This window comes from Moschus berezovskii, chromosome 10, assembly GCF_049115385.1.
Source record: "Moschus berezovskii isolate FMDL1 chromosome 10, NW_MosBer_1.0, whole genome shotgun sequence".
Taxonomy (NCBI): Eukaryota; Metazoa; Chordata; class Mammalia; order Artiodactyla; family Moschidae; genus Moschus; species Moschus berezovskii.
In genome coordinates this window covers 107,063,199-107,135,287 of record NC_142469.1, presented here as the reverse complement: position 1 = coordinate 107,135,287, position 72,089 = coordinate 107,063,199, and the positions used below count along the sequence as shown (strand labels likewise).

The following is a 72,089-nucleotide window of genomic DNA, read 5'->3' as shown; positions in this document are numbered from 1 at the left end:
TTTAGTTCCATAAGAATGATACCCCTCCCCTGGAGATGTGTGACGGAGAAGGTCTGACAGCGCTCGCTCACAGCAGCGCATGCAAAGACACACCTGTGGGCCTAAGCTTGGGGTGGCTGAGGAAATGCTGTGTCACGAGACTAGAAGCAACAGACCCTTGAGAAATGAGTTTAGACCTGAACTTAGGAGAGTCCTGAGTGAAAAATCAAGCTTGCAGTATTCTGAATTAGAATATCCTCTCCACCTTCTGTTTCTCTCAAGAAGCTTGAGGATATTCTAATTCAGAATACTGCAAGCTTGATTTTTTACTCAGGACTCTGTTTTCCATGGAGAGCCCAGGGCTCTAGCCCACGAAGCAGAGGTCTGGGCTTTGGATGTTCAGTTCAGTTCAGTTCAGTCGCTCAGTCGTGTCCGACTCTCTGCGACCCCATGAATCACAGCACGCCAGGCCTCCCTGTCCATCACCAACTCCCGGAGTTCACTCAAACTCATGTCCACAGAGTCCGTGATGCCATCCAGCCATCTCATTCTCGGTCGTCCCCTTCTCCTCCCGCCCCCAACCTTTCCAGCATCAGAGTCTTTTCCAGTGAGTCAACTCGTCGCATGAGGTGGCCAAAGTATTGCAGTTTCAGCTTTAGCATCAGTCCTTCCAATGAACAACCAGGATCGATCTCCCTTAGAATGGACTGGTTGGATCTCCTTGCGGTACAAGGGACTCTCAAGAGTCTTCTCCAACACCACAGTTCAAAAGCATCAATTCTTCGGCGATCAGCTTTGGATGTAGTAGATACAAAATTGGGAAAGAAAATAGGGGTGAATGGAGATTTGCAGACAATGAGAGTCATTGCTGGGCTTAACTAGGGGATCAGTTCATGTCAAAAGGTTTCAGTTCAACTCACTGAAAGACACTGGCAAAAGAGTGGTTGATTTTATGGTGTCTTACGCAGACCAAGATACATTATTTTCATAAAATTAAAAAATATTTTTAATAATCACCTTAGTAGAGCTGCCATTTTACTCAAATCTAAAAATCTGAACCCCAGTTTCTCTCTATATTTAGATTAGAAAGATGCAGCTGGGCTTTAAAATTGGCCTCATGCATTTTTTTCCTTCCTTAATTTGGCAAAACTATAGCAACCTACTCTCAAACATTGGCCGACTTCCTTGTTTTCCCACAATGGAAGCCTTCACATGTCTTCCAAAAGGCTTATTCACAATTATGCAACCTTTTATGGAAGCTTCCTACAGAAAGTCACACAGAGTGATGCAGGCACCCCGTTTGTCTGGGTTCCTGTGGAGAGGTAGCAATTTAATGAAAACAAGGAAGCCAGACCACAACGTGAGTCAGATTTTAATGTGTGAGGCCAATATACTAAAATATTAACAAGCCTGATCTTATCATTCACATTAATGAAAACTCGGTTACCTAACATTCTAAATGCACTTAATTTTAAAAGCACTCCTCATTCCTATACCAACCGCATTATACTATTTTTTAATCTTTCTTTTTTCTTGAACCTAAGGTGATGGGTCAGAGAAAAATATGCTTCTTGCATTTACATTGGAAAAAAAAAGAAAATTCTTGCAAATAGCAATGAAATATCTTATTTCCATTCTAAAATATTTAACATTATTCAGAGGAATATATTTAAATGAGGCTAGCAATGAAGCATGAAATATTTAGTTCCCTGATACTGCAGCACGAACTCTCTTATTGTTTTGAGAACAACCTTCCAGAAGTTGCATTCAGATGAAATGTTTAACCCCTTTAGATTTGCTGGCAGTTTAATATATTTCAATAATCATGTAATTAGCTCATCATCCCTTTACATTCAGCATTTCCCTTCTAGCTACTTGCTTTGTTTACTTTAGGGACTTTCTGAAGTTCTGTGTACAGAATTAATAAGTGCAATAATTTATCTCCTTGCTGTTCCCAAGAAGTCGTTCTGACTGAATGCCTTTATCTACTCTATGGTGTGTGATACCAAGGATGCTGTGATTCTTAGTGTTACTGATTCCAGGGATCAATTTAAAATATGGTTCACTCTTTATTCTGTTACACTGTGATTTCTTAACCTATAGATTTTGTATCTGAAGTCATTTCCAAAGAAATTTCCAGCCCAGGACATTAAATTACTAATTAAAAGATCATGATAGGTAAAATACATATTTTACATATGTATCTGTAGATTTGAGATTGACAAAAATCAAGAGGACAGTTTAAACATGTTTCTCGAAGAGATAATGACAAAAGTAAATGGAGTTCAGGGATTTTACATGAAAACATATGATGACTCTCTAGGACTTTCTCTCTTCTTTCTTCTCTTTAAAATGTGTCCAGAAACTGAGACGTTAAGCAGGTTAAGCAAATTAAACAATATATCACAAATATATTGGGAGGGAGAAGTTCCTCTGATTCAAAAAGGTGGATGAAGAGACAAGTGGGTACTACCTTTGAATGAGATGGGGGTCTCAACAGAGAGAAAAATTTCCTAGTGATGAGAGAGGGTGACCCAAGCAACTGTGCCCAGGGTTGAGGCTATCCATATTAAGAAAAGATTAAGATTGAAGGCAGAAGGAGAAAGGGCATGGCAGAGGCGGAGATGGTTAGATAGCATCACCGACTCAATGGACATGAATCTGAAGAATTTGAGCGAACTTCTGGAGATAATGAAGGACAGGGAATCCTGGCATGCTGCAGACCCTGGGCATGAGGGTCAGACAGACTTGGCGATTGAACGACAATAACAAGACATTTTTGGAAAACTCAGCAGTGGCCACAGGACTGGAAAAGGTCAGTCTTCACTCCAATCCCCAAGAAAGGCAATGCCAAAGAATGCTCAAACTACCGCACAATTGCACTCATCTCACACGCTAGCAAAGTCATGCTCAAAATTCTCCAAGCCAGGCTTTAGCAATATGTGAACTGTGAACTCCCAGATGTTCAAGCAGGTTTTAGAAAAGGCAGAGGCACCAGAGATCAAATTGCCAACATCCGCTGGATCATGGAGAAAGCAAGAGAGTTCCAGAAAAATATTTATTTCTGCTTCATTGACTATGCCTAAGCCTTTGACTGTGTGGATCACCATAAACTGTGGAAAATTCTGAAAGAGATGGGAATCCCAGACCACCTGACCTGCCTCTTGAGAAACCTGCATGCAGGTCAGGAAGCAACAGTCAGAACTGGACATGGAACAACAGACTGGTTCCAAATAGGAAAAGGAATACGTCAAGGCTGTATATTGTCACCTTGCTTATTTAACTTATATGCAGAGTACATCATGAGGCACGCTGGGCTGGAAGAAGCACAGGCTGGAATCAAGATTGCTGGGAGAAATATCAATAACCTCAGATATGCATATGACACTACCTTTATGGCAGAAAGTGAAGAGGAACTCAAAAGCCTCTTGATGAAAGTGAAAGAGGAGAGTGAAAAGGTTGGCTTGAAGCTCAGCATTCAGAAAACAAAGATCATGGCATCTGGTAACATCACTTCATGGGAAATAGATGGAAAAACAGTGGAAACCATGTCAGACTTTATATTTTTGGGCTCCAAAATCACTGCAGATGCTGACTGCAGCCATGAAATTAAAAGACGCTTACTCCTTGGAAGGAAAGTTATGACCAACCTCGATAACATATTAAAAAGCAGAGACATTACTTTGCCAACCAAGGTCCGTCTAGTCAAGGCTATGGTTTTTCCCATGGTCATGTATGGATGTGAGAGTTGGACTGTGAAGAAAGCTGATGGCCGAAGAATTGATGCTTTTGAACTGTGGTGTTGGAGAAGACTCTTGAGAGTCCCTTGGACTGCAAGGAGATCCAACCAGTCCATTCTAAAGGAGATCAATCCTGGGTGTTCATTGGAAGGACTGATGCTAAAGCTGAAACTGCAATACTTTGGCCACCTCATGCGACGAGTTGACTCACTGGAAAAGACTCTGATGCTGGAAAGGTTGGGGGCGGGAGGAGAAGGGGACGACCGAGAATGAGATGGCTGGATGGCATCACGGACTCTGTGGACATGAGTTTGAGTGAACTCCGGGAGTTGGTGATGGACAGGGAGGCCTGGCGTGCTGTGATTCATGGGGTCGCAGAGAGTCGGACACGACTGAGCGACTGAACTGAACTGAACTGAACAAGACATTAAGGTAACTATGATTGAGTCATAAAATCTAGTAAAGAATTTAGGGGGAAAATGTATATAGATTTACTAGAATTTCCCCCAACTCTGAGAAGCCAAACTAAGAAAGTACCAAGTATTAAAAATGAAATTGAAATATGTTTCAGGTTAATTAAAAGAACTCTGAAACAATCAAAACTGTTCTAAAAATGTAATACACTGCCCCAGCAATAACACACCTGTCATAAATTGAGATGTTCAATTATAATTTATCATCATTTGCCAGGTTCATTTCAGAACAGACTCAGAGAGTAACTGTGTGATTATGCATTACCTCAAAGTTCTGTTTTAATACTTCATCACTGGTTCTAAGTTTTCTTCTTTTTTTTTCTACTTTTTATGTGTTAAGATAGATAGTTACTATCTTTGCAAGTTTTATAAGATGAAAGGATGATACCTGACTTCACATCAATGAATCACTTTGTAGCTTGAAACATGACCAATTGATAATGCTCGTCTAGCTCAATGAAACAAGTTAAGGGACCACTTCTGAAAGCTGCATTTAGACCCACCGTTATTGAAAATGCAGACATGACAAAACTGCCAACATTTAATTTCCAGACCTGAGTAGTTAATATTAGCTTGTTTATAATAGCTGTAGTGATTCTGCTGATAAAATAAGGCAAAGGGTCCCTAAAATCAAGACAGGATCAATATAAGCATGAAAAACAGCCAAGGAAATTAAATGAGATAGGTACATACAATCCTGGTGCAATAACCATGTATCTCATTTTTATTTTTAATTTGATTATGACCTCCCAAGTAGACAATCTTAAACTTCCTTGTGTAAAATAATGGAAAAATTCCAATTGACATATATTGTATTTTCATTTCTGTTCAATTGTGCATATTTTATATTTTTCTTTTAGGTTGACCCAACGGCTTATTTAGAAGTGTGTGCTTAATATCCAAGTATCTAGAGATTTTTACGTTGTCTTTCTATTATTGATTTTTAGTTCAATTGCATTATGGTAGGAGAACATACTCTGTGTGGCTTAATTTTTTGAAATGCACTGAGATTTGTTTTATAAGCTAGCATATGCTCTATCTTGCTGAATGTTCCCACAGTGCTTGGAAAGAAGCTGTTTTCTGTTTTTGTTGGTAGAATGTTCTGGAAGGGTAAATTGGAACCTATAGATTGATGGTTATTCACAGTCTATGGAAAACCTCCTCTTTAGGCTTTTTGTTATGCTTTGCATCTTAGATATTTTAAACACCCATTATATAACTTTCTTTTAAAAATGCAAGATGTATTGCACTCTATGTATAAGTTTAATATAGTCTTAATTACAGTGTAGATTCCCACACAGGTCTCCCCGGGGATTTTTCCAAGGGATCTTAAAATTGCTTAAATGATTCCACTGTTGTGAACAAAGGATTTCGATATCAAATGGCAGAATAAATGTAGAATTAGGAGATGGTAACAGATTTTTTTACAGCTTTTCCAACCATTAACGTGCTAATATTGATGCTGATATGAAGAGGTTCAGTAAGGCTGTGTCTCCTTTTGTGGTGGTCACTACAGGGTCAATAGTTTACCTTTCAGCTTGAAAGGGGTATTCCCTATGTCTAGTAGGTTCCTAGAAAGTGAAAGTGTTAATGGCTCAGTTGTGTCCGACTCTTTGCAACCCCATGAACTGTATAGCCTGCCAGGCTCTTCTGTCCATGGAATTCAGAATACTGGAGTGAGTTGCCATTCCCTTCTCCAGGGGATCTTCCAAGCCCAGGGATCAAACCCAGGTTTTCTGCATCGCAAGCAGATGCTTTTTCACTGAGCCAGAAGTAGCCACAAAACCTATTGGGAAGTCCAGTAAGTTCAAAGAGGCATCAATTTTCAGGCTTCTTGTTTTTAAGGAGAGAAGGTGGGGAGAAATCTGGAAGGGCAAACAGATGATGCTGTTGTCCATACTGTGATGGGCCATGAAATTTTGCCCATCACTGCTCCTTGAAAGAAAAGCTTCTGCGGTAAACTTGTGTGGCTGCCATCCCACGTTGGGTCACCACTGGGAGCCATGGTGCCTCCAGGGTCTCTGAAAAGTGTCTTGTTTTTATCAGCCTACAAACTCCAGATGGATTTCTCCTGTCTTGTCACCAGAGGGCTTCCTTTGCTTTGCCCATTGCAGCAGGTTGAGAGCCAAAACGATAGTTGTATGTTCTTTTTCCTTCCTTTTCTTTTTCACTTCAGATGAAAGAAGTGGCAGATTAGGAAAGAAATACAAACATCACTGAAGTCTCTTGCCCAGATTATGAGTGTGGCTGCTGCTTTCCATAGGTCTAACCTCAGAAATCTTTCAACATTTTAAATGCATTCAATGCATCTCACAATGTAAATGCCAGCAACTGCCACAGAGGTATCTCATAACAAAGCATCTCCAAACTCGATGAATTCGTGAATATGCAGGGCATTTGGCTGATCTAGGAAGTGTTTGCCCAGCTAAGCCCTACTTCAGGTTGTTGGTTTGCTATGCTTGGTTCCATAGGATAACTGGCTCAGGTGTGTTAACCAGGTGTCTGTTACTGGATCTAGAGTGATCCCTGGGCTGTGGTTTTCCACTGTAAATCACTGTAGTGCAAGAGCAAAACCATCCCGAAACAGCATCTTAGAGACTCTGCTCACATCTAGTAACATTTCATTGACCAAAGCAAGTGATGGAGCCAAGCGCCACGTCATGTGGTTAAGAAGCAGGATGGGTGAGGGAGAAGCTAGTGGTGACCTGCTGAGCAATAATCTAAACTATTACATAAATCAGAGCATTTCCTGATCTTTTCAATACACTTCTTATCTAACTTTTCTTACCAGATTCAAACAATTTATTTAAGGGGGGCAAAAAGGAAGGAGATATTACACTTGTATATAGAAAGAAGTCAATCATTCAGTTCAGCCACTCAGTCGTGTCCAACTCTTTGCGAGCCCATGAACTACAGCACTCCAGGCTTTCCTGTACATCACCAATTCCCAAAGCTTGCTCAAACTCATGTCTATCAAGTTGGTGATGCAATCCAACCATCTCATACTCTGTCGTCCCCTTCTCCTCCTGCCTTCAATCTTTCCCAGCATCAAGGTCTTTTCCAATGAGTCAGCTCTTTACATCAGGTGGCCAAAGTATTGGGGTTTCAGCTTCAGCGTCAATACTTCCAATGAATATTCAGGACTGATTTCCTTTAGGGTGGACTGGTTGGATCTCCTTGTAGTCCAAGGGACTCTCAAGAGTCTTCTCCAACAGCGCAGTTCAATAGCATCAATTCTTCGGTGCTCAGCTTTCTTTGTAGTCCAACTTTCACATCCATACATGACTACTGGAAAAACCATAGCTTTCACTAGACAGACCTCTGTCAGCAAAGTAATGTCTCAGCTTTTTAATACACAGTCTAAGTTGGTCATAGCTTTTTTTACAAGGAGCAAGCGTTTTTTAATTTCATGGCTGCAGTCACCATCGGCGGTGATTTTGGAGCTTCAAAAAGTAAAGTCTCACACTGTTTCCACTGTTTCCCCATCTATTTCCCATGAAGTGATGGGACTGGTTGGCATGATCTTCATTTTTTGAATGTTGAGCTTTAAACCAACTTTTTCACTTTTCTCTTTCACTTTCATCAAGAGGCTCTTTAGTTCTTCTTCGATTTCTGCCATAAGGGTTGTGTCATCTGTGTGTCTGAGGTTATTGATATTTCTCCCGGCAATCTTGATTCCAGCTTGTGCTTCATCAAGCCCAGTGTTCCTCATGATGTACTCTTCATATAAGTTAAATAAGCAGGGTGACAATATACAGCCTTGACATAATCCTTTTCCTATTTAGAACCAGTGTTGTTCCATGTCCAGTTCTAACTGTTGTTTCTTGACCTGTATACAGGTTTCTCAGGAGGCAGGTAAGGTGGTCTGGTATTCCCATCTCTTTCAGAATTTTCTACAGTTTGTTGTGATCCACACAGTCAAAGGCTTTCGCATTATCAACAAAGCAGAAGTAGATGTTTTCCCGGAATTCTCTTGCTTTTTCGGTGATCCAAGGGACATTGGGAATTTGATCTCTGGTTTCTCTATCTTTTCTAAATCCAGCTTGAACATTTCTTGAAGTTCATGGTTCATGTACTGTTGAAGCCTGGCTTGGAGAATTTTGAGCATTACTTTACTAGCATGTGAGATGAGTGCAGCTGTGCAGTAGTTTGAGCATTCTTTGGCATTGCCCTTCTTTGGGATTGGAATGAAAACTGACCTTTTCCAGGCTTGTGGCCACTGCTGAGTTTTCCAAATTTGCTGGTATATTGAGTGCAGCGCTTTCATCACAGCATTATCTTTTAGGATTTGAAAGAAAAGGAACACCATAGTTTCCTTATGATGACTTACAGGAGAGACAATTAATTCAAGATAAATGATAGATTAAATAATTATAGTTGGGTAGAAAATTAAGGTGAAGATAATGCTTTTCCAAAATAAGTAAACAGGAAAGAGTGGGTAATTTATTTTTCCTTTAGATTAACTTGCCTTTTATTAAGGCGGTTAGACTAGTTGACAACAGGAAAGCCTAATGACACTGCAGTAAACATGCCCCTTATGTAAAACTCATGCATATCTATCTTGTTCTCTTCTGGAAAGTAATTTGACTCATTTCCTTTTCTTCAAATGCCTTTAGTTTATTTCTTAAACTGAAATTTGTTCCTCCTGTGTTCAATATTTGATTGGATTTACTGCCTGAGGAAAAATAGATTATAAAAAGATCATCTAGGTTGTAACATTTTTAAATTGTGGAAAGCAGTTAATTTCTCCCATAAGAAGTAATATATAGATTGATCAGATGGATGACTGAACTCATGAATCTACCAGTCTCCCCCAGATATAATTTCTAGAGGGGGTGGAAGGGCGTGTTTAGAAAGATAAATCCAAAATAGCAAGGGAAAATGGACTGCCTTTAGGGGACCCAAAATTATCGGCAATTTCTGAAGGGTGAGAGGAAGTGAATAGGGCTGCAGAGGAGGCCAGTGGAGAGTAGGACCAGCTATGAGCTATGAGGCTGGCAGGTGGACAGGTGGGAAACAGCAGCGTTCCCTGGGTGGAAGCCAGATGGTGGATCATTGGAAAGTAAAGATATATGTGCATAAAATAAAAAAGAATGAATATTACTACATAGAATGATATGTATGATTTCTGTTTCATAGTTTTGCACATATGAAAATGCCTAAGAAAATACATGTAGAAAACATAAAACACAAATTTTAGAACAACAAATATAATAGGAACACTTTTTTTTAACATGGGATTATACATTTTCATTTAAATATAAAATTGAAGACAGAACATGGACTAAAGGTCTGAACAAAGCATTCTGTGAAGGAGCGAACTCAGACTTGAGAGGTCAAGATTCATGTAATAATTTCACTTTGTATCATATGACTTGTTAAACATGACAATGTCTTTGTATATATTTCATGTACCGAAGAACCATATAAAAGAGCAAAAATTAACACAAAAACAAATCAATAGAAAGATATTTAGCAATACAGAAAAACAGAAAATGAGATTCTAAATATCTCTACTATTAAAACAGATGACCGTAAGTGTTTTGGTATGATTCTTTGATTGCTTGAAGATTTTACAGTATTTGGTTTGATATTAAAGCACAGGGATATTTTTCTTGCTTTTGTTTTCTTTACGATTCTGGCAGTCTATCACACTCATGATTGTATATGCACCCATCTAGTATGTACTGAACACAGACTGTTTGGTGTGCTACTTCCTAAACTTCATGACTAATTCCTAAGTTTACCAATTAAAATTCTGCATTTAAATCTTAATCCAGTTTTTCTTGCAAAGCTACCTCTACTATATGGATTTGTATGTAATACAAATACACAGTTTGCCAGCAATTAATTCATGTACCAATTAACTTGTCATTGAATTCCATTCACTCCTGCTAAGGTTTCTTAGCAAGAGTGTGTGTGTGTGTGTGTGTGTGTGTTCTCTTCACATGGAGGGCGGGTACTCTCCTCAGGACTGTGGTTAAAGTTGTAGTACCCAGGAGGTACAGAGTGATCATTCTTGATGAAAAGCTTGGATGGAAGGGAGGGGTAAATCAGGAAAGAGAAATGGAAGGAGAGCGGTTATTTTAATAAAAACAAGTAGGACCACGTGGCTGTTAATGAAGGTCTGAGGACAGTGGAGTCACACGTACCCGTGGGAAAATTTTGACATGTGTGCCCCCACTTTCTGTTAACCAGGGAATCAAGGCCACGATAATGCGTGCATTTGGAAAAAGCTCCGGACGTTATTCCCACAGACACCTTGACGTCTCTACTTTGTGATTTCTGTTTTCATTTGTTGGGCTGCACCAGGTCTCAGCTGGAGCATGAGGCATCTTCAGTCTTCACCGTGGCATGTGGGATCGCCTAGTTGCAGCGTGAGGGATCTAGTTCCCTGATCAGTGATCGAACCTGCACGTCTGCATCGGGAATGCAGGGTCCTAGCCACTGGGCCACCAGGGAAATCCCTTGGCTCCTCTTTCCATCTCCCTTACTCCCCAGCTGAGGCCCACTAACTCACTGAGGTGCCGTACACAGGAAGAGTCATATCCCGTGGCTGAAACGACACAACGAGGGGGCAGCGTCACGTTATTCCTTCCCTCTTCCAGCAGAACAAGACCCAAACACCTTTGCAGTGAGCTAACTGCCTGCAGGAATATTACCAACCAACTTAATATTTTAAGATCATATAAAGTATGTTTGCTGTCCAAAATAAAATTACATGAAAAATCAATAATAAAAAGGCATCTAGATAATCTCTAAATACTTGGAAGCTGTGCAGTTCAATTCTAAGTATCTCAGAGGTCAAATGAAAGTTGTTGTTGTTCAGCTGCTAAGTCATGGCCAACTCTTTGTGATCCCAAGGACTGCAGCACGCCAGGCTTCCCTGTCCTTCACCATCTCCCGGAGCTTGCTCAAACTCATGTCCACTGTGTCGGTGACACCATCCAATCACCTCATCCTCTGCCACCCTCTTCTCCTGCCTTCAATCTCTCCCAGTATCTGCCTCTTTTTCAGTGAGTCAGCTGTTCGAATCAGGATGCCAAAGTATTGGAGCTTCAGCTTCAGTATCAGTCCTTCCAATGAATATTCAGGGTTGATTTTTTTTAGGACTGACTGGTTTGATCTCCTTGCTGTCCAGGGACTCTCAGGAGTCTTCTCCAGCACCACAGCTCAAAAGCATCAGTTCTTCAGTGCTCAGCCTTCTGAATGGTTCAGCTCTAACATCTGTACGTGACTACTGGAAAAATCATAGCTTTCAATATTGGACCTCTGTCAGGAAAAAAAGAAGAAATTAGTAGTTTGAATGAAAGTGAAAACATGATCTATCAAAAATACTAGAAAGGAAATAGGGGATATGATGCTGCTGGATACTACAGAAATTAAAAGGATGGCATGGGAAATTATAAATAAGCTTATGTAAATTAATTGAGCACACACTTGAAATGGACAAATTTTTTGGAAGACAGAAACTTCTGAAATTTACTCTAAATAATTTATATATGGAGAGATAACCAGAGCACCCCATACCTATCACAAATTAAAACCGTAGTTAAAAGCCTTCCATAGGGCAAACTCAAGGCCTCACCTTTTAGGCCAATATCACAGCAAGAGCAAATGAAAGACATTGTAAAACAGAAAACAAATGAACAAAAAAACTAAATACTAAGCTTTAGCCCATTTTCTATATGGACCTGGCAATATGCCACAGTAATACTAATCAAGAATTTCATACTTTCAACTTTTACACTTAGATTTGTAATTGATTTTTGTGAATGGTGAAGGTAAGCATTGACTTTTTATTATTTTTTTCATGTAGATATCCAGTAGTTTCCGAATCATTTCTTGAAAAACCATTCTTTCTACTTAAGATTTATTTGATGGCTTGTCTATATCAAAGGACTGTTTACAGGAGGATCTATTTAAGGACTCCCTGTCCCATTCCATTGGCCGGTACCAGATTGTCTTGGTTAGTTTTACAAGAAGCCTTAAGAACAGGTATGCAAGTCTTCTGAGTTGATTGCTTTTTAAGATCTTTTTTTAAATGATGTTCTAAGCCCTTGGAATTTCAATAAAAGTTTTAGAGTCAGCCTGTAAATGTAAAGAAAAACCCTGGTGGGATTATTATTGGGTTTATATTGAATCTACAGGTCAATCTAAAGTATGATAGCTTAAAAATATTGAAATTTCCAATAGATGAACATGATTTTTTGCTAGTTTTCCTTAGTTTATATTTTATAGTTTTCAAGACTTGAAAGTCTTTAAAAATTTTCGTTATAACTATTGAATATTTTCAATGTAACTGTAATAAAATCTTTTGAAATGATCATTTTAAGTTTTGCACTGTTAGTATTTTGTTGTTCAGCCATCAAGTCCTGTCCGACTCTCTGTGACCCCATGGACTGCAGCATGTCAGGCTCCCCTGTCCTTTGCCATCTCCTGGAGTTTGCTCAGATTCATGTCCATTGAGTTGGTGATGCTATCTAACTGTCTAATTCTCTGTCTCTTAGTATACAGACTGCAAATGATTTTTGAGTTTCAACCTTATGCTTTGTAATTTAGTTAAATTTACTTACTGAATTTATTACTATTTTATTGATTCTTCAGGAATTTTTATGTAAAATTATATATATATTAATTACATTGTAGTGAGGGAATGTATTCTGTAAGACAGAAGTCTATTACATTTATTAAGACATACTTTATGGCCAAGGATATGATCTGTCTTGGTGCAAATACCACATGCATTTGGAAATAATACGTTTTCTATAGTTGTTCTGAATTGGTATTCTAGCAATTAGGTCACGTGTTTAGTAATATTGTTCAAATGATGTATTCTTTTCTTTTCATTTTGCCTGCTGCTGCTTAGTCACTTCAGTCGTGTCCGACTCTGTGCGACCCCATAGACGGCAGCCCACCAGGCTCCCCCGTCCCTGGGATTCTCCAGGCAAGAACACTGGAGTGGGTTGCCACTTCCTTCTCCAATGCATGAAAGTGAAAAGTGAAAGTGAAGTTGCTCAGTTGTGTCCGACTAGCTTTCTATTAATATATGAAAGGGGGAAAAGATTACCTTTTCTCGAAGAACATCTGTAATCTGTGACTATGTAACTATGTTTATTGACATTTTATTACATATTTTCTCTCTCGACTTAATGGACATGAGTTTGAGCAAACTCCAGGAGTTAGTGAAGGACAGGGAAGCCTGGCGTACTGCAGTCCATGGGGTTGCAAAGAGTTGGACGTGACTGAGCAACTGAACAGCCACAACAAATATACATATATATGTATATACACACATATACATATGTATATATTTGAGGCAAATATATACAAAATATAAAAAAGCACACTTTATTTATGTATTTAACATGTAATTTAGGTAATGTTCAGTTCAGTTCAGTTCAGTCGCTCAGTCGTGTCCGACTCTCCGCGACCCCATGAATCACAGCACGCCAGGCCTCCCTGTCCATCACCAACTCCCGGAGTACACTTAAACTCATGTCCACAGAGTCGGTGATGGCATCCAGCCATCTCATTCTCCGTCGTCCCCTTCTCCTCCCGCCCCCAACCTTTCCCAGCATCAGAGTCTTTTCCAGTGAGTCAACTCGTCGCATGAGGTGGCCAAAGTATTGCAGTTTCAGCTTTAGCATCAGTCCCTCCAATGGACACCCAGGATTGATCTCCTTTAGAATGGACTGGTTGGATCTCCTTGCAGTATAAGGGACTCTCAAGAGTCTTCTCCAACACCACAGTTCAAAAGCATCGATTCTTTGGCGATCAGCTTATTAAAAATACTTGTGTTTAGTTTTTTTCTTTTTCAGTAACAGATTTTTCTGGAAAATATAGCTATAGTCATGCCACCAGGGATTTCAGCTAACTAAGTGGTAAACTCCTAAATTCCAGCCTCTCCCTATTAAGAACTGATCAAAGTGCTGTAAGATCAACAGAGCAAAACCGAATTCAAGCAATGCTAACAGAAGACATTCTTTACTAAATTTTCTCTCAAACAGGTAAGTTTACATGCTGCTTAACAACGATTCCATACTAAGGTCTTCGCTGTGGCTCAGATGTAATTGTCAATACGTGTATTACCAGGAGTTAAAATTTTTATTTTTAACAACTCAAGACAGAACACTCTGGATTTATTTTATGTAAGCTGATAGTTGCTACACAGTTTAAAAATGTTATATTTCATTATTAATATATGCTAGAAAATAAATTTAACGTTCTTCTTATGATGACATACCCTGTCATATCCTTATAGACACGTTTATATCGATTAAATAAATAATTTATGGACAATAATAGTTTAGGATAGCATTCTACTGCACATTTTTCTTTCTCTTTCATTTTTGATAGTAGCGGTAAAAGGGGAGCTTTGAAATCCTGCCTGGAGTCTGCTTTTGTCTTAGCCTGATTACAACATTGTTATATAGTAGGTGTGTTTATTTTCTGTCTCCCTGGCAATGAAGTAGTTCAGCAGTGCTTGGCCTCTGGGCAGAAGCAGACTATTGAGTTAGCCTTGTCTATAAATTGGTACCACTGGGATGGACAACTACTTGTATTATTGCATTATTTTTCACAAGATGCCATATTCTGAAATACTTCCCATTCGTCAACCTCACAGCTCAGCAAGTATCTTCAGTAGCCTCTATTGTCTGGGTCACTCAGCTCTGGAGGTTAGAATGGTGATTATGAGGCCAGGGCTGTGGTTCTAATTCCTGTTAGGTTCTCAGATAGAAAAAAGTCTCTGTACACAGCCACCGCCTGTGCTGCTCACCTTGACGTGAATCCCAGGGACAGAGCCTGGTGGGCCGCCGTCTATGGAGTTGCACAGAGTCGGACACGACTGAAGTGACTTAGCAGCAGCAGCAGCAGCAGCTTCACATTAAGGGTTACAAAAGTGATATGTCACAGGAATACAGATGACACAGTGCAATTTATCATTACTGTTAGGAAAAAAAATTCAAGGTAAATATTCTCTTGACTAGATTTTTGCTTCATTCTTACACAGGGAAGCCTATGTATTCAATTGAAGCTACATATACTTCACTTAAGTGCATTTTTCAGTGTGGTAAACTAAATACAAAGTCAATATTTTCTTTTGAGTTTGGAATATTGAAAGATAAAGCAGATTAATAGTTGAACTTTGGAATCATGTTAAAGCCTGCTATATGCCATGTGCAAAGCACCCATAAATGCATAAGCCAAGAGGCTCAGAAGTTCCTTTAGACTAATTTGAAGCTATTGTTTTTACAGTCTTTCTGCAAGGAGATCCAACCAGTCCATTCTAAAGGAGATCGGTCCTGGGTGTTCATTGGAAGGACTGATGCTAAAGCTGAAACTCCAATACTTTGGCCACCTCACTCGAAGAGTTAACTTACTGGAAAAGACTCTGATGCTGGGAGGGATTGGGGGCAGGAGGAGAGGGGGACGACAGAAAATGAGATGGCTGGATGGCATCACCAACTCGATGGAGGTGAGTTTGAGTGAACTCCGGGAGTTGGTGATGGACAGGGAGGCCTGGCGTGCTGTGATTCATGGGGTCGCAGAGAGTCAGACACGACTGAGCGACTGAACTGAACTGAACTGAACTGATAATGATATTTGCCCCCCCCCTTTTTTTTTAACCAAGGTGCGTTTATTAGCTATTTTGTATTTATCTAGGTGACTGAGACCTGATGTATCCTAAGGTTAATCTTCTGTCTTTCCAGTAATTGCACTTTTGCTGTAATGATTCATGATTTCAGAACACTGCCCTTGCCAGCACTGCATTTTGACTTCATTAACAAGGGAGATAGATTAAGCTCTTAACTTCTTTCTCCATCCATTTAGTCAGAAAAATCTGCTGGCCACCTGCTTTCTTCTGGATGCCGTTTATTTCTTTCTCTTGCCTGATTGCTCTGGATAGAACCTATAGTGCTTTGTGAAATAGGAGTGATGACAGCACTTCTGTCTTGTTACTAATATAAGAGGAAAGGTTTTCAAACTTTTATCATTGAGTGTGATGTCAGCTGTGGGCTTGTAATATATGGCCTTTATTATATTCAGAGGACTGAAGTTAGGGGTGACCTGTCTCACTGTCTTGATAGCATGATGCCACAGTATTTGTTTTTATCATTTGCTGAAGTCTACTGACATTTTTACCCATGCATAAAAAATCATTTTTTTCTTTCTTTTTGTTAAAAATATTAAGATGAATTCTACTTTTTTTTAAGTTTTACTTTCCTGTGTGCTCAGTCATGTCTGACTCTTTGTGACCCCATGGACTGTAGCCTGCTGGGGTCCTCTGTCCACGGGATTTTCTTGGCAAGAATACTGGAGTGGGTTCCCATTTCCTTCTCCAAGGGATCTTCCTGACCCAGGAGTCAAGCCCATGACTCTGGTGTCTGCAATGTCAGGTGTATTTTTTATCACTCCGCCACTTGGGAACCCTCTTTACTTTCCTGCTACAATAATATATTCCAATTTATTTTTAAAATACATATTTCCAAGTATACTTGTGAGAGGGGGGTTCAGGAAGCGGAACTCATGTACACCCGGGGCAGATTCATGTCAATGTATGGCAAAATCAACCAATATAATATTGTAAAATAATTAGCCTCCAATAAAAAATAATAATAAAAAAAGAAAAAAAACATTGTAAAGAATTGCCGTTGATTTGGACAGTTTTCCTCATGACATCTCGAACGCTTACAATCAGATCATAAAGAGAATTTAAAATGCCATTATAAGAGGACAATGAAGTGACAGATGCAGCATTTTCACTTTATTTATCAAATACCTTGTTGTGCGCAAAAGCACATCAGAAGATTCCTGCCCACCGTGGAGGGACTGACGGAGACGGATCTCATCACAGCCAGTAGGAGCTGTGTTTCTTCGTCCCTGCATGCTTTTCTGACTGTCACTCGGGCTATCTGGTCCAATAAAGAGAGAAAATCCACCTATGCCGTCTACTGTTCCCTTCCTCTCCCAGGTCATTTTGACCCACCTGCAACTTTACTCTGTCACTGAACGTGGTTGTACATTTGTTAAGGGCATAGCTTTGGAAAGGTGACTAAAGCTGGACATTTTTCTATGAAAAAGGAGTGCTATTAATGCACTCAGAGAGAGAAAATAAATGCTGGGAGCCTGTGGGGATGTGGTATAGTTTTTACTGTCAGGAATTGGGAATAATCACTTTACTCATCTGTGTCATAAATATATGAGTCAACTGGGAAGCTTTTCTTTATCAAACGGCTGTAAAAACTGCTTCAGGACTATCCCCACCTCCTTCCAATTTTTATTTATGACAATTGTTAACTCCAGTTTGCTTTGGATTTCTGCTTCGTCTTTCCCTTTTAAAGTTGGTGCAAAGTAGAATGCTAGTGCTTTCCCTTAATAAGGTGATGAAGAGTATATAGCTAATTTGGAAGCCCAGGAATTTGAGGTTATTTCTTATGGTAAGAGCTTGCATAGAATGATGGAAATATGGGAGAGAAGAAGGCATCTATAAAGCCAGAAGAACTGACTGAGTAGCGGTCTTCTTATGTTTATTAAGGATGGCATCACCGACTCTGTGGACATGAGTCTGAGTGAACTCCGGGGGTTGGTGATGGACAGGGAAGCCTGGCGTGCTGCGGTTCATGGGGTCGCGGAGAGTCGGACACGACTGAGCGACTGAACTGAACTGAACTGAAGCCACTGTAGTCAGGTAACGTGAAAGTCGCTCAGTCGTGTCTGACTCTGCGACCCCATGGACTCCACAGTCCCTGGGGTTCTCCAGGCCAGAATACTGAAGTGGGTGGCCTTTCCCTTCTCCAGAGGATCTTCCCAACCCAGGGGTGGAACCCAGGTCTCCTGAATTGCAGGTGGATCCTTTACAAGCTGAGCCACCAGGGAAGGCCCAGAATACTGGAGCGGGTAGCCTTTCCCTTCCCCAGCAGCTCTACCCAACCCAGGGATAGAACCGGGGTCTTCTGCGTTGCAGACAGATCCTTCCAACTAAATTTCCAACTTCACTATTATTAATTAGTATTCTATGGAGAATGTATGTTTTTGTTGGGTTAAAAGGCATATGAGGTCAGGAATGAATTCTTGACAAGATGATTCTAAATCTTCAAAAAAAGTGTGTAGGCAAAAGAGACTTTTTAAAATATATATATATTAATGGAAAATAATGCTCTGATTCTACCAGATTGAGAAAATATGACAAAGTTAAGATGACGAAGGGGGGCTTCCCAGGTGGTTCATTGGTAAATAATCCACCTGCCAGTGCAGGATGTACGGGTTCGATCCTTGATCCAGGAAGAGCCTACAGGCTGCAGAGTAACTGCGCTTATGCACCGCAGCTGCTGACCGGTGCCCTGGACCTGGGAACCATAGCTGCTGACCGGTGCCCTGAACCTGACCTGGGGACCACAGCTGCTGACCGGTGCCCTGGACCCGAGAACCACAGCTGCTGACCGGTGCTCTGGACCCTGGGAACCACAATATTGAGCCTACGCACCGCAATTACTGAAGCCCACATGCCAAAGAGTCTGCGCTCCTCAACAAGAGAAGGCCCCACAATGAGAAGCCTGCTACCACAACTAGAGTGTAGCCCACACTCACTGTAACTAGAGGAAAGCCCATGCAACAGCGAAGACCCAGCACAGCCATAAATAAATAGAATTACATACACAAAAAGTCAAGCATGCAATGAAGCAGGAAAGATGACCCACAACAAGACTAGTCAATCAATAGAAACAGACCGTAAAAAGGAACAGAAAGTGCAATTAGTGGGTAAAGAGACTAAAGAAGCTATTTTGAATATAGGCTGCACGTCAAGAACAGACATGCATGCCCAAAATACTCAAATCGAAATTCTAGAGACTAAATGTATCAGATAAAATATATGTTGAGGGGGATTAAAAGCACATTAGACATTCAAGACCAAAAGACAAATGAACTTAGAATGTAGGGAAAAAAATCTATCAGAAAAAACCTAAAGTGAGAAAAAATGTACAGAGACTCAGTAAGATAGCAAGCATCAGGAGGCCAAATATATACTGGAACTGAATATGCTGAATATATACTGAATATATGGGAACTTTAGAAAAAAGGGGATACAGAAAAATGTGTGAAGAAATATGGCCAATTATTTCATGAATTAATAAAAGCTGTAAAGTCAGTTCAGTTGAGTCCCTCAGTCATGTCCGGTCATGATTAAAGGACTGAACTGAATTAAACTGCAGCACGTCAGGCCTCCCTGTCCATCACCAACTCCCGGAGTCCACCCAAACTTATGTCCATTGAGTCAGTGATGCCATCCAACCATCTCATCCTCTGTCGTCCCCGTCTCTTCCTGCCTTCAATCTTTCCAGTATCAGGGTCTTTTCAAATGAGTCAGCTCTTCACATTAGGTGCCCAAAGTATTGGAGTTTCAGCTTCAGCATCAGTCCGTCCGATGAATATTCAGGACTGATTTCCTTTAGGATGCACTGGTTGGATCTCCTTGCAGTCCAAGGCACTCTCAAGAGTCTTCAACACCACAGTTCAAAAGCATCAATTCTTTGGCGCTCAGCTTTCTTTATAATCCAACTTTCACATCCATACATGACTGCTGCAAAATCCATAGCTTTGACGGACATTTGTGGACAAAGGAGTGTCTCTGGTTTTTAATATACTGTCTAGGTTGGTCATAAATTTTCTTTCATGGAGCAAGCATCTTTTAATTTCATGGCTGCAGTCACCAACTGCAGTGATTTTGGAGCCCCCCAAATAAAGCCTATCACTGTATCCATTGTTTGCCCATCTATTTGCCATGAAGTGATGGGACCAGATGCCATGATCTTAGTTTTCTGAATGTTGAGTTTTAAACCAACTTTTTCACTCTCCTCTTTCACTTTCATCAAGAGGCTCTTTAGTTCTTCTTCTTGGGACTTCTCTGGTAGTCCAGTGGTTAAGACTCTGAGCTTCCCCTTCAGGGCGTTCCAGTTCAATCCCTGGACAGGGAACTGAGATCCTGTATGCTGCATGGCATAGACAAAAAAAAAAATAAAACCTGTAAATACACAGATGCAAAAAGCTCAATGAACCATAGCAGCTGAAATATGAAGAAAAATACAGAACTGGTCAAAATAAAATTGTTTAAGTCTATAGAAAATTATTTTAAAAATATCATTGGGGATGACCCAGAGGGAGGTAAAGGGAGGAGGGAGGTGGGAGGGGGGTTCAGGAGGGTGAACTCATGTACACCTGGGGTGGATTCATGTCAATGTATGGCAAAACCAACCAACATAATATTGTAAAATAATTAGCCTCCAATAAAAAAAAATAAAGTTAAGTTTGAGACTCCATAAAAGTCTCAGCAAAAAAAAAAAAAAAGGGTCTATGGTTATATAAATAATAAGGTCAAGTTTATTGAGAACAGGTCTATTTTTTAAACAAGTCTTAATTTGGTTATATTTGGTAAAAATGAGGGTGATTTTAGGGAGAAAAGGATGTTTCAATAAATGTTAAATCCCAGTTTGTTAATGGTCTACCAATGGAGGTAGTAAGAATCATTTCTTGGATAGTCCCTTGCTGTTATGTGATATTAATGTAAAATTTAATTGAATTCTTAAAGAACACCCTGAGTTTGTTTCTGAAGCTTATCTCAGTGATCTATCTTTGGATGAAGATCAGATGCCTTGTGACCTGCAACCAGGACTAAAAAAAAAAAAAAAAGGACATAATTTAAAGGACTGTCTCCAACTTGGATGGAAGGACTTTTTTCAGAAGAAACTACACTACACCAGGATGAGAAGACGACGACATCAGAGGTAGACAGCTTGCCCAAGATGCTGGACCTGATTCGTATGATCATTTATAATGTTTTCTTGACTTCTTAGCCCTCTGCATATAAATCAAATGCTTTTCTACCATAGACCTGATCCTATGCTAGTTTTAGAAATTAATCCAATTGTCGGTTTTGTAGACATGTAAAAGCTCATTCTGCTTATACAAAAACTCTGTTAGACTTGTGTCATCCTAATGTCCTTAAACCATGGCAACAGTCTGCTTCTAAATTGGAAAATTAAAAACAATAGCTGGAAATCAGAGTCAGGGCTATGGGAAATCCAAGATGGCTGCTTGGCTTTTCCCAGCTCCCTGACAAACCTCATTTTTTTATTTGGTGGGTTAAAGCCTCCCTGGCTACAGGGCCCCAATAATGAAAAATCACAGAATATTAAGTTTTGTAAATTGTTAAATTAAGTTTCTAGTTTTGTTAATGTCTAGTGTTTACTGAGACTCACTGCTGAGACAGTTCCTTGTTACGTGATACTGCTAAAAGATTTAATTAAGTTATTAAAAAGGACACTCTAGGTTAGTTTCTAAGGCTTATCTCAGTAACCAATCTTCAGATAAAGGTCGGATGCTCCATAATGTACAACCAGGAGATTAACACCAGACTATAATCATTTAACGAATGAAGTCAGGTGTCTTGGGGTATACCAGGCTTTATCTAATGAAAGTTCTTGACTTATAATTCTTATTTTACTAATAACTGCTAGCTATGGCTATATTATTTTCTATGTCACTTGTTTCACTGAGCCTGTGATATAATGCTGAACTGACAGTTCCATATGAGATCAATAATTGTAATAATGTGACTCTGGGTATGTGAAAAAGCAACAAGAGGAAATATTTTCCTGGACCAGGAAGCTAGTAAGACAGTGGTCCAGAGACTTTTGCTACTTGCAAGACCTGGTCCAATTTTAGCACACTGAGTGGCCCATCACTTCCCTAGACCTGGGAATGAGCCTTCCCAGCACCGCGGGACACAATGGCCATGAAATGGTGTCACATGGTCAGATATGTGGCTATGAAGGGACCCTGCTGACTGGAAGTTGGTACTTTCCAGCTGCCTCTACAAAGATTACATCATGACCATTGCAAGCTGCTGACCTTCAACACCCCCTTAAAGAAGTTCAGGGTGAAAATCAGGAATGAGGCACTCTGTGCTCTGAAAAAAAAAAAAAAAACTGGCAGAACAGGCCTTCAGATAGTTAGATCTTTTCAGAAAAAGGTTTTATGAGTTCCAATTCTTGCATCTTCTCATACCTAGAAAAACACTGACGTCATTAATGGTGAAATCTGCTTTGGCTATTAAAAAAAAATTTTTTTTTTACAATTAAAAGTCAAAATAGAGTAGCTATGGTTCAGACATCCTGGGAAATAACTCTTTCCCAGATATCCTGAAAAATGATATTATGAGTGTGATTTCAGATTAGACGCTGTGACCTAATGTAGAACTTAATACTCCTGTAATGCATTTTTGCTTCTGTACTTTGCTTGCTGCTCATAAAACCAAAGTTACTCCATTTTAAGATAAGGTTGTTTTTAAGTAAAGATTCCTAAAATTGTTTTTGAAAAAAAAAATGCAATTGAATTTATACTTTTATTGTCTAATTTCCAGTTTTGGCAGTGGATGGAAAAAACTGGTAGTTGAAGTACTTGTTATATATGTCATCTTCATCTGAGGGCTTATATGTGGTTTTATAGTTTTGTCCTTTAAACTACAATACACCAGCATGTTCTGTCACAGTGTCGTTAAATAAAAGATGTAAGAATGGGCAAAAAAAATAAAATAAAATAAAATATCATCCAAAAAGACCTACATACATAAGAAAAAGGAAAAGTACTACAGGTGACTTCTCATTAAAAATCCTAGTTAGAAAACTGAGGATGACCACATTTAACTAAAATAAGAATAAAAGAAGAATTCTATACTCATTCAATTTAAAAAAAAGGTGATATTAAATGTTTGATGTATAAATGATTAACAAAATCATCACCAGTAACCAATGAAATATTTAGAAAGTCATTCAATCAAAGAAAGTTAGACCAGATGGAAATGTGGATCTATACAAAGGATTTAAGAGCACTAGGATCTGTAAATGTCAGTAGTAAGACATATCTTCTTATTTGAAGTTCATTTAAAAGATAATGGAGGTGCTTCAAATTAATAATATCAGCTTCCACATCAAGAAACTAGAAAGTGGATAAAAAAATAAACCCAAAATGAACAGAAGAAAGAAAATGAAATAGAACAGAAATCAATGAAATCAAAAGTAAAAATAATAGAAAAATCAAACTAAAACCTACCTTTTTAAAAATAACAAGGAAATGATGAACTTTTATCAAAACTGACATAAAAAAAAAAAAGAGGAGACACAAATGGCTAAAATCAGGAGTCCTGTAGAGGATAACGAGAAGAGATCCCAGAGACTTTACAAGAATCACCACGAATACTGCAAACACCTATCAGCACATGAATTTAGCAGCTTAGATAAAAGGGATCCTTGACAACTACACATAACCAAAGTCCCTCAGGAAGATTCAACCCTGCCAAACATAAAAGAAGAAAGAGCAATTCAGCACAGTCTGCACCAGAGATAGAATAGGAATGAACATTTTTCAACTCATTTCATGACACCAGCTTTGCCCTGATCTTAAAACTAGACAAAAAAAGTACCAAAAAAAAAAAAAAGAACTATAGAATATTATCCTGTAAGAGCTTAAACACAATAATCTCCAGCATAAATGATAGCAAATCAAATCCAGTTTTATGTGTATAGATAGACTGATATAAATTTATGTTGGTGTAAATTTGGATGGATGGATGGATACAGATATTCATAAGTAAATACATAGACAAATAGATATCTAAGGAATAGCACGTTTCCTTTGTGGCTCAGCTGGTAAAGAATCCACCTGCAATGAGGGAGACCTGGGTTCAAACCCTGGGTTGGGAAGATCCCTTGGAGAAGGGAAAGGCTACCCACTCCAGTATTCTGGCCTACTCATTCCAGAAGCAACAGTTAGAACTGGACATGGAACAATGAACTGGTTCCAAATCAGGAAAGCAGTACATCAAGGCTGTATATTGTCACCCTGTTTATTTAACTCATATGCAGAGTACATCATGAGAAATGCCGGGCTGGCTGGATGAAGTGCAAGCTGCAATCAGGATTTCTGGGAGAAATATAAATAGCCTCAGATATGCAGATGACACCACCCTTATGGCAGATAGCGAAGAGGAACTGAAGAGCCTCTTGATGAAAGTGAAAGAGGAAAGTGAAAAAGTTGGCTTAAAACTCAACATTCAGACAACTAAGATCATGGCATCTGGTCCCATCACTTCATGGCAAATAGATGGGAAAACAGTGGAAACAGTGACATTTTATTTTCTTGTGCTCCAAGATCACTGCAGATGGTGACTGCAGCCATGAAATTAAAAGGCACCTGCGCCTTGTAAGGAAAGGTATAACCAACCTAGACAGCATATTAAAAAACAGAGACATTACTTTGCCAACAAAGGTCCATCTAGTCAAAGTTTTGAGTTTTCCAGTAGTCATGTATGGATATGAGAGTCGGACTTTAAAGAAAGCTGAGTGCTGAAGAATTGATACTTTTGAACTGTGGTGTTGGAAAAGACTCTTGAGAGTCCCTTGGACTGCAAGGAGATCCAACCAGTCCATCCTGAAGGAAATCAGTTCTGAATATTCATTGGAAGGTCTGATACTGAAGTTGAAACTCCAATACTTTGGCCACCTGATGCGAAGAACAGACTCATTGGAAGAGACCCTGATGCTGGGAAAGATTGAAGGCCGGAGGAGAAGGGGACAACAGAGGATGAGATGGTTGGATGGCAACACCAACTCAATGGACATGAGTTTGGGTAAACTCTGGGAGTTGGAGATGGACAGGGAGGCCTGGTGTGCTGCAGTCCATGGGGTCGCAAAGAGTCGGACACGACTGAGCGACTGAACTGAAAGAATAACATGCCACTAACAAGTCAGTTTTCTTTCCAAAATGCTAACACTTTCAATATTCAGAAATCAGTCACATATTCCATTGTATCACCAGTCTCAGGAATGAAGCCCCACATGGTTGAATCAATTAATACAGAGAAGGCATTTGGCAAATTATGCCCATTCTTAAAACTCTTCCATGGCTTCTGATTGCCTTTAGACTGAAGAATGAGTTTTCCAAGTGTCCCGCAACTCTGTCGGGACTGGCCTCTGTGATCTCTCTGGCGCTATATGCCACAGTTCAACTTACTGGCCCTGCTCACAGTCTCTGGGGATCACAGTCTCTGGGGACATGGTGTGTGTGTGTTTGTGTGTGTGTGTGTGTCAGACAGTCTCTGGGAACATGGTGTGTGTGTGTGTGTGTGTGTGTGTGTGTGTGTGTGTACACGCGCGCGCACACACACTCAATCCCTTCAGTTCTGTCCGATTCTTTGTGACCCCATGGACTGTCACTCTCCACGCTGCTCTGTCCATGGGATTTTCCCAGCAAGAATACTAGAATGGGTTGCCATTTCCTCCTCCAGGGGATCTTCCGGACCCAGGGGTCAAACTTGCGTTTCTTATGTCTCCTGCATTGTCAGGCGAGTTCTTTACCACCAGCGCCACCTGGGAAGTTCTTCTCAACCAAAACTATCAAGGCTTTGAAATGCCTTCCCCACATGTAAAGGTAGACTCTAGATTTAACTCTCTGTAGTTTAATCAGGAAGACTTTCTTTGGAAGGTCAATGTAAGTGAATTCTCACTCTGTTAAAACTCTTTATCCTGAGTTAAATTTAGGATTGTATTCATATGATAACTTAAAGCTCACATACACATTTGTGCACGCTTATCTCTTTAGTTCATTCATCTAGCTCATACTAGGCATGAGTATTGACATATTTACTGACTGAGCCAGTGACGCACTTCATAATGAGTTCAGCATTAAAAGTGTTTCACTAACGGGAATGTCTTCACTTCTTATCAGGCAGGGTAAACACTCCGGGAAAGTACAAGCTAAAAATAAGTATAATTGAATCTGTTTATTTTGCACTTAAAGAGACCTTTTATTTTAACTTCAATGTCATTTTAAATAGATTTATTCATTTTTGTTGTTTATTTATGAAACGAACATTTATTAAGATCCTAATGTGTGCTAAGTGTGAGGGAACAACAGTGAATAGCAGACAGAATCTCTCAAACGTATGCAGCAAACAGACTTGTGGTTCTTGTCTATTTGTTTGAAGAAAGAGAACACAATGAGTGAAATGAGCAGTTGTCTGTGTTATTTCTTCCTGGATAATGCTAGTTAATATAAAAAAGTGCTACGCAGGCATAGCTAAAACATTTAAACCATTTAGAAAGGAGTGAGACGAAAAGTGAAAGAAATAACCCTACCCTAGTTCCCAGTTTATTCCCCTAAAGAGGATCACTGTTTTAATTTTCTTATAACTCTTCCTGGAAAGAAAAAAAAAAAAACAAACATATTTTCTTGCTTACTTAGGGAAAACAGATGATAATTATTTACTTCTGCTTTTTACTGAAATCATAGCATCTAAATTTTCCATATTAGCACATGGATATTTACCTCATTTTTATGGCAATGCAGTATTCTGCATTCACTGTAATTAGTATAACAGCTCTCCTATTGAGTAGTTCAATTTTTCTATTGTTTCCACTATAAAAACATTTTAATAACTATGTAATAGGCTGTAATAAATAACTGGTCAGTGGAGAATGCCATAGTATATTTAACATATTCCCAAATTATGATATTAAATATTATTCTGATCCTGTGATCATGGCATAGAGTCCAGTAGTTCAGTAAGTCTTATTTCTCTGTGTGTGGAAGGACCAGAGAGTCTATCATAAGATAGGGAGTGAGGTAAGCAGTAAAAAAAATCACACTTGCAAAGTGTCAATTTTTCACCCTGCTCTCCTTTTCTTGAAGCAGAGATAAGTGAATTTCCATAACAATGTCCCTGAAAGCATAGGGAAAAATTCCTTTTGCCTGTTTTGTTAACCTGGCACTGGGGCAATGGAAATTACTTTTGACCACCAATTTGGGCTAAAGCTCAGAATTTTCCACCATCACCTCCCTGATGGTCACGTTGCCTTTGGAAGGCGGGTGATACAAAGCTGGGCAGTGATTCTGCTCAAGGTCCGGGGTCCACAGAAGGCATCACACGGAGGCCGACAAGGAAGTGAAGGCGCTCGTCTGAAACGGCCCACCAGATGCTGCGCGGCGTCCTGTCAATGCGGTTCACTTAATTCCGCCAGAGCCTTGCTGACAGCGTGGCAGTTTTCTCCTGTAACTGTCAAAGATGCTTTTGTATTGGCAGGCTCAGCAGCTATCACTCTTTCGTCTCCTTTTTATTTTTTTCTTCAAGCTCACATGATCACAGAGAAGCCGTGAAGGACTAATCAATAAATCAACATGAAGATCTAACAAAGAGGAAACGTATATGAGCTAACTCATTTTATTGTTTTAAAATATCCTAAGGGGACAAAGGGCTTCCCTTGAAGCTCAGTTGGTAAAGAATCTGCATGGAATTCAGGAGACCTAGGTTCGATTCCTGGGTCGGGAAGATCCCCTGGAGAAGGAAATGGCAGCCCACTCCAGTATTCTTGCCTGGAGAATCCCATGGACAGAGCAGCCTGGCAGGCTGCAGTCCATGAAGTTGCAAGAATCAGACATGACTTCACGACTAAACTACCATCAAGGGGACAAAACACAAGAAATGATCTACTTCTAGCACGGTGATGCTTCACATCACTTAATTTCTGCCTTTCCATGAGGTTGGGAATGTGAGTTACATATTTTCCTTTTTAATTATCTATTTTAAACTAGAGAGTGTGTGGCTAAATATGTTGTATTCTTTCCTTAAATCTCCAGGATTTCTGACAATATTTTCCCTAAGTGTTGAAAGTGATGCTCTCTGAAGCTGAAAACGTTAAAGTTCTAACAGATCAATGTGTGGACGTAGCAGAACCAAACTCAAGACTTAAGCTGTGAAAGAGAAGAACTAACAGACTGAAATATCCGGAATACAGTTGTTCAGCTGGGTTTTGACTTCAAACAATTTTGACACATAATATGTCAGAAAGTTTCTTTCTCAAAAATAAGATTCAGTCTCTTAAAGAGTTAGCTTTTTATAAACCTTTACATTTGAAGTTGTTTAGATTCAAGAGAAGTTGAAAAAAAAGCAGCATTCCCACATACCTTTGAACCATGCTTCCTTAAAGGATAACACCGTACAAAAGTATTGTATGCGTAGCAAGAGCAGCAATATGACATCAATACACCACGTTTATACAGTCTTTTCTCTCAATCCTACACCCTGACAACTGTGGAATTTTCTCCATCATTACAATTTTGTCATTTAAAGAATGTTATAAAAGTTAAATGAAAAAGCGTATAAGCTATTTAAAACTTTTCAGAGAGAGACTCGGCATATCCTCGAGTCACCCATTTGGAATATACCATTCAATGCCTTTTAGGATACTCACAGAATTGTATAACCCATCACCATAAACTAATTTTAAAACATTTTCACCCCAAAAAGAAACCCCATACGCATCATGGCCTCTCAAAAAACTCATACAGCATCAGGAAATCAAGAGTTACTTTCTACTTTCTGTCTCCCTGGATTTTTCTATTCTGTGTATTTAATATAAGTGAAGCCATACAATATATGATCTTCTGGTTTTTTTCAACTGAAAAATAATGGCACCAAAGTTCACATTTTAGCATGCTATAGACTTCCATTCCATTTTTATTTCTGCATAATATTCTGTTATGTTTATATACCATAATTTATTTATTTATTTATTATTCAGTGGAAATTTAAGTTGTTTAGTTGTGGGCTGTTATGACTAACACTACCGTGAACAATTGCTTTCACCTTATGTGTCTGCTGCAGTCCATGAGGTCACAAACAGTGAGCGACTACTGAGCAGCTGTACTTAACTGAACTGAGAGTCTGTTATCTACTTGTTGAGTCATCTGGTAGTGAAAAGTGAGAGTGAAAGTAGTTCATTCATGTCCAACTCTTTATGACCTCACGGACTACAGTCCATGGAATTCTCCAGGCCAGCATACTGGAGTCGGTAGCCTTTTCCTTCTCCAGGGAATCTTCCCAACCCAGGGACTGAACCTAGATTTCCCACATTGCAGGCAGATTCTTCACCAGCTGAGCCACCAGGGAAGCCCAAGAATCCTGGAGTGGGTAGCCTATCCCTTCTCCAGCAGATCTCCCCAACCCAGGAATCGAATCAGGGTCTCCTGCATTGCAGGCGGATTCTTTACCAACTGAGCTATCAGGGAAGCCCGCGACATCTGGTAACTGCACATTTTATGGGCAAATCACATCTTGCTCAACTTCATGCTATGAGTGTTAAGTAGAGATATTTTCATTTTTCTATTATAAATACCCAGGAATATAATTGCTGGAACATATAACACATATTCAGCTCAATAAGAAATTGCCAAGAATATGTAATTCAACTTAGAAAACCCAGGCTGTAGTTCTTCAGCCTTAAGCAAGTTTTGTAGAGCTCCCTGTATAGCTGAGGATGGTATTTTTCCAAACAGAGTAGCAGCCATGTTTTTGCTCAACCCAGTTCAGTTTTGAGAGAGTGCAGCAGTGTCTTCCCTTGTTTTATCTAGATGTTCCTTGAAGTGTTATTGGTATTTGATTTTGTCTTGTAAGCTCTCAAATTCAGATACATAGAAAACCACGTATCATAGACGACAATGTCCATTCTTGAGTGTTCTCTTAATAGCTTTTTCACCATGTCTTTGCAATATTTGCATAATGCTTCTTTTCTTGTGCTTTTGTAGATAGCTCATACATATCTTCAGAAGCAGGAGCAAATTGCCAAATAAACACCATTTCATCTCTAAACTTTTCTATCTGGTCACAAAAGTAGTTCAAACTCTCAATCTTGCTGGACTCATTCACGTGTAAATTATCAGCCATCTGAAGAAGGGCATCTAAATTTAATTCCTCTGCATGGGTGTTAGATGTCTTAGGGACTGGAAAAGAACTTGCTCATTAACAAATCAGATGTGGTCTACTACAAATTTAAACTAATCAAAGTTTTTTTTATTTTTTCAATTATCCTTTTTTCTTTTTTTATGTGAGGGTAATGTGCTCAGATTTGAAGGTAAAAACCTGTTTCTGCAAGATGTATTCCACTAGAAGCACAACAAAGCTAATCGTGTTATTGGAGAAATCCATTTCCCATATGTCACTACAAAATGATCTTTAAACATGTACGTTTATATTTTTCCCATTAATAATAAACTATAATCTTCAGATATTTCTTTAAATAAAATATTTTGATCAATTCAATGAAGTGAACTCTAGTGAGTGCAAAAAAGAAAGAAAATAAAAAAATCGCCAAGCAGTCTCCAGAGTAGCTGCAATGATCTCACATCTCCCAAGAAATCCTTCAGGATCTAGTTGTTCCATATCCTCATCAGAACTTGGCATATGTGTGTGTGAATCATATATATTTATCATACACACTCACACACACTCACTAGTGGGAAAGAGCCTGCCTGCCAGTGTAGGAGACTTAAGAATGTGATCCCTGGGTCAGGAATATCTCCTGAAGGAGGGCGTGGCAACCCACTCCAGTGTTCTTGCCTGGAGAATCTCATGGACCGAGGAGCCTGGCGGGCGACCGTCCATGGGGTCTCAAAGAGTCAAGTGTGACTGAAGCAACTTAGCACGCAAACACATGGAATTCTTCAGGAATAAGTGATATCTTATCATGGCTTTAATTTGCGTTTCCATGATGGACAACAATATCAACTACTTTCCTGTGGACACTTGGTGTCTCATATCCTCTTCCCTGATGTCTTTCCCATCTTTTGCTCGTGGTCTAACTGAATTGTATCCTTACTGTATCATTTATAATTATGGAAGCAATTCCTTGGTCAGTTACGTGATTTGCTGATATTTACTCCCCATCTGTGGTTTGCCTTTTCATCCTCTTAGCAAGGTCTTTCAGAAGTCAAGTGATTTTAATCTTGGTGAAGCACAATGTCTTGATTATGTTTTTAATGGACTGTGTTCTTTGGAGTCATATCTATGAACTCTGCCTAATCTTAGGTCACGTGGTCTTCTTCATGTTTTCCAAAATTATAATTATGCTTTTTACACTTGGACCTATAGGTCAATGTTTTAAATACAATGTAGTTTTAATGAAGATTGACGCTTGTTTGCTCTGCTTACAGATGTCCATTTTTCCCAATATGATTTATTTAATACATTTCTTCACTAAATTGCTTCTGCTACTTTGTTTAAAAATCATGTGTGTGTATTTGTGCTCAACTATTTCTATTCTTGACAATGTTGACTATTTACCTGAGCCTTGTGATCCTGGAAAAGAGAGAAGGTTCAGAAATCCCCTCAACTTGTGTGTTCCCGGAAGGTGGATGTCTCACTTGAGGTCAACTTGCTTTTCTGGAAGACACCTAAGGAGGTGCACTGTGCCAGCTGGGGCTGAATCAGCCAAAGTTCAAGTTCAAGGGCATCTTAAGGAAAATTGGATTCAAAGCTTTTGGTTCCCATTGATCAGTGGGGACAAACAGTTCAGATAATCATTTATAAAGAAAGAAACGGGAATTTGGAGGGACTATTTCTAACTTTCTCAGAGTTGGAAACAGTGTGGCTCCCTAAGGCTAACCTAAGTCACAGGGCAGGAGATGTACCTTTAGCAAAACCACTGCTATGCTGGATATCAGCTGCTTTGCATGAGAAAAACAGATATCATCAGAGATGTGACCTTATAAACCCTGAGTTTTAACCCAAATTGTTGCTCAAGAAAATTGTCGTCGCTTCCATACAAGTTTAACAAAACAAATAGAAATACATGTATACATGTATATTATTGGAATATTTTTTTTCTTTTCTTGAAGGGGCATTCTTTTGGAAAAGCCCCAAAGAAAGAGGAGTATCTCCTATCCAAAAAAAAGAGAACATAGGTGGAAACTGACTACTTTCCAATGTGACTGCATAACTACTTACTCCTTTCCTTATGACTTCAGGTCCTTTAATGTGTAGGGAAGTGAGTTAGTGAACTGCTGGACTCTGCTGACGGAATACTGTTCACAGTATAATATCTTTGATTTTTCTTTTGAAATGAATTCAATATCCTTCTCTGATATTCCTCACTGATAAAATGTTTGTCACTACATATTACACATTTATCAAAATGCTGCTATAATAGAAAAAATAGAAAATTGGAGCTACTCAATAAGCTAGTTATATTAATTATGGCATGTCCATAATATTGCATTGCCATGGAAATGAGAGAGATATATATTCACTGACACAGAAAATTTCCATATATAACTTCATTGAAACATAGGCCTGAACAATTATCATCCATTTTTTCTAACTAAATAGAATATACATATATATTTATATATATCTTTTTATCCAGAAAGAAAGAAAAGACATATAGACCATACTTAAAGCAAGTGAATGAGATTACCTAGAGAGAAACAGTTTTGTAGGAATGGAGAAAAGTTCAAGACTAAGATAGATAGAAAATAAAAGAAAAAAAAATTAACAAATGAACTAGGAAAAGATTAACCTGCAAGGATCAGAGGAAAACTATGGAAATGTGTTAACTTGAAATCCAAGCTCAATGGTCATTTCAAGAAGGAAGATATTTTAATTGTTATTGAGAGGGTTCAGAATATGAAGGGAGGGAGTGTTCTCTGGACTTTAGTCCAGAGAGATCTCTGGAGTTATTAGCTATAAAATCTCCCTGGGGAATAAAATGAACTGGAGATTGATTCAGAGAGAAGGAATGGAAAGTGTGAGTGAAGAATACTTTGAAAAGTCTGCTGTTAAAGAATAAAACCTGGTAAGATGGTAACTGGAGAGAGATATAAAGTCAAAAGAGAAGTTTATTTGCTTTAACGAGACGTTCTAAGGTAATCTGCATATTTAAGGGGAAGAAATCAGGAGAGAAAAAGAAGTTCATTCAGTAGGAGAGAAATTGGGAGCCAAAGTAAAAGGAAAAAGATTCTGTGGTTGACAGAATAATGACCCCCAGAGAGATCCACACCCGTGTCTCTGAAATCTGTGAATCTGTTACTTACATGACAAAGGTAGCTTTGCAGTTAGGGAAAGGATCTTGAGATGGAGAGATCACCCAGGTAGATCCAATGGAATCATAAAGGTCCTTAAACGTGAAAGAGGGAGACAGGAAAGGCAGAGTCAGAGGAGGAGACGTGATGACAGAAGCAGAAGCTGAGCGACACTCGTGATGGCTTTGAAGATGAAAGGCAGTCAAGGACCCAGGTGTCTCTAGAAGGTGGAGAAGGCATAGAAACAGCATCTCCCCCGGAGCCTCAGGAAACACAGCACTATGGACACCTTGATTTTAGCCTCTTGAGACATATTTTGAATTTCTGCTGTGTGTGTCAAGTTGCTTCAGTCGTGTCTGACTCTTTGCGACCCCATGGACTGTAGCCCGCCAGGCTCCTCTGCCCATGGGATTCTCCAGGCAAGAATACTGGAGTAGGTTGCCTTTCCCTTCTCCAGGGGATCTACCCGACCCAGGGAGCCAACCCACATCTCTTCCATCTCCTGCATGGGCTATTTCTTTACCACTAGCACCACCTGGGATTTCTGCCATCCTCCAAATGATGATAATAAATTTGTGTTCTTTTAAACCACTACGTTTGCATGATTTGTTTCAGAGACAATAGGAAGCTGCTGCAGCTTCTGTCTGGTCTATTTTCCTTAAAGGTTTCACGTCTGCAGTGTGTTTCTAGTGATGGGAGATTATTTCTTATTGACTTCTTTATTCATAAAACCATTTCGTTAAAAGTGCAGGCTTGGCTCTTCCTGAGAACATTGCTGTCTCTTACACACACACGTGTGCTCCGTCACTCAGTCGCGTCCAGCTCTTTGCGACCCCAAGGATTAAAGCCGATCAGGCTCCTCTGTCCGTGAGATTTTCCAGACAAGAATTCTGGACTGGCTTGCCATTTCCTTCTCCATCTCTTACAAATAAAGACAACATTTCAGTATCTACACAACTAAAATATTTTGTAGTCAGGTCAAAAATGAACCGTATAAAGTCAGATGTTTTCCTGTTGGTAATATATCATTTAAATATTGCAAACAAAGCTGATATTTGTTTCTTTTTCTTATCTCCCAAAGTTAGTCATCATTTATAAAATAAAATCCTGAGAAATTCCTGATAATGCAGTCTTAGGAGGGAATTTGCAGGAGTGATATTTGACACTCTTCTCTGATATATTAGGCATCATGAGTGGTGTTAAGGATTTAGTTTTTGTTGAGTCACCATATCTTACCCTTTCCAACTCATCCTCTGTCGGCCCTGATGGTTGGAGGACATCACTGACTCAAAGGACATGAGTTTGAGCAAACACTGGGAGATGGTGAAGGACAGGGAAGCTTGGAGTGCTATAATACCTGGGGTCAGAAAGAGTCAGACACAACTTAGTGATTGAACAACAACAGTCTTACCCTTTAACCCATCAGTAACACTGATAAAACTGTCCAACAGCAGATGCCATATACGCACAAGGGGGAATCCTTGTCTTCTCTGGTCTACAGCTTTTCGGGACACTAGTGTTGAGAAATGATTGCGCCCTTATTTGAGTTTCCATCATGCTATTATAAAATTTTTGTAATGAATAATAGTTATAGATTTACTTTATTATTTTACCTAAAGATGAATCAAGGATAGGAATATTCATAATCAATTTTTGCATTTCTAGCTCTAAGCACATTAACTGATATATAACAGGCACACAAGAGAGCATGAAATTGCATACAGTGCAGTGTTTGCTGTGGCTTTACCACACTGTTTGCACAGTATTGCCTATCTTTGACTATATTTTTATACCTGTGTGAGAAAAGTAATAATAGTACCTACCTTGCATGCCATGTTGAATATTATAGGCAACATTACATATGAAACTCTCAGCACAGTGTCTAACATAGCTTGCCTTCAGAAAAAGCCAAAATCACAATCATCCTGCAAGATCATAATCTAATAGTTAATGAATGTTGATATTGTTTCTACATGATTTTCTGAAATGAAATTCTATTGAACAAAATAAGCTATATTGCCTATCACATTTTATATGAGATACTTAATTGAAGGCAACAAATAAAGTATGAATAATTTAACCTGAGAGGAATGTATTAAAAGGATATTAAGTGATTCACAAATCCTCTAGGAAATCTAATGAACAGAATTTGAAGGCTACATAGAGAGAAATAATAATCTAAATCCAGTCAGTAAAGGACTTTCCTGGTAGTCCAGTGGTTAGGACTCTGAGCTTCCAATGCAAGGGTCAGGGGTTAGATCCTTGATCAAGGGACTGAGACCCCACATGCTATGGGGCATGAACAACAAATATTGAAAGAAAAAAATTAAGTCAGTGAAGTACTGGCTGCAGACATAACTTTTTCTACTAAATGCACCTCACCAACAGTGGACAACACAATATAGATCTAGCCTCTAGTGTGTATACTAGGCCATTCAGTCGTGTCTGACTCTGCAACCCCATGGGCGGTAGCCCGCCAGGCTCCTCTGCCTATGGGGATTCTCCAGGTAAGTATACTAGAGTGGGTAGCATTTCTCTCCTCCAGGGGATCTTCCCAACCCAGGGATTGAACCCAGGTCTCCTGCATTGCAGGCGGATTCTTTACCAGCTGAGCCACCAGGGACCTGGAGGTAACTGCTGTTGGTGTTTTTCTACCCATAGCAAGAATGGGTCCTGCTCAGTCACATTGCTTATGATTCCAAGTGTGGGCTCGGCATGTCCAGTTTGGGTTGCTATGTCATATTCCTTGCTTGCCTGCAAGAGAGGCTAAGAAATAAAACCTGGCATTTGTAGTTTTTACTGGGGGGAGATGAAGTTTTGCTTCCTGCAGTGTAATTCCCCAACCACAGAAAGGCAAATCCTAAGTGGAACAGCAGAAATAAATAGGAAAGTCCTCCATGTCTTACCATGTCTTAATATGTAGAATTCATGGTATTTCAAAGAAAAGTCAATTACAGTTAAAAATATGCTAATCCACTGTAAAGCAAGGGCTTCCTGGGTGGCACAGTAGGTAAAGAATCTGCCTCAGATGCAAGAGACACAGGTTCTATCCCTGGGTCAGGAAGATCCCCTCCAGTAGGAAACGGCAATCTGCTCCAGTGTTCTAACCTGGAGAATCCCATGGACAGAGGAGCCTGGCATAGGGTCGCAAAGGGATGGATGCCACTGAGCACACAGTGTATATCAGAGGGAGACCTATGCAATGCTCTGCGGTGACCTCAATGGGAAGGAAATCCCCAAGAGAGGGGATATACATATACATATGGCTGACTCACTTTGCTGTACAGCAGAAATTAACACCACATTGTAAAGCAACTATGCTATAATAATTTTTAAATATACTATCTTAGCTTTAATCATGTGTCAGATATAACACTCTGAAAGATCTTTTCAGCGGTAGACTAGCCCTCACCTCCCTAAAAACCTAAGTGCTTTCCCCCACTTCATCCTTGTTCCAAACGTTCGCAGTTCTTTCTCTCTCCTGCTCTTGGGCTCAGGTGAGGTGTGGCTCGAGAGTGATGGCTGAGACAACAGTGCGGTGGCTGGCACGCTGCCAGTGGTTGGTGAGCGGCTGAGACAGGTACTCAACCCAGACATATTCTAAAATCCCAGGAGAAACCTTAGAACCAATCCTGCATTTGGATGGTGGATATTGTATTCACTCCCTTGTTCTACACTCAAGTTATCCCCAGATTTCGCTCAGAAGGTAACCAAATTTAACCTGTGCCTCTGACAGGAAATGCATGGAGCCTCCACAAGCAGGAAACCGAGCAAAGCCTTCACTTGAACAGCTTTTTAAAGCAATTCTTTAAAATTTACCACTGGCCTTTTGTATTTCCCAGGGGCTTGTTCTTGAATGTTGTTCCAAAGAAATAATATTCCTGGGTTGAACATGGTGAACGCATAACTAGAATGGATGTGAAAGTCTTGACAAAAAGGTTTTCTCATGAGTGTTTCTGGAGAAGGAAATGGCAACCCACTCCAGCGTTCTTGCCTGGAGAATCCCAGGGACAGGGGAGCCTGGTGGGCTGCCGTCTATGGGGTCGCACAGAGTCGGACACGGCTAAAGCGACTTAGCAGCAGCAGCAGCAGCAGCAGCGTGAGTGTTTCACAAGTAATATAATGAATTCTCACTACAGTCTCCATAAAAAGTGAAGTTCCTTATTATGGTAAGGTATTCTTATTTACTCAGGATAATCAGAGGAAGCACCATATTTAAATATGTATCATTCTGAGTGTATATAAATATTCATATTATGCAGTTTATGAGTTACACCCTATGTCACTAAGCCCAGGGGTACAGTAACATAATTTAAGATACACATTCCACATTTCAACTTTTAAAACATTTGAAGTCAATATGAAATAGATGTTAACTAGCAATGTTCATCGGAGAAGGCAATGGCAAGCCACTCCAGTACTGTTGCCTAGAAAATCCCATGGATGGAGGAGCCTGGTAGGCTGCGGTCTGTGGGGTCGCTAAGGGTCGGACACGACTGAGCGACTTCACTTTCACACATTGGAGAAGGAAATGGCAACCCACTCCAGTATTCTTGCCTGGAGAGTCCCGGGGACGGGGGAGCCTGGTGGGCTTCCGTCTGTGGGGTCGCACAGAGTCGGACACGACTGAAGTGACTTAGCAGCAGTAGCAGCAGCAATGTTAATAAAATTTTCTCTTGCAATAGTCATCTGCGCACATAAATATAAATATTAAATAAATGAAATATTAAAAAGTATTTGTTAAATATATTAAATATAGTCTTATAAGAGATAAATATGCTTTTTATTCCATAAATATTAAAAACATATTAGCTGTCAGTGTATGGTAGATTAAATTTATTTCTAATGAGTTAAAATTTAAAGCAAAGTTTAAAGATTCTTACATAAAGTTCTGGTCAGAAACAAAAATAAGTCATGAATCTACTCAGCAAAACTTTCTAGAGTCAATATTTCCCTAACAGTGCATGCCAGTTTCTGATGGTTTAAAACACAGATTTATTGAGGAGAACCTTGCTAACCTGAGGACCTCTGATCAGTAGCATGATCAGTGGATAATGTAGGAAAAATCTAGAATTTACATGAGAGCTAAACATTTAGTTTACATCAATTTGGAATTGGTAGTGCCTCCTATTTCCCTGAAGAAGAGGGGAAAATGTGAAAGAGATCGTGTGTATATATGACACAAGGGGAGAGACACACACATCCAGAGGACACGCATCCTACGCCTAGGGTTCAAAGTTCAACCAGTAGATCCTTCATGCTGACAAGGATAAAACACAAAGCCCTTAAACCAAGTCTTCTAAATACAAAATGGAAGAAGTCCCAATTAATTTGATTTATCAGAAAAAATCACAGATACAGATACGCAATGACAATTGATATTTATAGAATACGTAAAATAAATGTTTGATATACTTAAAGAAATAAAGTTGACAAATTATAATGAAGGAAAGGAGGATATAATGCATGACAGCAAATTTAAACCTGAAATAAACAAATTATAGAATGAAAATTAAAGTAGAAATTAAGTAGCTATGCACCAAAATAAACATCGCTTAAGAGAGAATTAGAGATAGATTTGAAAAACTTAAACAGATGGCTTGAAGAAATTGTACAGGAAATGCTCTGTAGAAGAGTGGGGGTATATCTTAAAGAGACTTAAAAGGATACATAAGATTAGATGTTCTAGCACCGTATCAAGACTCCAGTTAGAAATAATAGAGGACAGGAGAGAAGGGCAAATTGGAAGATGTGATTCAGACCTTTCCAAATCTGTTTTATACAATTTACATGCTTAGGAAATTCACGGAATCCAAATCAGAATAATGGTGTGTGTATGTGTGTGTGTGTGTGTGTGTGCATGACATGTGTACATACATGTATCTATATAAATATCATTTTTAAAAACTTCAATCTCACGTGATTATGAGAGCTGGCAGGTCTGTAATCTGCAGGGCAACCCATAGGCTAGAAACAGGTGGAAGTTGGCACTTCAGTCTTGAGACAGAATTTCTTTTCACTTTAAATCTCATTTGTTGCTCTCAGGGCCTCTAACTGATTGGATGAGACTCACCCACATTATTAGGGATAATCTCTTATCCTGAAGGCCAAGTGATTGTAGGTATAAACCACACCTACAAAGCAGAAAAAGTGATAGAGAAAATGAAGAAAACTAAACATTTAAAATACCAATAAAATTGATGGCTTTAGCAAGACTGACCAAGAAAAAAGATTTAAATTACAAAAATCAGGAATGATAAAGGGAAAATTAGAGCTGGATTTGCAATATAAAAGTTGTAAGGAAATACTTGAGCAATTGTATGGCAATAGATTATACAATGCAGGTAAAATGAACAAATTCCTAAAAAGATGCAAACTCCCAAAACTGACTTGGGGGACTTCCCTGGCTGGCCAATGGCTAAGACTCTGCTTCCAAAGCAGGGGACTTGGGTTCAATCCCTGGATGGGGTACTAAGATCTCACATGCCATACTTCATGGCCAATAAATACATAAATTAATTACCTAAAAAAAAAAAAACTGCCTCAGAAGACACAAACCTGAATAGATCAGTAACAAGTGTACAGATAGAGTATTTGAAACACAAAGAAAAATCCAAACCTACATTACTTTGCTGGTAAAATATAAGGATGATTTAAAGAATTAACATTAAAGTAAAAGAAAAAAAAAGAAAACACTTTCTAATTCAATTTTATTGAGATCAGTCTCATCTGATAGCAAAATATTACAAAAATATTGACATAAATGGATAAGAAAGCTTTGGTACATATACACAATGGAGTATTTCTCAGCCATCAAAAAGAATGCATTTGAATCAGTTTTAATGAGGTGGATGAAATTGGAGCCAATTATACAGAGTGAAGTAAGCCAGAAAGAAGAACATCAATACCGTATATTAACGCATATATATGGAATTTAGAAAAATGGTAACCTGAACCCTGTATAAGAGACTGCAAAAGAGACATAGGCATTTAGAACAGTCTTTGGGACTCTGTGGGAGAGGGTGAAGGTGGAATGATTGGAGAGAATGGAATTGTAGCATGTATATTATCATAAGTGACCAGTCCAGGTTCGACGCATAAATTTTCCTCTGTTCAAAAAAAAAAAAAAAATACATCAACAAATTTCTAGAAAAGTGAATCTAACATATCAAAATGATTATACAGCATGACCAAATGGAATTTGCCACACAATTCTAAGTGTGGCTTAACATACAAAAATCAATCAATATAATATACCATATTAATAAAAGGGAAGCAAACATACAATTGTAAAAGACACAGGACAATCATTTGATAAAACCCTTCACTCTTTTATGAAAAAAAAAAAAGCTGAATAATCCCCCTAGGAATAGAAGCAAGCCTTCTGAGCTCAACAATAGGACATACACAAACATAACGAAACTCACGTTATCAGGCCAGTTCAGTTCAGTGGCTCAGTCGTGTCCGACTCTTTGCAACCCCATGAACCACAGAACGCCAGGGCTCCCTGTCCATCACCAACTCCCAGAGTCCACCCAAACCCATGTCCATGGAGTCGATGATGCCATCCAGCCATCTCATCCTCTGCCATCCCCTTCTCCTCCTGCTCTCAATCCTTCCCAGCATCAAGGTCTTTTCCAATGAGTCAGCTCTTCGCATCAGGTGGCCAAAGTATTGGAGTTTCAGTAATAAGACTAATATTAGTGTTTGATCCTCAGGACTGACATAACACATACATCATATAATATGTGATAATGAAGCAAGAGATTTATAAGTGGTATATATGATAGGGCATGGCAACCTACTGCAGTATCCTTGCCTGGATAATTCCTCAGACAGAGGAGCCTGGCTGGCTACAGTTCATAGGATTGCAAAGCGTCAGACAAGATTGAAGTGACATAGCACACAGCACATGATAGTCCATAGAAGAGGTACTGAATTGGAGAAGAAAGTTTCTGCTTGGGAAAACCTAAGTGGAATTTGTAACTACATAGGAGTTTCTGGTAGAATCATCTTGATATTTACTCTTTCCTGCAAAAATGTTCCCATTAGTTGACCTAGAAATTAATTCTTGCCTTAGTTTTAGCCAAACCTGATAATATACACACTCAATTTGGAAAACTCACCAAAGACTTATCACATAATCTCCAATAATATGTGTCAGGGAGATTTCTGGTTGGTGCCAGTCCTCAGATGTTCTGATTTCCCCTGGCCAGCATAAGCAGATGGTATTGTTCAGAGAAGTTGGCCTGGAGATGTAATTGGAGAAGAAACTCTACGTGCATGTAATTTGAAAGCTGCCTGGATTCTGATAAAACAGGAGTCATGGTGGGATTTTGATGCTTCACAGGAGTCATCAACAGAGTGAAATACTCTCCTAAAGTGAGTCCTGAATGTCTGTCATGTCCAGGCACGGTTTCCTATATATGTGTGTGTGTAGAACAATATGAAACTCTCTGATCATTTTTACAGCAGCTTTATTCAACCACCACTTCTGCTCTGTATTCACCCCATGCTCCCAACAGCATCACAAATGTACATATGTATCAATAAGCAATATATCCTCCAGAAGGGTCTAGAAAGTTTAGCAAAATCTGATTCATGGAAACCACTCAGATATTGATGTTTTAACTGACATTTTGCATGAAATAAAATGATTACTGTGTTTTGCAATGTTAATTTAAGGCATTATATTAGATTTTGGAAAAGTCAATGCATCTGATATAAACCTATTTAGTTGAACCAATAACTTTTAATGAAGACCTTTCTGGATACAAATAGTAAAGGAATAAGCTTAAACAAAAATTTTAGTCTTCACCAACCCAGTTTTCTCCAACCAATACACTTTTTGTCTTGATTCCTTTTTAGTGAGAAAAACTGACTTTCCCCATCTCCCCAAGTATCTATCTCATGATAATATATTCTAAAATAATGAGGCTATATTGCCGTGGCTCACTTATTTTTATTTTAAAATAAATTTGGTCAACATGTAATCCGTTATTCGGTTTATGTGAAGAGAAATTCCAATGCAAGATAACTGAGTATATTATTTTTCACATTTTAGAAGAATCATTCTTTAACTGCAAGATAAGGTTAAATAGACAAATTTACAGAGACCTGTGTGTGAAAAATATTTTATTTGCTCCACAGAGCATTTTGAAAACATCAAAATTCAATTAATTCAGGAGAATCAATCAAAGGCTCCTGTTTTACAATGCGTCATGCCATATGCAAGCGTATGTCCATGTTCATGTTTGCACAGAGAGATATGGCTGGAGAGAGAGTAAAAGATAAGGAGGCCAGTACACATCGAAGGAAGCATAAAAAAGAGAAGTGATAAAAAGCTTTCCTGAATTTTCAAACTTTAGGAAAATTACTCTAGTCTTTGTTTCCCAAAAGGCAAAGGGAAGATATCTATTAAGGGATGGGATGGGGAACACATGTATACCTGGGGCATATTCATATCAGTGTATGGCAAAACCAATTCAACAATGTAAAGTAATTAGCCTCCAATTAAAATAAATAAATTAAAAAAAATTTTTTTTAAAAAGGAACCCAACAATACTATTCTCCCTTCAACCAGTAAAACAAAGTAGGTAAGTATAATCAGAGGTGAATGCAGAAACCAGAGCTAAGGAATGTTAAATTAGAAATGCAAAATGCCTGATATTTTAACACACAATACCTGAGAGCTTTATTCTTTTTCCTTCTATTTTGAGTGATCCTTTTACCCTTTCTATGTCAAGAATTCCCAGTTAGGGCTTAGGAAAAGAGGAAGTCAATGGTTGGTTGCATTAGCTTTTCTATTTCAAGCTGTCACAGCTGCAAAATTGTTCAATGCAACTCCACAGGGAGTGCTATCCAGTTATGCAAATGAATTCCAAATGTGACATGGGCCAGCACAGGGGGTGGTGACTGTGGAGCCTGAGTGACTGCCACCAGTCTGTCTGATGGATTGACTCAGACCACCAAGGAGCCAGAGCCATTGATTTCTGCTCATCTATCTCATCATAGTGACCTAGAAGGATGGAAAGGAAGAGCAAAAGAGAGGTACAGAGAAAAAATAAAATTAAAATGTTTCTTTACTTACTTATCCCTTCTTCTTTCAAACACCTTTATGATCATGTCATTTCCCTTCACCGCATATTTTACTCATATCAGAATCAGGTTAATGACTAGTCTTTACTTTTTCTCTGTCCTAATTATGTGACTTGATTTGGTATAGCTTAATGGGTTTTTGTGTCATATTCTTTATTTTTTTTATTTTTTTACAATAAAAATGGGATTTTAATCTAAGATACACTTTCGTCAAATTATCCTAGTTAGATCTGAGTTTTTGATATCATAAACTAATAAAGTATTTCTTTTATTTTAGAATTTACTAATTTGAAGAATAGAGACAATGTAGAGTTGATCTAGTTTGATGTAAATTCTAAACCATGCATGCAGGAGATATAAAATATTGTCAGCACTCTTTCACTGAGAAACTCCAGCCTTATGCTAGTTTCCAGTTAGCCAGGAGCTCCTTGCTTTGGTGAAATAATCCCTTATTCCTGCATTTTGATGGATGAGAGATTACAGGAGAAAGGAGAAATGAAGTGTTAGTGATGTCAAAAAAAGGAGATAGAATTAAGAAACCCAAATGTCCCAATGAAGTTCATAGAACTTTCAGAATACAGTCTAGAATGTGCTTATTTCAAAATGTTTTTGTTCTCTTCATTTCTCTGTTTGAACAGTTCTAGGTCATTCTCCTTTATGGGAGCAGATTTTTCACAGAGAAGAAATATGCCCTCTGAAAAGTAAAAGTGTTGGTCACTCAGTTGTGTCCAACTCTTTGTGGCCCCCTAGACTGTAGCCCTACAGGTTCCTCTTTCCAAGGAACTCTCCAGGAAAGAATGTTGGAGTGGGTTGCCATTAGCTTCTTCAGGGAATCTTCCCAACCCAAAGACCCAACTGGTGTCTCCTGCATTGCCGGCAGATTCTTTACTGTCTGAGCTACCTTGGAATCCCAAGGTTCCCTCTATTTAAGAGTTTAAGAGCTATCTGTCTTGTTTAAAGAGTTACAGTGAAGGCAATGACGGGATGGCAAAAGCAGGGCGGATGTCCAGCCAAATTTCTGTTCACATTTCCCTGGGGATTCACACTTCCATTCTCAAGACCTCTCTGAAATTCTCAACTGTTTGTTTGAAAATTCCTTTCTTCAGCTGTGTTCAGTTTGTAAGCACAATTTAGTGGCAATATAGAGGACAAGGTATATGGTTGAATTTTGTTTTTAATGGGAGTTTTATCCTTAGAAGAATCTGTATGCAATGAGAGACATCAGAGGAGAGATGATAGCAGGATGAGTCTATCAAATCCACTTTCAAGGATTCAGAGAGACATAAGGCAGCGGACAGTAGAACTGAGCTAAAATTGACAAAAGGCCTTCTAAGAGACATCAATGCTTGCACTACAACTATCTCACACAAAGACCAACATATAAAAAAATGTGTCTCAAAAAGATTTATGGATGGCCCTTTTGGAGCACTGTGTTAGTTTCGATTATATTCATAGGAAACCAAGAAAGGACTCAAGAAAGATATATAAAAGAAAACTCTACAATTATGTTAGACTAAAAGGGCCAGAAACAGTTTGTGCTTAATAAAGAGAATTAGTGTTGTGCTCAATTAAGAGAAGATATAATAGTCAACCTAAATTTCTAGAGCCAATGAAATTAGGACTTCTCAGGCAGAAACTGAGTCAATGGGAGAAGTACACTACAAGAAATAATCAAAGACAATTTTCAGACTGAAGAGTGATCCTAGATGAAAATACAAAATTTTAGAAGATATTGGATATCACTGAAAATATAAATAAGTGGACTTTGACCAAGCAAATATGGTCAAGTTTTTCTTTTTTTTTCCTCAAGAGTCAAGATAATTTAATAAGCAATAGTCTCTAAACATATGGTTCATGGAAAACTAGATATTGATATAAAATGATGGAAAAGAATATTTGGCTTTTGTCACATGTAATAAAACAAACTCAATATTGATAATAGCTATGTAAATCTATAAGGATTTCAGAAGAAAAATTTAACTTTCCACCTTATGAATAGAAAAGGGAAGAGATAATTAAATAAGAATAAAAGCAGTGAAGTAAAATTATAAAAGAAGTAATTTTTTTTTTTAAAAAGGAAGCATTGGATGTCAAGATCTCTCAATAAAATCAAGAAATTTCTATCTAGACTGATCAGGAGAGTAAGAACAAGGATAAAAATGACCAATACTAAGGATTGGACACCAGTATAGACAATAAAAATACTTTTTAAAGAAATAGAGAACATAAAAAAATTATTACAGTACATTCACCAGCTTAGATAAAATAGACAATTAGCTTCACAAACATAAGCTCTTCAAAAGCCTGTTAAAGTTTGTTATCTATTAATAAATTAGTAGCCCTACTTCAATCCTATTAAAATTGCATAAGTAATTTTTTTTCATGGAAAATAAATCTCAGACTAAGGTGTCAGTGTTCATGAAATATGTCAAACACTTAGGGAAGAAAAAAGTGTCAGTCTATACAATCTTTTTAATTTTTTTTAATTCAGAAAATGGAAGCAGAAGGGACACTTCTTGACACATTTTATGAGACAAGTATAATCTTGCTTCTAAAACCAGAAAAATGTATCACAAAAATAATTCAAGTCAGCATCACTCATAATATAAAACCAAAAACCTTTAACAAAATGTTAGAAAATTAAAATCAGTGATATATAAAATGAATAATATGCTATACTTAAAGAAGTTTATCATAGGAATGCAACATTTGTTCAATATTTAAAAAAAAAACTATATAAATGCAGTTCACCAAATTAAGAGCATTTAGAAAAAATATGATGAATGAATAGATTAAAAGAAACACGTCTGACAAAATTTAAAATGAATTCATCATACAATTTCTCAATGAGCAATAATATAAATACCCTTAACCTAATAAAAGCTCTCTATAAAACCTACAAGCAACAATTTACTGATGAGTGAATGTTTTCTTCTATATTAAGATAAGACAAGCTGTCTCTGTTCACTCCTTCTATTTAACTTTGTACTTGAGTTCTTAGTGCAGCAGGAGAAGAAAAATATCTAAAACATTACCAAGTAGAAAGAAAGCAATCAGTTTCTTTATTCACTGGTGATACATACATATGTGCAGAATATCTTAACAAAACCATCAAACAGCTAGCAGAACTAAAAATGCTTATCTAGCAGAATCAGATGTTCCAAGTTTTCTATACAAAAATCTAAAGTATTTTAGTATACTAACAATGAACATTAGGAAATATATTTCCGTTTATACTTCTAAGTCTAATTCTATCCCAATCACTCTCTTCTTTTTCTGGTCCTTTAATTATATATATGACCAGTAATCTGATATTTGTATATACTTCTTACCCTGATAAGGTTTTTTGAGTCTTACCTATGGGATTCAATTTTGATAATTTCCATTTACTTGTCTTCAAATTTACTAATCCTACCTTTTTTGCATTTGTTCAGTTCAGTCGCTCAGTCATGTCCAACTCTCTGCGACCCCATGAATCACAGCACGCCAGGCCTCCCTGTCCATCACCAACTCCCGGAGTTCACTCAAACTCATGTCCACAGAGTCAATGATGCCATCCAACCATCTCATTCTCTGTCGTCCCCTTCTCCTCCCGCCCCCAATCCCTCCCAGCATCAGAGTCTTTTCCAGTGAGTCAACTCATCGCATGAGGTGGCCAAAGTATTGCAGTTTCAGCTTTAGCATCAGTCCTTCCAATGAACACCCAGGATTGATCTCCTTTAGAATGGACTGGGTGGATCTCCTTGCAGTCCAAGGGACTCTCAAGTCTTCTCCAGCACCACAGTTCAAAAGCATCAATTCTTCGGTGACCAGCTTTCTTCACAGTCCAACTCTCACATCCATACATGACCACGGGAAAAACCATAGCCTTGACTAGACGGACCTTTGTTGGCAAAGTGATGTCTCTGCTTTTTAATATACTATCTAGGTTGGTCATAGCTTTCCTTCCAAGGAGTCAACATCTTTTAATTTCATGGCTGCAATCAGCATCTGCAGTGATTTTGGAGCCCAAAAAAATAAAGTCTGACACTGTTTCCACTGTTTTTCCATCTATTTCCCATGAAGTGATGGGACCAGATGCCATGATCTTTGTTTTCTGAACGTTGAGCTTCAAGCCAACCTTTTCACTCTCCTCTTTTTTGCATTAATTAAATCTATTTCATGATCATTAACTTTCTGACACTGTATTAATTGTAGAATGCCTGCTTTTTGTTTAAGAGATTGCAATTACCTGTTAACATTCTGTCCTTTTTAAGATCCTGACTTCCTTGCCTTTTTTCCTATTAAAAATATGTATTTGAAGTAAAGATTGTACCTGTTAGCTTCAGCAGATAGACTGTCTAGTCTATGCATCTCCTTTTATTGATGCTTTTCCTCGTGATCACAGTTTTCATTTTCTTGCTGTTATCTTTGCCTTGAAGAAAATTCTTCCTTTGTCTCATAATACCTAGTAATTGAAATTGTTATTGTTCTTCCCCAGACAGTGTATATTGTTTTACCTGTTACACAGGTAGGATGAGGAGCTGAACCAATCAATCAATTAATAATACATCTTGTCCACAATTGGGGTGAAGTTTCATTTAAATTTCCTCTAGTTCTAATTCCAAATGTTCTGTGGGAATGAACTGTAAGTTTATAGCAAACCACTGTACATAACATTGTGGAGTTTTCATCTCCTAAGCACCTAAAGTTGATGAGAGATTAACTTCGCTTCCCTGTTCTGCTTTCTAACCACTGGACTGCGAGGGAATGCCCAGGGCCTCTAGGCTTCCCACATGGCACTAGTGGTAAAGAACCCACATGCCAATGCAGAAGACCCAAGAAGCATGGGTTGGATCTCTGGGTTGGGAAGATTCCCCTGGAGAAGGGCATGGCAATCCACTCCAGTATTCTTGCCTGGAGAATCCCATGGACAGAGGAGCCTGGTGGGTTATAGTCCATAGGGTCACAAAGATTTGGACACGACCACAGCAATTTAACAATGCCTTTTTGATCCTGAAAGCTCTTTCCTTCAGAGTTTTTGAAGTTTGCTTTTGCTTCCTGCACCACACAAGTTCAAAATCTTGGGGTTCTGTTAGAAGGGAGAATTGTTACGTCTACAGTATAGGAGTCATCTAGTGTGTCTCTGACTCTTCAGTACCAGGAGTAGAAAGTGTTGCTCTGAGTTTCTGGACCAGCCATTCAGACTTGATAGCCCCATCCTTCAAATAAAGTCCCTTTGAGATAAATGACGTCTTTGGGGATCTTCTAGCTTTGAATCTTTCACTCCACTCTTCCAGTCATCAAGTACTATTTTGCTAATACAATATAAATGCTAGTATTCTGTTTATTATTTTTAATAATTGCATATTATGTTTTGATATAAAGCAATATATAATAATGGGGAAAAGAAAAAGTGGAATTCAGTCATGGATTTCCTGAAAGATAACTTAGCCAAAAGTTTAAATTTTGGTAAATTTTATGTTTCACAACAGCGCCTTCATTTATTAAAAGGAAGCAGTCATTAGTCTTGCATATTCAAAACCCAGTGTTCATATGAACCATGACCACTGAGCCACAAAATAAATTTCACAGTGTTCATTCCCTGGGGAATTTGCTGGTTATTTTTCTTCAGTTTTTTTTTTTTCTTCATGCAATTCTACTGGGTTTGCATCTGTTTGAAAGCTCACAGTGCAACTGAAGTTACAATTTAAATGTAGATAATGCCCATAGCAAAACTTGTAATAAGAGATGCTAATTATTGCGCAGCTACTGTACCTATCAGCACTTATATTACTGTCATCTAATTCTCTCCTGTAGTTTATGAAGTAGGAATGGTTGAAAATGCAAAACTAAAGCCTAGATGAGAAATAGCTTGCCCAAGGATACATGCTAATAGCTGCATGATCCTGACAGTAAAAGAAGGAGCTGTGATCAAAAGTGCCTCCAATAATAGAGCAGCAACTTAAGGTCTTAGGTGTGAGACAATAGCTCCCTCCAGCTCTGTTGGGGTCCTGAATATCACAGCACAATAATTGTTGTTCATAGTGATGCTCCTAAGAAAATCAAATGAACAGATAAAATAATATTTATTGTCTAATAAATTGAGGGACAATGAAATTATCTTTAGAAATATGCAATTACTTCCAGAGTAGTCAGATTTCATTATGTAATAGATAGTAAAAATTTTAAATTATATGTAGAAATGAAAAGCAAATTCTGTAAAGAAATGATATCAAAATAAGTACACATCAATAGGATTAATATGGCTTTTTTTTTTTAACATTTGTGACAAGGCTGTATATTTTCCCCTGCATATTTAAATCACATGCAGAGTACATCAGGCAAAATGCCCGGCTGGATGAAGCACAAGCTGGAATCAGGAGTGCCGGGAGAAATATCAACAACTTCAGATATACAGATGATACTACTCTAATGGCAGAAACTGAAGAGGAATGAAACAGCCTCTTGATGAGGGTGACAGGGGAGAGTAAAAAAACCCACTTGACACAACATTAAAGAACTAAGATCATGGCATCTGGTCCCATCAACTCATGGCAGATCGATGCAAAAACCATGGAAAGAGTGACAGAATTTATTTTATTGGGTTCCAAAATTACTGCAGTGGTGACTGCAGACATGAAATCAAAAGACACTTGGTCCTTGGAAGAAAAGCTATGACACAGCTAGACAGCATATTAAAAAGCAGAGACATTACTTTGTCAACAAAGGTCCATATAGTCAAAGCTATGGTTTTCCCACTAGTCATGTGTGGATATGAGAGTTGGACTACAATGAAGGCTGAGCATGGAAAAATTTGCCAGAGAAGATTCTTGACAGGTCATTGGACTGCAAGAAAATCAAACCAGACAGTCCTAAAAGAAATCAACCCTGAATATTCATTGGAAGGACTGGTGCTGAAGCTGAAGGTCTAATACTTTGGCCACCTGATGTAAGGAGCCAACTGATTCACTGGAAAAGACTGTGATGCTAGGAAAGATTGAGGGCAGGAGGAGAAGGGGAGAGCAGAGAATGAGATGATTAGATAGCATCACCAGCTCAATGGACACAAATTTGAACAAACTCTGGGATATAGTGGAGGACAGAGGAGCCTGGCATGCTGCAGTACACAGGGTCACAAAAAGTTGGATGCAAGTTAGCAATTGAACAAAGCAACATTTTCTTTTCAAATTTTCTATATGAAGGCAGGAAATAAAATCCATAGAATTTTCTTTCAGTTTAAAAAAAAGAGACATGCATTTATGGACATTGTGGACATCTCAACCTATCACAAGAACACTTCTTGTGAGACCCTCATGCTTATCAAAACCTATATTTTGACACAGATAATCACGGCATGACTTTTGAAACACTTATAATTAGTTTATCATTATGGGTTGTAATTAAACATAATAGGATTTCTAACAGTAAGGACAGACCAGGTCAAGCTACAGTAACGACACCCATGTGATGTCAAGGGGCATCAGTGACGGGAAAATGTGCTGCTTGCGTCCACTGTCTGTGCTGTCTGTCTGTTAGCTCAGCGTTGCAGACGGCTTTCATGTTACGGCAGCGAGGGACAGACACCTGCTCCCAAAAGGCAAAGAGAAGAGGAGGCTGGAGAGTCAGGGCTAGCAATCCAGTGAGGTCAGTTCACACGGCCATACCTGATATTGAGACTGTGGAGAGCATCCACAACCCTGTGCTCGAAAGGAGAGGAACAGAAAACCCTGCGGAGCAACCTGAGCATCTACCGCCAAAGCACGTACGTGAAAAAACGATATCCTGTTATTTACTCAGCAATTATTTTAATCTTTCGAAATGGACCTTACTACGCCAGGAACGACTAAGGTTTCCTCCAAAAATAATATTTTACAAAGATCTTGAGAAATTTGTTATAAAACTAAGTGTCTGAAATTAAGAAATTAAATATCAAACATTAATTGTTTAGTATGGACTTAATTGACATATTAATATTTATATAATATTTTTGAAATATAGTTGGTTTACAATATAATGTTAGGTTTAGGTGTACTGCCTGGTAATTCAGTTATATATATTCTTTTTCAAATTCTTTTGCCTTATAGGTTATTATTTTAATATACTATTCATAGTTAAAATTACAATGACCAAATTGATTCTTCATAGAATAAAATTTGTATAATTTTTTAGGGTTCGGTTAGAATTAAGAGACATATCCTCTTAGTGGAATGTCGTAAAATATTCAGTAGCACAGAAGATTCTTAGCCTGATTATTTAAGAACTTATAAAATCCTTACTTACTGTCTAGAACTCTTATTGTGATGAAAAAAATTAGTTATAGTTGAAAAAAGCAATCCACCCCCATTTTTACTTGCATGAAATATTGAGAAATATTGCTCTAGTTATTTAAAGATATAAGAATAACAACGTACTAATAATAAACAGCATGCATTACTTTAGGCAATAATGCAATATTTATTTTAACTATTCTAACCTAATTAATGTTTTTAAAAAACTATAAGAAGCACAGGTTAGATAAGCATACTAAAAGTCTGAAAATATTAAACTTCAGATAAATGTTTCTGAAATATAGAATAAATTTTAATTTGATGATGTTTTAAATTAGTTAAAATATTCATTGCAATGAATTTAATGAAATATTGCTGAATTAAATGAGCATTTATTCTCCATTTTTAGCTTATTAGAGAGTTATTAAAAGCAAAGCTGACTCCAGAGATTGGGGGAAGAAGCTGTTTACAGTACATATTTCTTTTAGAGAACTTACGTTTAGAATACATAAACAATCCCCTGGAGAAAGAAATGGGAACTCACTCCAGTATCCTTTCCCGGAGAATTCCACGGACAGAGGAGCTTGGCAGGTGACAGTCCGTGGGACTGCAGAGAGTTGGACATGACTGAGTGACCAACACAGTGCACACGAATAACCCCCAGGGCTCAACAGCAGACATAATTTTAATTAAAAATAGGAATACGCAGAAAGTGCACAAAGATAATGCAGAAACGATCAATAATCACATCAACAGGGACTCAGTATCCCTGATCATCTGAGGAGGAGAAAATGAAACTATGTGAGATGCCATTTTACACCAAAAAGAATGTCAAAATTCAAGTTAATGACTCAACCAAAGGCTGGGAAGATGTGGAGCAATTACAACCTGTATGCATCCCATTTTTACTCGCATGCGATGTTGAGAAATATTGCTCTAGTTATTCAAAGACATAATTAGAATGACAATGTACTAACAATAAACAGCATGCACTACTTTAGGTAACAATCCAATACTTATTTTAACCATACTAATCTAATTAATATTTGAAAAACTATAAGAACTATACATTAGATAAGCATAGTAAAAGGTTGGAAATCTTTAACTTCAGATAAATGTTTCCAGAAATATAGAATAAATGGGAGCACAAATGGGGCAGCAGTCTGCAAAATTCCTACCAAGATAAATATACACTGAGGTTGTGCTCAATTGCTCATCCCTTTCCAACTCTTCATGACCCCATGGACTGCAGCCTGCCAGGCTCCCCTGTTCATGGGATTTCCCAGGCAAAAATACTGGAGTGGGTTGCCATGCCCTCCTCCAGGGGATCTTCCCAATTCAGGGATAGAACCCACGTCTCTTGTGTCTCCTGCATTGGCAGGAAGATTCTTTACCATTGAGCCACCGGGGAAGCCCACTCTGAGGTTATGAGTCAACAATTTTACTTTTAGGTATCTGATTAAGAGAAATGGAAAAATGCTTACCTAAAGACTCATGTAAAATTATTCATAATAATTCTATTTGTCACAATCCTCAAAATGAGAAAAAGACAAGTTTTCATCAACAAGAAAATTATTTTTAAAAAGCCAAACACGCAATGGAATACTTACTCAGTAATTCTTTTTTAAATGAACTACTGGCATAAGCAATAACTTGGAGGAATCTAAAAAAAGTTAAATATTCAAATGAAGCTGTAGAATGAACAAGATTAGTTTATAGTAATAAAAATCTGAACAGTGAGTGAAAAATTAAAGAAGAGGAGTACAAGGAAATCTGAGGAGATGGATGTATTCTCTATCTTGTTTGGGTGATGCCAAAATGTATATATATATATATATATATATTTTTGATCTTCACGACCAAGATAATCACGATAACGTGATCACTGACGTAGAGCCAGACATCTTGGAATGTGAAGTCAAGTGGGCCTTAGAAAGCATCACTACGAACAAAGCTAGTGGAGGTGATGGAATTCCAGTTGAGCTATTTCAAATCTTGAAAGATGATGCTGTGAAAGTGCTGCTCTCAATATGCCAGCAAATTTGGAAAACTCAGCAGTGACCACAGGACTGGAAAAGGTCAGTCTTCATTCCAATCCCAAAGAAAGGCAATGCCAAAGAATGCTCAAACTACCGCACAATTGCACTCATCTCACATGCTAGTAAAGTCATGCTCAAAATTCTCCAAGCCAGGTTTCAGCAATATGTGAACCGTGAACTCCCAGATGTTCAAGCAGGTTTTAGAAAAGGCAGAGGAACCAGAGATCAAATTGCCAACATCTGCTGGATCATGGAGAAAGCAAGAGAATTCCAGAAAAACATCTATTTCTGCTTCATTGACTATGCCAAAACCTTTGACTGTGTGGATCACAATAAACTGTGGAACATTCTGAAAGAGATGGGAATCCCAGACCACCTGACCTGCCTCTTGAGAAACCTGTATGCAGGTCAGGAAGCAACAGTCAGAACTGTACATGGAACAACAGACTGGTTCCAAATAGGAAAAGGAATACATCAAGGCTGTATATTGTCACCTTGCTTATTTAACTTGTATGCAGAGTACATCATGAGGAACGCTGGGCTGGAAGAAGCACAAGCTGGAATCAAGATTGCCGGGAGAAGTATCAATAACCTCAGATATGCAGATGACACTACCCTTATGGCAGAAAGTGAAGAGGAACTCAAATGCCTCTTGATAAAAGTGAAAGAGGAGAGTGAAAAGGTTGGCTTGAAGCTCAACATTCAGAAAACAAAGATCATGGCATCTGGTCCCATCACTTCATGGGAAATAGATGGAAAAACAGTGGAAACAGTGTCAGACTTTATTTTTTTGGGCTCCAAAATCACTGCGGATGCTGACTGCAGCCATGAAATTAAAAGACGCTTACTCCTTGGAAGGAAAGTTATGACCAACCTGGATAGTATATTAAAAAGCAGAGACATTACTTTGCCAACAAACGTCCGTCTAGTCAAGGCTATGGTTTTTCCTGTGGTCATGTATGGATGTGAGAGTTGGACTGTGAAGAAAGCTGATTGCCGAAGAATTGATGCTTTTGAACTGTGGTGTTGGAGAAGACTCTTGAGAGTCCCTTTTACTGCAAGGACATCCAACCTGTCCATTCTAAAGGAGATCAATCCTGGGTGTTCATTGGAAGGACTGATGCTAAAGCTGAAACTGCAATACTTTGGCCACCTCATGCGACGAGTTGACTCACTGGAAAAGACTCTGATGCTGGGAAAGGTTGGGGGCGGGAGGAGAAGGGGATGACGGAGAATGAGATGGCTGGATGGCATCACCGACTCTGTGGACATGAGTTTGAGTGAACTCCGGGAGTTTGTGATGGACAGGGAGGCCTGGCGTGCTATGATTCATGGTGTCGCGGAGAGTCGGACACGACTGAGCGACTGAACTGAACTGAACTGAACTGAAAATGTATATTTGTCAAAATTGAATTGTACACTTAAGACGTGCATTGCACTATCTGTAAACTTTACCTCAATTAAAAAAAATACAAATTTAAGAATTACTGCTTCATTATATTTATTTGGATGTTTTTATATCTCCAGTGCATGCATGTTCAGTCACTCAGTCGTGTCCAACTCTTTGTGATCCCATGGACTGTACCCTTCCAGGCTCCTCTGTCCATAGCATTTTCAATACTGGAGTGGGTTGCCATGCCCTTCTCCAGGGAATCTTCCTGAACTCAGAGACTGAGACTGCAAGTCCTGCATCTCCTGTATTGGCAGGCGGATTCTTTACCACTAGGCCCCCTGGGAAGCCGCCAAAGCATGCCTAGGCGGCAGGTATTATAATCTCCCTTTATAGTCCTAAAATTTATATATACTCTACCTGTTCTTATAGTATGTGGTGGATTGAATCTTTAGATTAAAGTCTTAAAATAGTCTGCCAAACTCCTCTGTCCACAGGATTCTACAGGCAACAGTACTGGAGTGGGTTGCCAATTCCTTCTCCAGGGAATCTTCCCAACCCAGGAATTGAACCCGTGTCTCCTGTGTCTTGTGCATTGCAGACAGATACTTTACTGCTGAGCCACCAGGGAAGGCCATCTCTCTGGTAGTAATCAGTTTACTTAACAAGTTATCCATTTCTGCATTTTAACATTACAGTGATAGTAAAGTGTTGCTGCTGCTGCTAAGTCACTTCAGTCGTGTCCGACCCTGTGTGACCCCATAGACGGCAGCCCACCAGGCTCCCCCGTCCCTGGGATTCTCCAGGCAAGAACACTGGAGTGGGTTGCCATTTCCTTCTCCGATGTGTGAAAGTGAAAAGTGAAAGTGAAGTTGCTCAGTCATGTCTGACTCGTAGCGACCCCATGGACTGCAGCCTACCAGGCTTCTCCGTCCATGGGATTTTCCAGGTAAGAGTACTGGAGTGGCTTGCCATTGCCTTCTCCGGCTCAGCATTTCAGGTATCAGAAACAGCAAATAAGAAGTCAAAGGACAGGCAAAGGCCATATCCAGAAATTAAAGAATGCTGGTGTGAGTGGATCCTGCTGAGAAAGAGGTTCCTGAGGATTCAGCGGGGGAAGTTAGAGCCAGACATGCAAGGACTTTCAGGTTTAACAGCATTTGTAAAGATGTCCTGATAATATTCATTATTTTTCTTTGCCTTGTCTTAACCTTAAACAAAAGCCACAGTTGGGAAAAAAAAAAAAATCATTGAAGGTTAAGACTTGCTTCTGATATTCCTGGCACAAGCCAACATAAACAGTACATTACCTTGTATTCAAAGCACCGATGCCCCATTAAAGGAAAGCCCTTTGAGGAATTCCATATGGTTTGCAAAAGCTTGATTACAGCAGCTTTTCTGAAGGTTAAAGTAAGATCTTTTCAAATGTTTATGTGTGAACACAAATGCACACACTTCCAAATAGACATGGAAATTTAAACTTATATATACATTAAATTCTTGGTAGATATCCAGCTACTACAAAATGAATAATAATTTAAGCTTTTTGTTTTTCAAGAGTGGAGGAAAACTTAAGGATGCATGTGCATGTATTTCAAACAATACATTTTATATTGATAAAAAGGTGATTATAATTCTTTGTAAGGGCTTCCCAGTGGCTCAGTGGTAAAGAATCTGCCTGCCAATGCAAGAGACACAGGTTCAGTCCCTGGGAAAGGAAGATTCCCTGGAGAAAGAGCTAGCAACCCACTCCAAAATTCTTGCCTGGAGAATCCCACGAACAAAGGAGCCTGGCAGGTTGCAGTCCATGAGTCACACAGAGTTGGACACAACTGAACACGTTCATAGAAGAATATTTCTTTGTAAATGTGTGTTCCCCTGAGTCTCTCTCTCTCTATATATATATATCTATATGAAACTGAAAGTGAAAGTGAAGTTGCTCAGTCGTGTCCGACTCTTTGCGACTCCCTGGACTGTAGCCCACCAGGCTCCTCCGTTCCATGGAATTCTCCAGGCAAGAATACTGGAGTGGGTTGCCACTTCCTTCTCCAGGGGATCTTCCCGACCCAGGGATCGAACCCAGGTCTCCCGCATTGCAGGCAGACGCTTTAACCTCTGAGCCACCGGAGAAGCCCATATACACACTAATAGTTAAGATTTGTACAGTGATTTCTTGGTGCCAGAAATTCTTCTATGCATTAACTAAAGCACACAACGGCCTTAAAAAGAAAACAGTATTATGATTTCCAGTATATTGATGCAGGATTTCTAGTTTTCGTGCCTTTTTGACCTTGGTAGTGTTCCTTCTTATTTCTATGTGCGTGCGTGCGTGCATGCGTCCGTGCGTGCGTGTGTGTGTGAAAGTCACTCAGTCATTTCTGACTCTTTACAACCCTGCGAACTGTAGCCCACCAGGCTCCTCTGTTCATGGGATTCTCCAGGCAAGAATACTGGAGTGGGTTGCCATTTCCTTCTCCAGGAGACCTTCCTGATCCAGGGATCAAACCCAAGTCTCCTTCATTTGAGGCAGTTTCTTTACCGCCTGAGCCACCAGGGAAGCCCTTAATTTCTGTATCCTCAGTTTATCGGGGAATTGCAAAGCAATCATTTTTATAATTCTCTTATAACATTTTTATTAATATTTGTTAGAGTAATTTCCTAATAAGATTCTTTCCTTTATCTATCTGTTCATTCGTACAGTTCATATAGGAAAGTCAAAATGAACGCCCAGTTTTAAGCCAAATGAATTGTTTTTCTAGCATCTTCAGAGGCAGCTAGTTCATCTTATTTAATATAACTTATGGTTTAAATATATTTAATGAGATAAAATCCTTTACATATAAGGAAAGCCAAAATTTTTTCTTTATACATATTGTTATTATTATATTTATGACAGTTCCATATCGTTGGCAGTGAGGGCTCTTCAAGCTGGCTTCTTACTGCTTTTGACATAAACCTAGCAATCTTTGATCATTTCCTTCTCTCATGTTCTTGCACATTTCCTTCTCAAAACTTAAGTTCATCTGTTTCTTCAAGAAGTTCTGATTTCTTTACATAGAAAATGGCATGTCATATTCAAATCTAAAAATAAAAATAAAGTCTATGGGCATGACACATGTTTTTGTCTTGGGACTCATGAATTCTAGGGTCTTCACTGGACTGAGCTTCACGGCAAAGTTAATCTGGATCTTCTATTTAGGATCTTACAAAGTAGAGTTGAGGGGCCTCTGGGCTGCACACTTATCTGGAGCCTCAAGCTGGAGAGTATCTCCAGGAGGTGGGGATCATCAGAAATATGCTAGAGTCCAATCATCACATATTTTAATTTATATATATATAATGTATAGAACATATAGGATATACATATAATATATAATGTATAACATATAATGTATGATAAACACATGTAGATAATGTATAACGTTATGCATATAGCATAAATTATAATGTATATATATAATACAAAGATGTATTTACCCAATAGCTACCCCATACCTTGTCAGTTTATGCTTGCTTGTCTAATTCTCAGGACAGCACAGCTTCTAGTCTATACCTTCAACATTACATCTGTGTCTGTTTTCACTTACATTGAGAATCCTAGTTGTCAGGGTCACAGCAGAGGACAGAACTGGAATATCTCATCATCGCACACACAAATCTCTCAGAATAACTGTACCAATACTATCTCACTAATCTTGATAGTTGAAGTAGGCTAGTCCATATACTCTATCTTCACATTCTGTTTTTACATTTGTATACTCTATTTTCAGATCATATGACTTTTTACGTACTATCATCTCCCATTTCCTTCCCGTTTAATCTCAGTTCTGTAAGCTATTCTGTATTTAATGCTATCCGTAAGTCCCTATGTTGAAGACTCTTCATTCACTTTGCTTTTCTGACACTCATCCTTCAGTAGAAGGATTCCTCATGCAGAGTCTGATATTGCATCCTTTATAGAAAACATGAACTTCTATCTGGAAAATTGGCATATTTTTAACCACGTTGAGTCTGCATTTACGATTGTCTCATCATTTCAGTTTAGATTCAGGTGGATCCTTCAAATAGCTATTGAAGAAATAAGTGTAGCTATTTCCTCAACTCATGGGCATTTTCCTCTGTTCTTTGTATAATTCTTATCTTCCACGCATGTATTCTTTTTTCCTGGAACTTCAACTACTCACAATCTTTTACATCTTCGAAGAATCTTATAATTTTCATCACTTTATATTTTCTCTTTGTTCAATGAAATACCAATTTCATGTGATTCTTGAGGTTACCCAGGTATGAAAAATGATGATTCCTATCTTTATTTCTTCAGTTGAATTTATATCTGATAAATTTGTTTTTTATCTCCATCATGTCTTTTTAATGATTCTCCTGAACCTCCTTTTTCTTTTTTTATCTGCTGAATGCATTGTTTCTGTTTATTTTATGTGTCAACATTTTGCTGAACCTTGGTGCCCAGATATGTAGTCAAACATTATTCTGAATGTTTCTATTATGATATTTAGGATGAGGTTAACATTTTAATTGGTGGACTTCTAGTAAGGCAGATTGTTCTTTATAAAGTGTGGTCTCATACAATATCTTGAAACCTTGGCTCCACAAAAGATATCCCCCAAGAAAGAGGGGATTCTGTCAGGCTAATGGCCTTTAAACTAGAACCAAAACAGGCTCTCCCTATGGTTTCTGCTTCTCTGGAGAACCCTAACTTATGTAATTTCCTATAGCTGCCATGTTTTGCCAGTTCTTGGGTTTGTTCCAATCTTTTTCTCTCTTATTGCTATTGGATCCTCTGGGATATGATGTTTTTACCAAATGACTCACTGGGGCTCACATTTGTTTACAGGAATAACTAACTAATCCAACAGTGGAAGTCTCAAAAGCGGGGAAAGGCAGAGTAAGACTCTTCTAGCTTGAAAGAGTGAAATGGGCAGGATGACAACACAGCTGAAAAAGTGTCACTCATTCCCCTCTTCTTTTCTTCTTTTGGGTTTCCCTGGTGGCTCAGATGGTAAAGAGCCTGCCTGCAATGTGAGAGACCTGGGTTCAATCCCTGGTTGGGAAGATCCCCTGGAGAAGAAAATGGCAACCCACTCCAGCATTCTTGCCTGGAGAATCCCGTGGATGGAGGGGCCTGCTGAGCTATGGTCCATGGGGTTGCAGAGTCGGACGTGACTGAGCAACTAACACACTTTTTTTCTATTGGTCTTACAATGTCCAGCTCAGTTGACCTGGAACTCCTTAGCCTTCCAAGAGTAATATTGCTTGGTCATATTCAGGTAGTACCAATATAGACTCTGCACAGGGCTTTGCCTGTTTCTGTAGAAGAAGCTTTTCCCAGAGTCACTGCTTTTGCATACCATATGTCAAGTTTGCCTTTGGTGTTATCTAAGTTCTGTAGATCCTAAAACCCCTTAGAATAAAGGTAAATATACAGTTTAGATTTTGCTTAAGACAAGGAGGAAGACTGCCTTATTCATGATTTATCCTCAAAAGTAATTTTTTGCATTCTCTGAGTACATTTTTTTGCTGTTTCTCCCCAAATATCCTATTATAATGAAATCTGTTCTAAGAATAGAACACCTTTTAGCACTATTCATTCATCTTTCATTCCGCTATTAAGTAGACATATTGACATACTGTTATTAACTACATATTGTAGGAAGACACAACACAGGTAAGAAAATAGATAAATAAGAATTTTAAAACACTGTCAAAAATTCTCTCAGAACTGTAAGCTCACATTTCTAAGGATATCCAAATGATCTTTCTGAAACTGATTTTTCTTTTAAATCTTCCAATTTTGCATTGTGTTCTTTTTCTGATTTATAGAAGTTTCATTAAGTCATTTGTCAAAGTTGTCACTAAGGACAGGAATATTTTTAATTTGGAAAAATGAAACAATATTTTTTAAAGAGAAGCTAGTTGAAACACTGAGATTTATACCAAATGTTGGTTTTGGTTTCTGAGAATTGTCCTAAGAATAATATTTAGGAATGATCAGAGTCATTTTAGTGGATCAACACATGTCTGATATGTTAACCATGAAATATACCATTTACATGAAGGTAAAATCTAAGCTATATTCCAGAGAGTGTAGTCTGAGAGAATTGTGTTGGCTAAATTTCCTAAGTAAGTGGAGTAGAAATAATTGGAACTATATGGGAATTGACCTGAAAATACATTAAATCCAGGAGGAGGAGATGGGAACAAGAGAGAAACACTTAATATCTCACTGGAGAGAAACTTTCTAATTATGTAAAATGTTTCTGTGGAAAATTTATCCCCTAAGGACATAACATGAGGTTCTGAGACTGTGTTTCTGACACAGGCAAGTAAGTTTCTATCAAAAATTCTATAACCAAAATGGAACGAGTTTCTCAGAAGACCCTATATACCAAACTAAGAATCTGTATATTTAATAAGCAATATATTTAAGTAGATATTCTTTAGTTGGGTTTTTGAGATAGAAATGACAGAGAGGGGTGGGTGCATGAAATGTCTTTTAAGGATGGCACAGAGTCCCAGGAGAAATCTGGCTTTCTGTCTGCTGTAGTTCTAAACCAAGTCAGTTTCAAGATATGAGTATATTATGAATAATGTAAAAATATGTGAAGTTTTCAGAAGCTAAACATGATTATTAGACGCTTATTTGTAAGAAAGCTGAATTTACCTAATGGCTTCCTATCAGTAGTCATGACGTCTGATGAGTTTTTGGGTGACTGGAAAACTACTTTTCAGAACAGAACAGATTTTTCTTAAAATAATTTCAAGAAAAGATATAGAATTCAAAGATTTTTTTAAAAAAATTCTCAAGATTTTTAAGCTATAGAAGATTGCCTATGATAAGTGAAAAGCAATACATAGAAAAACATTCAAAACACTTCTCTAGCACTTTTGAAGGATGACACAGTATAGCTGAGTTTTGCACACATGTGTGCTCAGTCACCAAGTCTTGTCTGACTCTTTGTGGCCCCATGGATTGTGGCCTGCCAGACTCCTGTGTCCATGGGATTTTCCAGGCAAGAATTTTGGAGTAGGTTGCCATTTCCTCCTCCTGGGGATCTTCCTGATCCAGGAATCTAATCTGGGTCTCCTGTGTCTCCTGCATTGCCAGGCAGATTCTTTACCACTGTCCCTCCGGTAGAGCTCTAGCTGAGTTTTGACTTCCCATTTAATTCAATCCTCATCCATTCCTTCACATCATGGTTTTATGACTCCAGTGTCTATAAATAATCTGCTGCTACAGGGCTCTGAAAACCCAATAATAACACAGAGAAGTACCTCAGCAAATTAAAATGCTTATTCTATCTCATACTCTGATTTTTTAAGAAAGAGACAATGAAAATAGAGTTTTCTGCCTTTCTCTTCTCCACTATGGTAAAAATATCACAATTTTTTTTTCCATTTCACCAGTACATTTAAATATGAAGTACAAAACCATACTCTTGATTAATCTTAGTTGATAAGTCATCTGTTCGGTGATCTTCCTCAATACCATAGGTATAAAATTCACAACAATGTTTCCTGATTATGGCACTCATTATGTAGATAGAGAACCAATAGACTGAAAATAAGGCAAAATGCATGTTGGGTGTGGTGTGTAAAGTGGCCTGCATGACACAGTATGGTGTTCAATTAAACTCTGAATAGCCTGGTAAAGAAGGAAAATGTGTTTAACCTGAGGATACCTCGATTCCAGGACAAAAGCAGAATCCAAGGGAACAATCCATCACTGTTCAGAGAGAAGCTTGTTCAAAAGGAAGAAATCATAATTATTTCTTCTGTAAGAGACAGAAACTAACCAGCTTAAAAATTTTTAAATAATTTCATAAATATAAAAGACTACTTTTTATTTTTATTACAGACATTGAAAAAATTCACACATAATATATTTCGAAGTTTACATCTGTTTAGTAATTTTGTCAATTTAAGCTTCTAGTTCTATCATATAACAAAAAACAGTGGCTTCTTAAAAACGCAAAATCAGACAGTCATCTTGAGACTCTTTCCCTGTAATATTGCTGTATGGGGTCTACTCTTTTAATTTCCACATTTTCAAGAAACGTGAGAATGTCTCTCCTTACTGAAAGTGGACTGTGAGCCTGTTATTATAAACAGGAGCCTTAGCCTACATCTCAGAGTAACAGGTTACACAGCACGACCTTAATCATGAAACATGTCAGGACTAGTTTGCAAGGAAATTTTTAAGTGCCAGATGATCATAAAATTGAGACACTTTCACTAATCCTTCCTTCCAGATTAGAAAGTGTCCTTTAAAATGTGGAGAAACACTTCACATATTTTATGATTCATTTCAGCTGCACGGTTACAGTCCATGTTTTAGGATTTCATTTGGCTTCTAAAGTACTGCCAATGAGGAAATGAGGATCTGGAGTACGTCTTTTTAAGGGATAGCTGAGGATTTTCTTAACTTAAGGGGAAACTATGGGAGGCCATGCTTGTACTCAGTTTCGTGCACACACACACACACACGCCCCACAGCTTTGCTTGTACCCAGCTTTGTGCATCCTCACACACATATACACACACCCTGAAGCTTTGACTGCCCTGCACACACTGAGTTGGGATATTTTGTTCCCTTTTCATGCATCATTTACAAGTTGCTGCCATGATTCCGCAACATCTGCATGTCATTCCAACTCACACAAAGTGAATTCGAAGGGAAGAGTATGTTCTGTGATGTCTACGCATGTTTGCTTGTGTCCATTGATTGCTTTTAGCAAGCAACCCAGCAGGAAGAAAGATGAATACATGCGGTAAGTGATAGAAAGTGCATGGGTGTGCGGATGGGGGAGAAGTTCCACCTCGCTCAGGTTACAGCAACAGCATGACAGACATGCTTTGTACTCTAAACTTCTTTCCACAGTAGATGCCTGTGCGTCAGAGCATACCTTGGACATACCAGGGAGTTCTGGGGTAAAGAATCTGCCTGCTTATGTAGGAAATGCAGGTTTGATCCCTGGGTGGGGAAGACCCCCGGGAGAAGGAAATGGCAACCCTCTCCAGTATGGTTGCCTGGGAAATTCCATGGACTGAGGAGCCTGGTGGGCTAGATAGAGTCCATAGGGTCTCAAAAGTGTCAGACACTACTGAACAGCAACAACAACAAGAGCATACCTATGAAACAATTAGGTATTAAGAACTTTCATGACTAAATATTAAAGGGGAAAATGGAGAGATATTAAAATTATCAAAGAACTGAACAATCACTTCATGAATTAAAAGCAACAAATGGCAAAGTAGAACCTGAAGTATACGTCCATAGTGTTTCAGTTCAGTTCAGTTGCTCAGTCGAATCTGACTCTTCGTGACTCCATGAACCACAGCACTCCAGGCCCCCTGTCCATCACCAACTCCCGGAGTCCACCCAAACCCATGTCCATTAAGTCGGTGATGCCATCCAACCATCTCATCCTCTGTTATCCCCTTCAACTCCTGCCTTCAATCTTTCCTAGCATCAGGGTCTTTTCCAATGAATCACTTCTTCGCATCAGGTGGCCAAAATATTATAGTTTCAGCTTTAGAATCAGTCCTTCCAATGAATATTCAGGACTGTTTTCCTTTAGGATAGACTGGTTGGATCTTCTGCAGTCCAAAGGACTCTCAAGAGTCTTCTCCAACACCACAGTTCAAAAGTGTCAATTCTTTGATGCTGAGCTTTCTTTATAGTGTGACTCTTATATCCATACATGACTACTGGAAAAACCATAGCTTTGACTAGATGGACCTTTATTGGCAAAGTAATGTCTTTGCTTTTTAATATGCTGTCTAGGTTGGCCATAGCTTTTCTTCCAATGAGTAAGTGTCTTTTATTTTCATGGCTGTAGTCACCATCTGCAATGATTTTGGAGATCAAAAAAATAAAGTCTCTCACAGTTTCCATTGTTTCCCCATCTATTTGCCATGAAGTGATTGGACCAGATGCCATGATCTTAGTTTTCTGAACATTGAGTTTTAAGCCAACTTTTTCTCTCTCTCCTTTCACCCGCATCAAGATGCTATGCAGTGCATCTTCAGTCTCTGCTATTTGAGTGGTATCATCTGTCTGAGGTTGTTGATATTTTTCCTGGCAATCTTGATTCCAGGTTGTGATTCATCCACCCCAGCATTTCGCATGATGTACTCTGCATATAAGTTAAGTAAGTAGGGTGACAATATACAGCTTTGTTGTATTCCTTTCTCAGTTTTGAACCAGTACGTTGTTCTATGTAATGTTCTAACTGTTGCTTCTTGACCTGCATACAGGTTTCTCACGAGGCAGGTAAGGTGGTCTGCTATTACCATCTCCTTAAGAATTTTCCATAGTTTGTTGTGATCCACACAGTCAAAGCTTTTAGCATAGTCAATGAAGCAGAAGTAGACATTTTTCTGGAATTCCCTTGCTATGATCCAAGGAATGTTAGCAATTTGATCTCTGGTTCTTCTGCCTTTTCTAAATCCAACATGTACATCTGGAAGTTCTTGGTTTTTTCGTACTGTTGAAGCCTAGTTTGAAGGATTTTGAGCATAACCTTATGTGCATGCACAATAAGCACAACTGTGCAGTAGTTTGAACATTTTTTGGCATTACCCTTCTTTTGGATTGGAATGAAAACCAGCTGTTTGGTAAGGAATATGTTTCTTTTTATCCATTAGTGGAACAAAGCTTTTACACTTTAAATTTTCCTTGTTTCAGTTCAATTCAGTCGCTCAGTTGTGTCCGACTCTTTACGACCCCATGAATCACAGCACGCCAGGCTCGCCTGTCCATCACCAACTCCCGGAGTTCACTCAAACTCATGTCCATAGAGTCGCTGATGCCATCCAGCCATCTCATTCTCTGTCGTCCCCTTCTCCTCCTGCCCCCAATCCCTCCCAGCATCAGAGTCTTTTCCAGTGAGTCAACTCGTCACATGAGGTGGCCAAAGTATTGGAGTTTCAGCTTTAGCATCAGTCCTTCCAATGAACACCCAGGATTGATCTCCTTTAGAATGGACTGGTTGGATCTCCTTGCAGTCCAAGGGACTCTCAAGAGTCTTCTCCAGCACCATAGTTCAAAAGCATCAATTTTTCGGCCATCAGCTTTCTTCACAGTCCAACTCTCACATCCATACATGACCACGGGAAAAACCATAGCCTTGACTAGATGGACCTTTGTTGGCAAAGTAATGTCTCTGCTTTTTAATATACTATCTAGGTTGGTCATAACATTCCTTCCAAGGAGCAAGCGTGATTGCAAAATGATACCTTTGCATGAATGGCTTAGCATAATTTATGCCATAATTTTAGTTTTATCTAATTTTTAAAGATACCAATAAAGATATAGTTAAATTGCTTGCAGAATGTTGGAAAGATATTTTCTTCCTAGATGGACCATTATGAATGCATCATATCCTAAATATTTTATTTCACAAAATTACAATGCTTCATGAATAAGAGATTTTAATTTTTCTTAACTGGAGTATAATTGATCCAAAATACTGTCTTGGCTTCTGCTTATACAACAACGTGAATCAGCCATAGGTATAGGTATGTCCCCTCCTGCTCGAACCTGCCCCACAACCACCATCTCATCCCAGCCGACTAGGTCGTCACAGAGCACTGGGCTGAGCCCCCCGCGTTGCAGAGCAGCTCCCCACCGGACATCTTTTCGCGTGTGTAGGTATGTGCGTGTCTTTGCCTCTCTCTCGGCCTGCCCCGCCCTCGCCTCTGCCGCTAAGCCCAGGACTTGCTCTCTGTGTTCGTGTCTCTATCTATGCCCTGCAAGTAAATAAGGAGCATTTGAAAGTGTCTCTTACGTATCTGCATATATATGAATATATCGACAAATATAAAAATTAACAAATATTTGAGATGTTTTTAAATACTCCTTATTTTATTCTTTTATCAATGGTAAGGATGGAAGGAGGAATCCATATAAATGAAAACGCCACCAAAATAGTTCCCTAATAACTTGATGGCATTTACACTTAACACACAGTAGAATTTACCTTAGTCATTTCTATTTTTTTCTTAATCCTATCTCAGAATTTATATTTTTCCAGTATCTAGTTTTTTTCTCAGATTATCGTCCCTAGCATAATGTACAAACTTAGGCTTTAAAATCGAAACCATAAGTGGAGGGGGTGAGTGTCCACCCTAATGACCTTAACCAGCTGGAGAGACACGGTCAGACTTTGTCATTCAGGCAGAGTTTTCTTAGTAAGTTTTTTTCATTTTTTTTAGATTAATTTATTTTTTAATTGAAGGATAATTGCTTTACAGAATTTTGTTGTTCCCTGTTAAACATCAACATTAGTAGTTTTTTTAAACACAAAAATCTATTAAAACCAATCAATGCTTTACATTGTTAAATGAAAAAAAATTATCATTCTCAAATAGTGTCTTTGTAACTGCTCTGTGCTCAACTGATTAAAACACTGAAATGCTCTAATGGACATTTTATAGAATGTCTCATTGGGGAAAACTGGATTGGCACTTAATTTTGTTCAACAGTAAATGAGCATCTATATTGCCTATTGCAGGAGAGGAAGTATCGTACACTGACTTAGCTTTCTGTCTACAGTATAATTGCTAACTAAATATTGGATTTGTGTTTTTACTTATTTTATTTATGTGTGTCACTTACAATCCCAGAAAAATTGTTAAAAATCCATCTTAAATGGTCTTTGGCTTTCAGATAGCATCTTAGCTGGTTACTACAAATACCTAGACAAAGCTGATCTGATATCTCTCCAAGATGTACTGCTGGAATACTGTGTTTTCTTTTTATTAATCACAAATAATACCTTTAATCACTTAGCTTCTTACAGTAGTCACACAGAAGAAACTGACAAATCCATGTTGTTGTTGTTTAGTCTCTAAGTCGTGTCCAGATCTTTTGCAACCCCATGGTAGCCTGCCAGGCTCCTCTTTAGACACAGCTGTGACTGTTGGCAACACTGTGGGTGACACTTTTTCCTCTGATTTCTTTCTAATGGTCACCATTTATTGGGGAGACGGGGGAAGGGTAACCACTTTTAGAATATGGAACATAAAATCTACTAGCTGGAATAATACATGCTACCTCATTTCATCACATTTTTCTGAGTGAAAATCTCAGAGTTGCACTCTTTACACAATTCAGAAAAAACACAAGGATTTTTCTCCCATTATACCCTGCCTTTCAAATGCAAAACAAGAAGTCACCAAACTCACATCACACTCATTCCCACATAGACAACTCCCACACACATACCCACTTTCACACACACATAGGAGTCCACTAACCAGGACCTGGGAGAAGCACATGGCCTTAGAGTTTAGCTGCAGAGGGAGGCCTTCTCCTTTCCTTTCCTTACCAACTTTTTCCTTGATAAATGTACTTCATTAATGCTCAATTCCTTGGAGTCAGTGCTAGAATTAAAAAAAGAATAGAAAAAAAAACTTTATCATGAATCACGTGAAAGTGTTAGTCACTCAGTCGTGTCTGACTCTTTGCGAACCCATGAACTGTAGTCCAGCAGGCTCCTCTGTCCATGGGATTTCCCAGGCAAAAATACTGGAGTGGGTAGCCATTTCCTTCTCCAGGGGATCTTCCCTGCCCAGGGATTGAACCCACTATTGGGTTGGAAATAATCCTATAGCTACACTTGTTAAGTTTGGATTTCACCCGTCAAGAGTATCTTGTCTACATTTAACACCGGGAGTGCTGGGAACAAGATATTTTCTCATGAGGTAGCTATGTCTATAGGAAGTTCTTAAATTCACTCAGAGCACATCTCCCTATATGTAAATTCTAACCTGCAGATAACAGCCCTGCCTCTTAGGACAATGCAAAAGGCTAATTCCCTTGTAAGGGGCAGCCTTTCATATTCCCCCAGGATGACCTCTTTTGCAAACAAAACTTATCTCAACAGCTTCTTACAGGAAAAATGTGTTGCTTCATCATGCTGGTGTTGGTATTTAAAATATGTTCCAATTTTCTTATCTTCATCTTCAAATGTGTTCTCTAACAACAATCATTGGAGATGCCAGAATTTCTAGAAAAATATTTGCGTTTTGTTTTAAATCTCAATGATCTGATAATTGGTAGTTTATCTCCTAGGCTGCATTCCTATATTGAAATATCAGAAAGAACTGAGATAAAGATGTTATTCTACAGAATAAGATATTGCATTCCTTTGGTGTATGTAACATTGCTGTGATTCATTCACATCTTTATAAGTTTATTTGCTCGTCAATTTATTCATTCATTAGAAATATACAAGGTTATATGCTAGTTTTATATGATATATAAAAAAGAATCAGTCATTGATCCTGGTACCAAGAGATTAAAGTCATTAAACATAAGGTGCATTATGGAAATAAGAAATGTGGTATAGATTGTAATTTGTGTAACCTTACTCCCTTAATGTTGACTATAATTCATATATTGAAAGATTGCTTTTAGGTGGGAGTCGATTTTATTCTTTTATGTTTAGACTATTATCCAATGTAATATTTGAACCATTGTATATAACCCTCTGTCTATATTTTTAAGCTCTTTTTGATTTGGTAGTAAATTATTAAAGATAGAAATTTTGTTGTAAAGCTGAAAACATTTTAAAGTGTATTGTAGTACATTATGTATTGGCATTTTTATAATCATAGTCTCCAAATATATAGAAATCTAAATATAGAAAATTTACAAAATGACATTAATTTATACTTTGTATAATACTTTCACTTCATCATTAATGAGATGTTATCAATACTGATGCTTGTACTGGTCCTAACAGACCCTTAGAATTTATGTTCTACAATCCAAGCAAATAAAACCAAACTCTATCGAGAAAGTATCTGTGTATCCAGGCATTGAGAAGAGTTGTTTGTTGTGGTTGTTTAGTCTCCAAGTCATGTCCAACTCTTTGTAACCCCATAGACTGTAGCCCACCAGGCTCCTCTGTCCATGGGATTTCCCGGGCAGTGGGTTGCCATTTCCTTCTCCAGAGGATCTTCCAGACTCAAGGACTGAACCTGCTTCTCTTGCACTGGCAGGTGGATTCTTTACTGTAAGCCACCAGGGAAGCCCAATAGAAATGAGTAGATTTACATTTATTCTTCTCAAAAAGCTTACAAAGTAGATAGTGTTAGTCCCAATATTACAAAAAGGGTAGTCAAATTTTAGATGTTTGAATCATGGATGCTGACTATAACTAGCAAATTTCATATCTAACTTCAGATAGACATAGGTTAAATGTTTTAGAGATCAAGTCATTAAGACATATAAGGTGTGTTATGGAAATAAGAAATGTGGTATAGATTGTACTTTGTATAACCTTGCTCCCTTAAGTTTGGCTATAATGATAATTCATATATTGAAAGATTTAGGTGGGAGTCAATTTTATTCTTTGATGTTAAGACTACTTTTCAGATAGTATTTTCATTCTTACTAAAATCGCTCATCTTGCCAGAATTCCTAGGGGACTGTAGGATATGTGAGCAGAGAAGGGACTGTTTTCACGTGCTGCTCATCATGGTGATTATGAGAGTCAGCATCTGTATTTACAGCTAAGACCCTTAGAGAAGGCACATGGAATGGACATTCCTCATTCACTGAAGTTTATGGTGAGAGCATAATCATTAGGGCTTTTATTTTTAAAAAAGATTTTTATTGGAGTATAGTTTTCTTAAAGGCATAAATCTGAAATTCACAAACTTATCAAAGTAAATTGGGAGGGCTTGATTCAGATCGATGCTAAAGCAGCGGTGATGAAAAACATTTTACTGTAAAACATTTAACACCCAGATTTTTTTTTTTAAGTTTGAAAGTTGTGGAAATAGCAGTATAAATGTGGTGTAACTTCAGGCTCTGCTTTCTTTAATGTATTAGGATAATGAAGTTAGTGTCTATGTTTCTGGAAAATGGATGATGACATTCACTATTGATCTCTGGACAGGTTGAGAACAATATTATAATAATCCATACCAGTCAGCTTGACCTTTTACTGATTTGGCCTTTACTTTGACTGGAAGGGAAAGGAAGAATAAAACAAAGGTGTCTCCATGAGTGAAGGATAACACAAGGCTTGCCACATCCCTGGACTTCATTATTATTTATCATTAAAGCACAGTAATCCATCAAGCCTTTAATCTCATTAGACACCTGTAAATCAGGAAGACAGACCATGGTGAAGCTTCACAGGATCTGATTAGCAATAAACTTTAAACATTTTCCAAGGTCTTTATAAGAAAATGGGCCTTAAAAGCAATAAAGAGGCTGCAAATACTTGTCACAGCTCAAATATCACCTCTGTAAAGGTTTCTGGGATCTTTACAGGTATAGTCGATTGCTCCGTTCTACATACTGTGCCTCTATTATAGGTCACAGATTAAATTCAGAGAGTAGGAGCCCTGTGAAGGCATTAAAGTGACAACTAATGACACAAAGCTCATTAGAGGGACAGGGACCTTTCTTTAGAACATCTGCCTCAGCCAGTAGAACATAGCTGCTGGACGTTAAACCTGGTCCTCCCAACTATGTCTATAAACTGCACTTCACATCACAGAATATTAGTGAATGAAATGGTCCAGGTGAGATCAGCGGGGGAACAGAGAGATGCACAATTGTGAGCACCATTTCAGGCTCTATTGAGGGAGGCAGGCAAGAGTCAGTCTACAGACGCACAGGTGGGGCAGCACAGAAAGAGTCAGCTGGCAGTCAGAACACGCGTGTTCATTGTGCAGAAAGTCACCGTAGATCTTCAATGTAGGCTCAGGATTATTTAATTTTAAATTTTAAACTAGCTCTGTTTCCAGACTCAGGAAGACTGTGGTTACTCTTGCTGCCGATGTCTAAACTGCATATCTTCATGATGTTCAGGATGACTGCTGTTTTTGAGCCTCACGGATGTCATAAACATGTATAGAGCAGATCTAAAATAAGCATTAAGCAGCACTGCACAGTTTTGAAAAGTTTAGAAGCTTGTGCCAGCAGGCAAGTTTCAAATCCTGGCTCCATCACTGTGTGACTGGGGACTGTCACACTGTATCTTTAAGCCTCTCTGGTAAATGAGGATAATAACAGTAGCCACTAGGAAAGTAAATAGAAGAGCAAAGATTTCTATAAGAAAAATTTCAAGACTGTGCATTGGTCAAGAACTAGACATAATGCCAAAAGCATGATCCATAAAACAAGAACAAAAGGCAAATTGGATTTCATGAAGATTTAAAACCTTTGCACT

General features: G+C 38.5%; 1 pseudogene; it reads right to left on the bottom strand.

Annotated features, from left to right (window-relative positions):
- Positions 1 to 29,461: 29,461 nt before the first annotated feature.
- Positions 29,462 to 36,697, bottom strand: LOC129560826 (regulator of microtubule dynamics protein 2 pseudogene; annotated as a pseudogene).
- Between the last annotated feature and the right edge of the window lie 35,392 nt (positions 36,698 to 72,089).